A 60414-nucleotide genomic window follows, 5' to 3' on the forward strand; every position below is an offset into this window, starting at 1 on the left:
TGCACACTTTATGTCATATTCGTGCATTTTCTCGGAACTAACCTATTAACAAGATGCCGAAGTGCCGCTTGCTCGTTTTCCGCTGTTTTTGGTTTCGAAATCCTAGTAACGAAATATTCTCGGAATTGGACGAAATCGAAGACCCAGGGGCCTATTTTTCCACGAAGCTTCCGAAGACCGAAGAACGAGACGAAGAGGGGCCACGAGGTGGCCAAACCACTAGGCGGCGCGGCCCCAGGCCCGGCCGCGCCGCCCTATGGTGTGGGCCCCCGTGCCGCCTCCTGACTCTGCCCTTCCGCCTACTTAAAGCCTCCGTGACGAAACCCCCGCATGCGAGAACCACGATACGGAAAACCCTACCGAGACGCCGCCGCCGCCGATCCCATCTCGGGGATCTCAGAGATCTCCTCCGCACCCCGCCGGAGAGGGGATTCATCTCCCGGAGGACTCTACACCGCCATGGTCGCTCTCCGGAGTGATGAGTGAGTAGTTCACCCCCGGACTATGGGTCCATAGCAGTAGCTAGATGGTTGTCTTCTCCTCATTGTGCTTCATTGTTGGATCTTGTGAGCTGCCTAACATGATCAAGATCATCTATCTCGTAATTCTATATGTTGTGTTTGTCGGGATCCGATGGATAGAGAATACCATGTCATGTTAATTATCAAGTTATTACACATGTGTTGTTTATGATCTTGCATGCTCTCCGTTACTAGTAGAGGCTCGGCCAAGTTTTTACTTTTAACTCCAAGAGGGAGTACTTATGCTCGATAGTGGGTTCATGCCTCGCATTGACACCTGGGACAAGTGACAGTAAAGTTCTAAGGTTGTGTTGTGCCGTTGCCACTAGGGATAAAACATTGGCGCTATGTCCGAGGATGTAGTTGTTGATTACATTACGCACCATACTTAATGCAATTGTCCGTTGCTTAGCAACTTAATACCGGAGGGGGTTCGGATGATAACCTCGAAGGTGGACTTTTAGGCATAGATGCAGCTTGGATGGCGGTCTATGTACTTTGTCGTAATGCCCAATTAAATCTCACTATACTTATCATGTCATGTATGTGCATTGTTATGCCCTCTCTATTTGTCAATTGCCCGACCGTAATTTGTTCACCCAACATGCTTTTATCTTATGGGAGAGACACCTCTAGTGAACCGTGGACCCCGGTCCATTCTTTAATACCGAAATACAAATCTGCCGCAATACTTGTTTTTACTCATTTTCTCTCGCAAACAATCATCTTCCACACAATACGGTTAATCCTTTGTTACAGCAAGCCGGTGAGATTGACAACCTCACTGTTTCGTTGGGGCAAAGTACTTTGGTTGTGTTGTGCAGGTTCCACGTTGGCGCCGGAATCTCCGGTGTTGCGCCGCACTACATCCCGCCGCCATCAACCTTCAACGTGCTTCTTGACTCCTCCCGGTTCGATTAAACCTTGGTTTCTTACTCGAGGGAAAACTTGCTGCCGTGCGCATCATACCTTCCTCTTGGGGTTGCCCAACGAACGTGTGAACTACACGCCATCAAGCAAATTTCCTGGCGCCGCTGCTCGGGAGATCAAGACACGCCGCAAGGGGAGTCTCCACTTCTCAATCTCTTTACTTTGTTTTTGTCTTGCTTTATTTTATTTACTACTTTGTTTGCTGCACTTATATCAAAACACAAAAAAATTAGTTGCTAGCTTTACTTTATTTACTGTCTTGTTTGCTATATCAAAAACACAAAAAAATTAGTTTACTTGCATTTACTTTATCTAGTTTGCTTTATTTACTATTGCTAAAATGGCCAACCCCGAAAATACTAAGTTGTGTGACTTCACTAGCACAAATAATAATGATTTCTTATGCACACCTATTGCTCCACCTGCTACTACAAGCAGAATTCTTTGAAATTAAACCCGCTTTACTTAATCTTGTTATGCGAGAGCAATTTTCTCGGTGTTAGTTCCGATGATGTCGCTGCCCATCTCAATAATTTTGTTGAACTATGTGAAATGCAAAAGTATAAAGATGTAGATGGTGACATTATAAAATTAAAATTGTTCCCTTTCTCATTAAGAGGAAGAGCTAAAGATTGGTTGCTATCTCTCGCCTAAGAATAGTATTGATTCATGGACTAAATGCAAGGATGCTTTTATTGGTAGATATTATCCCCCTGCTAAAATTATATCTTTGAGGAGTAGCATAATGAATTTTAAACAATTAGATAATGAACATGTTGCTCAAGCTTGGGAAAGAATGAAATCTCTCGGTTAAAAATTGCCCAACCCATGGACTCGACTACTTGGATGATCATCCAAACCTTCTATGCAGGACTAAATTTTTCTTCGCGGAATTTATTGGATTCAGCTGCTGGAGGTACCTTTATGTCCATCACTCTTGGTGAAGCAACAAAGCTTCTTGATAATATGATGGTTAATTACTCTGAATGGCACACGGAAAGAGCTCCACAAGGTAAGAAGGTAAATTCCGTTGAAGAATCCTCTTCCTTGAATGATAAGGTTGATGCTATTATGTCTATGCTTGCGAATGATAGGACTAATGTTGATCCTAATAATGTTCCATTAGCTTCATTGGTTGCCCAAGAAGAACATGTTGATGTAAACTTCATTAAAAATAATAATTTCAACAACAATGCTTATCTAACAATTCTAGTAATAACTATAGGCCATATCCTTATAATAATGGTAACGGTTATGCTAATTCTTATGGGAATTCTTACAACAATAATAGGAATACACCCCCTGGACTTGAAGCCATGCTTAAAGAATTTATTAGTACACAAACTGCCTTTAACAAATCTGTTGAGGAAAAGCTCAATAAAATTGATATTCTTGTTTCTAGAGTTGATAGTCTTGCCTCCGATGTTGATCTTTTGAAATCGAAAGTTATGCCTAATAGGGATATTGAAAATAAAATTGTTACTACAGCAAATGCCATCCAAGTTAGAATTAATGAGAATATAAGATTAATGGCTGAACTGCGTGCTAGGTGGGATAGAGAAGAAAATGAAAAACTAGCTAAAAAGGAAAATGTAGCTAAAGTTTGGACTATTACCACCACTAGCAATGCTAATGATTCATATGTTGCTGCACCTCCTACTATCAATGATAAAATAATTGGTGTTGGCAATGCTTCTACTCCTAGTGCAAAGCGCGCAAAATTACCTGAAACCGCTAAAACCGCCGAAACCGCTTGTGATAAAACTCGCTGAAATTTTTTCCAACCTTGGGGATGATAATCCCATTGCTTTAGATTGTAATGATTTAGATTTTGATGATTGCCACATCTCTGAAGTTATAAAGTTCTTGCAAAAACTTGCTAAGAGTCCCAATGCTAGCGCTATAAATTTGGCTTTCACAAAACATATTACAAATGCTCTCATAAAAGCTAGAGAAGAGAAACTAAAACTTGAAACTTCTATTCCTAGAAAGCTAGAGGATGGTTGGGAGCCCATCATTAAAATGAGAGTCAAAGATTTTGATTGTAATGCTTTATGTGATCTTGGTGCAAGTATTTCTGTTATGCCTAAGAAAGTCTATGATATGCTTGACTTGCCACCATTGAAAAATTGTTATTTGGATGTTAATCTCGCTGATAATGCTAAAAAGAAAGCTAAGAGTCCCAATGCTAGCGCTATAAATTTGGCTTTCACAAAACATATTACAAATGCTCTCATAAAAGCTAGAGAAGAGAAACTAAAACTTGAAACTTCTATTCCTAGAAAGCTAGAGGATGGTTGGGAGCCCATCATTAAAATGAGAGTCAAAGATTTTGATTGTAATGCTTTATGTGATCTTGGTGCAAGTATTTCTGTTATGCCTAAGAAAGTCTATGATATGCTTGACTTGCCACCATTGAAGAGCTGTTATCTGGATGTTAATCTCGCTGATAATGCTAAAAAGAAACCTTTGGGGAGAGTTGATAATGTTCATATTATGGTTAACAATAACCTTGTCCCCGTTGATTTTGTTGTCTTGGATATTGAATGCAATGCATCTTGCCCCATTATATTGGGAAGACCTTTTCTTCGAACCGTTGGTGCTACTATTGATATGAAGGAAGGTAATATTAAATATCAATTTCCTCTCAAGAAAGGTATGGAACACTTCCCTAGAAAGAGAATGAAGTTACCTTATGATTCTATCATTAGAACAAATTATGATGTTGATGCTTCATCTCTCGATGTTACTTGAGTTACACTTTCTCGCGCCTAGCTGAAAGGCGTTAAAGAAAAGCGCTTATGGGAGACAACCCATGTTTTTACTACAGTATTTTTGTTTTATATTTGTGTCTTGGAAGTTGTTTACTACTGTAGCAACCTCTCCTTATCTTAGTTTTGAGTTTTGTTGTGCCAAGTAAAGTCTTTGATAGTAAAGTAAGTACTAGATTTGGATTATCGCGCAGCTCCAGCATTTCTTTGCTGTCACGAATCTGGGTCTACCTCCCTGTAGGTAGCTCAGAAAATTAAGCCAATTTACGTGCATGATCCTCAGATATGTACGCAACTTTCATTCAATTTGAGAATTTTCATTTGAGCAAGTCTGGTGGCCTAATAAAATCCATCTTTACGGACTGTTCTGTTTTGACAGATTCTGCCTTTTATTTCGCATTGCCTCTTTTGCTATGTTGGATGAATTTCTTTGATCCATTAATGTCCAAGTAGCTTTATGCAATGTCCAGAAGTGTTAAGAATGATTGTGTCACCTCTGAACATGTGAATTTTTATTGTGCACTAACCCTCTAATGAGTTGTTTCGAGTTTGGTGTGGAGGAAGTTTTCAAGGATCAAGAGAGGAGTATGATGCAATATGATCAAGGAGAGTGAAAGCTCTAAGCTTGGGGATGCCCCGGTGGTTCACCCCTGCATATTCTAAGAAGACTCAAGCGTCTAAGCTTGGGGATGCCCAAGGCATCCCCTTCTTCATCGACAACATTATCAGGTTCCTCCCCAGAAACTATATTTTTATTCCGTCACATCTTATGCACTTTGCTTGGAGCGTCGGTTTGTTTTTGTTTTTTGTTTTGTTTGAATAAAATGGATCCTAGCATTCACTTTATGGGAGAGAGACACGCTCCGCTGTAGCATATGGACAAGTATGTCCTTAGGCTCTACTCATAGTATTCATGGCGAAGTTTCTTCTTCGTTAAATTGTTATATGGTTGGAATTGGAAAATGCTACATGTAGTAACTCTAAAAATGTCTTGGATAATTTGATACTTGGCAATTGTTGTGCTCATGTTTAAGCTCTTGCATCATATACTTTGCACCCATTAATGAAGAAATACTTAGAGCTTGCTAATTTGGTTTGCATATTTGGTTTCTCTAGAGTCTAGATAACATCTAGTATTGAGTTTTGAACAACAAGGAAGACGGTATAGAGTCTTATAATGTTTACAATATGTCTTTTATGTGAGTTTTGCTGCACCGTTCATCCTTGTGTTTGTTTCAAATAACCTTGCTATCCTAAACCTTGTATCGAGAGGGAATACTTCTCATGCATCCAAAATCCTTGAGCCAACCACTATGCCATTTGTGTCCACCATACCTACCTACTACATGGTATTTCTCCGCCATTCCAAAGTAAATTGCTTGAGTGCTACCTTTAAAATTCCATCATTCACCTTTGCAATATATAGCTCATGGGACAAATAGCTTAAAAACTATTGTGGTATTGAATATGTACTTATGCACTTTATCTCTTATTAAGTTGCTTGTTGTGCGATAACCATGTTTCGGGGACGCCATCAACTATTCTTTGTTGAATATCATGTGAGTTGCTATGCATGTCCGTCTTGTCTGAAGTAAGAGAGATCTACCACCTTCATGGTTGGAGCATGCATATTGTTAGAGAAGAACATTGGGCCGCTAACTAAAGCCATGATTCATGGTGGAAGTTTCAGTCTTGGACACATATCCTCAATCTCATATGAGAATAATAATTGTTGCCACATGCTTATGCATTAAAGAGGAGTCCATTATCTCGTTGTCCATGTTGTCCCGGTATGGATGTCTAAGTTGAGAATAATCAAAAGTGAGAAATCCAAAATGCGAGCTTTCTCCTTAGACCTTTGTACAAGCGGCATGGAGGTACCCCATTGTGGCACTTGGTCAAAACATGTGCATTGCAAAGATCCAGTAGTCCAAGTTAATTAGGACAAGGTGCGGGCACTATTAGTATACTATGCATGAGGCTTGCAACTTGTAAGATATAATTTACATAACTCATATGCTTTATTACTACCGTTGACAAAATTGTTTCATGTTTTCAAAATAAAAGCTCTAGCACAAATATAGCAATCGATGCTTTCCTCTTTGAAGGACCATTCTTTTTACTTTTATGTTGAGTCAGCTTCACCTATCTCTCTCCACCTCAAGAAGCAAACACTTGTGTGAACTCGTGCATTGATTCCTACATACTTGCATATTGTACTTGTTATATTACTCTATGTTGACAATTATCGATGAGATATACATGTTACAAGTTGAAAGCAACCGCTGAAACTTAATCTTCCTTTGTGTTGCTTCAACACCTTTACTTTGATTTATTGCTTTATGAGTTAACTCTTATGCAAGACTTATTGATGCTTGTCTTGAAGTACTATTCATGAAAAGTCTTTGCTTTATGATTCACTTGTTTACTCATGTCATTACCATTGTTTTGATCGCTGCATCCACTACATATGTTTACAAATAGTATGATCAAGGTTATGATGGCATGTCACTTCGTAAATTATCTTTGTTATCGTTTTACCCGCTCGGGACGAGCAGTAACTAAGCTTGGGGATGCTTGATACGTCTCCGACGTATCGATAATTTCTTATGTTCCATGCCATATTATTGATGATACCTACATGTTTTATGCACACTTTATGTCATATTCGTGCATTTTCTGGAACTAACCTATTAACAAGATGCCGAAGTGCCAGCTGTTGTTTTCTGCTGTTTTTGGTTTCGAAATCCTAGTAACGAAATATTCTCTGAATTGGACGAAATCAAGACCCGGGGCCTATTTCGCCACGAACCTTCCGTAAGACCGAAGAGCATACGAAGTGGGGCCACGAGGTGGCCAAACCATAAGGCGGCGCAGCCAAGGGGGGGCCCGCGCCGCCCGTGGTGTGGGCCCTCGTCAGCCCTCCGACTCTGCCCTTCCGCCTACTTAAAGCCTCCGTCGCGAAACCCCTGAGGCGAAAAACCACGATACGGAAAACCTTCCAGAGACGCCGCCGCCGCCGATCCCATCTCGGGGGATTCTGGAGATCTCCTCCGGCACCCTGCCGGAGAGGGGATTCATCTCCCGGAGGACTCTACACCGCCATGGTCGCCTCCGGAGTGATGAGTGAGTAGTTCACCCCCGGACTATGGGTCCATAGCAGTAGCTAGATGGTTGTCTTCTCCTCATTGTGCTTCATTGTTGGATCTTGTGAGCTGCCTAACATGATCAAGATCATCTATCCGTAATACTCTATGTTGTGTTTGTCGGGATCCGATGGATAGAGAATACCATGTTATGTTAATTATCAAGTTATTGCATATGTGTTGTTTATGATCTTGCATGCTCTCCGTTATTAGTAGAGGCTCTGGCCAAGTTGATGCTGGTAACTCCAAGAGGGAGTATTTATGCTCGATAGTGGGTTCATGCCTGCATTGACACCGGGACAAAGTGATAGTAAAGTTCTAAGGTTGTGTTGTGTTGTTGCCACTAGGGATAAAACATTGATGCTATGTCCGAGGACGTAGTTATTGATTACATTACGCACCATGCTTAGTGCAATTGTCTGTTGCTTTGCAACTTAATACTGGAAGGGGTTCGGACGATAACCTGAAGGTGGACTTTTTAGGCATAGATGCAGTTGGATGGCGGTCTATGTACTTTGTCGTAATTCCCAATTAAATCTCACTATACTTATCATGCCATGTATGTGCATTGTTATGCTCTCTCTATTTGTCAATTGCCCGACTGTAATTTGTTCACCCAACATGCTTTTATCTTATGGGAGAGACACCTCTAGTGAACCGTGGACCCCGGTCCATTCTTTTAATACCGAAATACAAATCTGCTCGCAATACTTGTTTTACTGTTTTCTCTCGCAAACAATCATCTTCCACACAATTCGGTTAATCCTTTGTTACAGCAAGCCGGTGAGATTGACAACCTCACTGTTTCGTTGGGGCAAAGTACTTTGGTTGTGTTGTGCAGGTTCCACGTTGGCGCCAGGATCTCTGGTGTTGCGCCGCACTACATCCCGCCGCCATCAACCTTCAACGTGCTTCTTGGCTCCTCCTGGTTCGATAAACCTTGGTTTCTTTCTGAGGGAAAACTTGCTGCTGTGCGCATCATACCTTCCTCTTGGGGTTGCCCAACGAACGTGTGAAATACACGCCATCATCTATCTCTCAGTCCCTCCATGATTCTTGCCCCCATTTGAGGGAAAAGAGAGAGGAGATCTAGATCTACATTTCTACCAATCAAATCCATCTCTTTGTGAGTGGAATCCTCTAGATCTTGATCTTGGTGTTCTTTGTGAATTCCTTTGTTCTTCCTCTCTTATTCCCCCAATAGCTTTTGTAGTTTTGGTGGAATTTGAGAGTGAGGGACTTCCCATTGCATTTGGTGCATCGGTTTGAGTTCTCCATGATGATTCGTGGTGGTGAAAGCAAGAAGGTTGTTACTCTTGGGTTCTTGGAACCCTAGACGGATTCTAGACCTTTGTGGTGATTTGTTGGGAGCCTCCAATTTAGTTGTGGATGTGTGCCCCAACCTTTGTGTAAGGCCCGGTTTTCGCCTCGAAGGAAATCCCTTAGTGGAACCGTGACCTAAGCCTTTGTGGAGAGGGTCACCGGAGATTTAGGTGAGGCGCCTTCATGGCGCTCGGTGTGTGGTGTGACTACCGCATCTTAGGGTGAGGCCTTTGTGGCGTTGATGTGCATCGAGCAACCCATCTCAAGGTGAAGCCAGTTGTGGCGTTCGGGAGCACTAAGCCACCGCACCTCTCCACCGGAGATTAGCACTCGCAAGAGTGTGAACTTCGGGATAAATCATCGTCTCCCGCGTGCCTCGGTTATCTCTATATCCGAGCTCTTTACCTATGCAATTTACCTTGTAATAGCCATCGTGCTTGAAGTTATATATATTGCTATCACATAGTTGCTTGTATTGCTTAGCATAAGTTGTTGGTGCACATAGGTGAACCATTGCTTAGCATAAGTTGTTGGTGCACATAGGTGAACCATAGTATATAGGCTTTGGGCTTGACAAAGTAAACGCTAGTTTTATTCCGCATTTGTTAAGCCCATCTCGTAAAAAATTTAAACCGCCTATTCACCCCCCCCTCTAGGCGACATCCGTGTCTTTTCAATTGGTATCAGAGCAAGGTCTCTCATTCTTAGGCTTCACCGCCTTGAGAGTAAAGATGACGGCTAGAGGATTAGTGCACGATAACACTCTTATATTAGATGGCACAAATTATGATGTTTGGAAAATTTGCATGCTTAGTCATTTTCGGGACATTGACCCTCTTATGGAGAAAATTGTAGATATAGGTTTTTCTCCTCCTATGGATTCACAAAATCTATCGTTAGAGGATGAGAAAAATTTATATCTCAATTCTCAAGCTTCTAATGTTCTTATGAATGCTTTATGAGATGTAGGTCTTTCTCCATACTTTCCTTTTTGGAGCGCTCATGAGTTATGGACAAAGATTCAAGATAAATATGATGTGTCCAATATTATTAAGGAAGATTGCTTTGCTTCCACTTCCGGCCGTGATGATTTCTCATCTTCATCCACTTCACCAATGTGTGGCAAGACACAAGGTAATGATATGGTGAGTGGTGATGAAAATTGCAATGTTGATATTGAGCTTACTATTGATGATTCTTCATCTCTATCTCATTGCAATGCTTCATCTATGGACATAAACACATATAGCACTATAAATCATCTACATGCTTGTGTTGATAGTCCTTGCATATCATGTGTAAGTTGGTTGAATAAATCTCATGATGATATGCTTGCTTTGTCTTGTGCCCATGATAAAAAATGCTTCTATTTCCTCTAGTTGTTGTGTGACTAGCTAACAATGTAGAGGAAACCAAAGATTCTATTGGTCAAGACAAGATCTTGAAAGGAGCCTCAAGTAACTCCTCATCTTTATGCACATAGGTTGTTGGTGCACATAGGTGAACCATTGCTTAGCATAAGTTGTTGGTGCACATAGGTGAACCATAGTATATAGGTTTTGGGCTTGACAAACTAAACGCTAGTTTTATTCCGCATTTGTTAAGCTCATCTCGTAAAAGTTTTAAACCGCCTATTCACCCCCCTCTAGGCGACATCCGTGTCCTTTCAATCTCCCTCGTTGTCGGAGATCGGTCCAAGGCTCCGCATCCTCTTCTCGTCGCGCTTGGTCATGGTAGATGCGGTCCAGTCATATGGAGCGTCTCTGGCGGCGGCAGTGGTGGCTCCCGGTGTGGTTTTCTTCGGCGCGGTCATGACGACCTTCGAGCCAGTAGCGCTTGTTGCACCGCTAGCAGCCGCGGCGCCCTTCTTCTTGCCCATCTCAACGGAGTTTTCTTGGGAGTTTTGGTGTTTGGGCGCAACAACAATGGGGCGCAGCAGCAATGGAGCGCATGAGCAAAGGAAGAAGAAGAACAAGATGGCAGGGAAGGGATGAGTAAATCCCTAGATCCAACTTTTAAAGGAAAAGTTACTTTGGAATTGGGCCGACGGATCCATGCCGTAGAAAAATGGATGGAGATCTGGTTAAACAAGTGTCGCAATAAGAGGAAAACTGGAGGCCCATTACCTCCACTACGCACAAGAAAGAGTAGACACCTTGGTTAGCATGCAATGCCCGGTCATTTCCAAAACTAACTGCGCAGACAAGAGGTGGGCCCGCTAGGTCGTGTCCCATCAGTCTCGCTGCCACGGTTACCACGTAATTGCTGATGTCATCAAAGTCATCGGTTCCCCTATGATGGAGCACCCGAATGGAAATAACACTCGAACGAATTTACAACTTTCGGCTACTCGACTTGAGTCTACGCACGGTTGTGAACATTCGTCCCTATACTTGGGGGCTACTTCCATCGGGAGCACTGGACGCTCACCCGATAAAAACAACAAAGGCATCAACAACCGAAGGAATTCAAAGAAGAATGGACCTGAAGGTTCCAGCAAATCCAGGTTCAAGCCCGGGGACTTGAATCTATGTAGGGTAACGTTGTTTTGCTGTTGGCAGTTAACCAGTATCGATTTATCGTGTAAAACTGGGCTCGTTACTTTTATCCCTTACGTACGATCAGTTGTAAGGCTTCACCCAAAGTCTTAGAGGATCTGATATACTCAAAGTATCAGATGATGAAGTAAGTTCAAAAACATCGACAACAAAATCTTGGAGTAGTACAACTTGAGTCTACGCACGGTTGCAAACATACATCCCTAGACTCGGGGGGCTACTCCCATCGGGAGCGCTAGATGTGCACCCGATACCAAGCAACTTCAACTTTACGACAAGCATGAAGACTTAATTTTATTCGACTTATCAAAATGTTCGGATGAAGGCAACTTTAGTCCCTGCCCGAACTTCGCTTCGGCCAGTCACTCGGGAGCTACTGATGTGGGCATTACCCTTTGGGTACCCGACATTAGTCTACCTCCTTTGGACCAACAAGGGGCCCATGAAGATTTTCCTAATCCAAGATGGGCCCATACGTCCGTTACTACAGAGAAGACTTACAAGGAGATGGATTGTTGACGAACAAGGCAAGAAGATGTCGATAAATGAAAGAATATATTAGATCTCAATTTAACCTAGTCGAGTTCGGACAGGACTCTCGAGACCTGGCCTACTATATAAAGGCCAGGAGAGGGCTTGCCGAACAACAACACACGAAACCCTCGCAACTTAGCATACACAAACCCTAGAAACCTTGCCTCTCGGCGAGTTCACCATAGTAGTCTATCGGCTGCCCCATTGTAACCAATTTTACTCGATAAATCAAGATCAGACAAGCATGAAGTAAGGGTTTTACCTCACCGAGGGCCCCGGACCTGTGTAAATCTCGCTCTCTATTCGTTTGGTATCTGATGTCTCGTGTTAACCTGCAGGATTTCGTCAACCCTAAACCCCTCATGGTGGGCATTGCTTCTCCCGATGAAAAAGTGACGCTCCAAAAATCTCAGGTCAATTTGACTCCGTATAGGTCTCTGATGTCTACGCACGCTTCTATTCTTGTAGACATTGTTGGGCCTCCAAGTGCAGAGGTTTGTAGAACAACAACAAGTTTCCCTTAAGTGCATCACCCAAGGTTTATCGAACTCGGGGAGGTAGAGGTCAAAGATATCCCTCTCAAGCAACCCTGCAATTACGATACAAGAAGTCTCTTGTGTCCCCAACACACCCAATACACTTGTCAGATGTATAGGTGCACTAGTTCGCCGAAGAGATAGTAAAATGCAAGTGATATGGATGAATATGAGTGGTAATAACAATCTGAAATAAATATGGCAGCAAGTAAACATGAAGTAAAACAGTAAATAAGCGGTGATTCGATGTCTGGAAACAAGGCCTAGGGGTCATACTTTCATTCTCAACAATGATATCATAAAAGAATATAAATATAAGCACTTCACTATGCTACTCTGAACTAGTCTCCGGTTGGATAACGAACACTAATTCAACGTGTAGGGTTGTAAAAGCAAACCTTAAAGATGTATTCCCAAGTACTAATGAACACCCCGCGCTGCACTTTGAGCATTGATAGGAGGTGCTAACACACCACAATTTCATAGATACATCCAACTCAAATCATAATTCAGCGAACAAGTATTTTGTGAAATATAGCCTAAGAGACCCACACGGTGCACACACTTCACCTTTACACACGTGGGACAAGGAGTCTCCGGAGATCACATAAGTAAAATCCACTTGAATAGCATAACGGCATTTAGATTACAAAGCTCATGGTCACACAAAGATCACACCATGGGAGAGGAAGATAAACCACATAGCTACCGGTAGAGCCCTTAGCCCCGGGGGAGAACTACTCCCTCCTCATCATGGGAGTCAGCAATGGAGATGGAGATGGTGGTAGAGTCGATGGAAATGGCTCCGGGGGCAATTCCCTGTCTCGGTAGGGTGCCGGAACAGAGACTTCTTTCCCCCGGATCTTGTCTGCAACGGCCCCGGAGCTATGGAACTTTTCGTGGATGGAGGCTTGTATATGTAGGGTTTTTGTGTCGGGAGCTTTATATAGGCGGAAGGGCGAGGTCGGTGGAGGCCTGGTGGCCCCAGACCACCCCTATGCGCGGGCCAGGGCCAGGCCGCGCCTAGGGTAGGTCTGGCCACCCCGTGGCCCTCCTCCGTCTCTTCTCTGGACCCCGTCTTCGCTTCGGGAAAAATAGGAACTTTGGCTTTTGTTTCGTCCAATTCCGAGAATATTTCCTATACAACTTTTCTGAAATACAAAACAGCAAAAAACAGGGAACTGGCACTGTGACATCTTGTCAATATGTTAGTTCCGAAAAATGCATAAAAGTCCCACGAAGTGTAAACAAAATATATAGCAATGGTGTAAAACAAGCATGGAGCATAAAAAATTATAGATACGTTTGCAACGTATCAGTCTTTGAAAGTGAAAAAATATAAAAAAACAGGGTTTTCCTGTTCTGCAGCGTTATTTTGGTTCATCAGGTGGAAGATTTGCTTAGGTGGCAGCCTAGGTTGCTCAATGATGCTTGATGAGGTGGACACCTTACATGTTGAGATATATACCTTTAGTGGGTTGCTCCTATTTAGTTATTATAGATAAGTACCTTAACATGCTCTACATATAACGTGGTCACATCACATGGTTGTATTCTACTATTTTATTTAGATCTTCTCTCATAGACCAATAATTTGAAAATATAAAGGTGTACGAACTTTATCCCAACGTGAAAATAATAGGCGTGCAGAAACGTCCAACTGATGACCGACGATTCGTTCTCAACGCCTACCTTTCTCTATCCAGACTACCCAACCTCCTCACGTTTTAAACGAACCATTCCATGGCGTCTTAATTTTTTGGAAGCAAAAATGTATATTTCACATGTCTTAGGTCAGTCCCAATACTTTGAAAATGCAGTATAGGTCCCAGCTCTAGATATGACCGATTGAGATGCATGGCGCGTTGACTAACGTAACCTCAGCATTATTCCTATTTGATTGCAGGAGTAAGCAAATTATCGTCGACATCAATACGAAATGATCATTAAGTGACACAGGCCGCTTAAACTACTCATCACACAAGCCGCCGTCTGAAACAAAGAGTCGCCCCTTCCACCTCCTACTTCACCGTATATAGATCACCCCCTCTCCTCTGTCCCGTTTGTCACTGCCAGGAGAGGTGGGGAACCTGAATCTATGAGTGGAGGTTTTAATAAAATAGTGTTTTTTTATAAAATTATGTTAGAATTTAAGTTTTGTGTTTTTTTGGTTTCCAAATCAATGAAGATAACATTGTCTACAATAATTGATCTTTCACGCACTTTTCGACGAGAAAATTTTCCTCCCGACGTCAGTGATGGTATTGAAAGATTAAAATTCTCTATATGGTTCTTCGAATCTTGCTTCGAACCCATCTAGGATTCTTTCTCATGGTCGCCACGAGGATGTTTGTTCTTGCAATATTTGTTCCAGCTGCTACGTTCTCAACAATGGTGATTCATACTCTCGGGTTCCCGGCGATGTCGACCAGGTAATTCGGTTGCTTTTCCCTGATACACCGGTGTCCTGGAGATGGTGATTGACTATTTAAATGGATGCATGCGTGCACGTAATCTTGACATTGTGGCTCAAATTAAAATTATGGGAGAATCTTCACTACCTCTAGGAAAGTACAAGATTGTGTCATAAAGAAGAAGAAGAAAGAGTTTAAAGATCTTAAAGATTCATTGGTTTCTTTGGAACTTTATTTTATAGTAGTTGAAGTCAGCTCGTGTCTCATGCATGTACTATGTTTTGCTATGTCTCACTTAACTGAGATTTTCTTAAGTCTAAATCAATTACAAAAAAGTGCTTGAGTTGCACTTTTCTATTAAAAATGTGCAATTGCACTTTTCTGTTAGAAATGTGCAACTGAGCTGAGTTGCACTTTTTTTTAAACTGCGGTTGCACTTTTCTGAGTTGACTGAGACTTAAGAAAATCTCAGTCAACTTAGATACAGACACACCCGTGGTATTGATTGGTAAAAAAAACGAAATGATCAGTGATATCTCTCGCCATATGATGCAGTGGCTTCCTCCGTTTCTTCCAGCCTCATGCTTTACGAGCGCTCTCATGTACAGAAACCATGCACTCAGGCCATGCTTTTCGAGCTCGCGCGCATCCGTGTCAGCAACCTCCATCTTGACCATGGCAAATTCAACCGGGCAGGGAATGTAAGCTCTTGCTTGCGCAATGAACCAACATAGTTACTCCTGCAACTTTGACCGTAACTTTGTCGATAGCAACCCAAGAATGAACAAGTCAAGAGTCGACACAAGGTATCGCTTTGACAGTAGCACTAGTGAACACAATTTTATTCAATATCAACATGAACTAAACTAATCTTCACAAAAAAAAAATGAACTAAACTAAGCACGAGAACAGCCCAAGCGATAGGAACGGCCTACTGGTTTTTGGATTTTTGACTTAGGTCCTTCGGGGCACTAGGCGCGGCCGCAGCGGCTTCTTCATGACGACGGTGAACTCCGGCTTCTCGGCGAAGTCCACCTCGTTGCCCGGAACCTCCTGCCACTCGAACTCCCTCACCATGTTGGCCACGAAGTACTCGAGATGTAGCATCGCGATGCCGACCCCTGCGCAGATCCTCCTTCCGACGCCGAACGGCATCATCTTGATCCCCCGGTTTCCGGTGACGTCAATCCCTTCGCCGGCCCCGCCTGGCAGAAACCGCTCCGGCATGAACTCCGTCGGCTTCTCCCACTCCCGCTCGTCCCTGCTCATCTCGGCCACCATGAAGTTTATCGTCGCGCCCTTGGGGATCAGGTACCCGCCAACCTCCGTGTCCTCTGCCGCGGTGTGCGGCAGCACGAAGTGCGCCGGCGGGTGCTTCCGGAGGCCTTCGAGGACCACCGCCTTGAGATACGGCATCTTGTTGACATCCTCCTCCGAGACCTCTTCCTGATCGTGTCCGGTAGTAGCGTTGATCTCTTTGTAGAGCGTGTCCTGGATCGATGGGTTCTTGACCAGCTCGGCCATGATCCACTGCAGTCCGGTGGAGGTGGTGTCGGTCCCGGCGTCCATGAACTCGGAGCAGAGGTTGACTATCTCGTCGTCGGTGAGCGGGCGGTCCCCCTCCTCGGGGAGCTTGATGTCGAGCAGGGTGTCCACGTACGAGTGCTCGAACCTGGTCTCCCTCCTGGGCTCGCCGCCGCGGCTCTTGTACTCCCGCCGAGCGTCGATCAGCGGCACGAACAGCTCCATCTTTCGCCGCTTCATGGCTTTTACGTTCTGCAGGCGGTCGCGGAAGAGGTGCTTGGTGACCGACGGCAGGAAGGAGAAGACGGCCATCTTCCTCGACCTGTAGATAAGCGGGTCCCGCTGCGCGGTGGCGATGGCGCGCACGGCGGGCTCGTCGAGCCGCTCCCCGAAGCACATGAGCACGAGGAGGCAGAACATGGCGTAGTGGAAGGTCTCGACGACGGCCGCGCCGGCGGCGGAGTCCTCCCGCAGCTTGTCGGCGAGGACGCGGCGCACCCAGGCGCGGGCCGGCGCGAAGAGGCGGACGCGGGACGGGTGCAGCGTCTCTGCGACGAGGTTGCGGCGGAGGAGGCGCCACACGGGCCCGTAGCTGGCGCGCGTGATGAGGTTGTCGCTCTCGCCCAGGAGCCTGGCGGAGGCGAGGGCGGGGCGGTTCGCCAGCGCGGCGCCGCGCTCGACGAGCGCCGTGTGCGCGAGGTGGCGGTCGGCGACGAAGATGGCGAGGCGTGAGCCGATGCGCAGCGACACGATGGGCCCGTACTGCGCGAAGAGGCGCCGGAGGATGGGCTCTATGTCGGCGGGCGAGTTGGTCAGCCACACCACGCTGCCCAGCACCGGCACGGACGGCGGCCCGGGCGGGATCCGGCGCCGGCCGCGGAAGAGGCGGAGGAGTAGGATCAGCGGGATCGCGATGAGGGTCGTGCCGAGGACGATGCGCCACGCGTCCATGGCGAGCGTGTGGTGGTGTTCCGCTCTTGCGTCGAATCAATGCGAAGGTGACACTGAAACCGTGTGGTGGCAGTTTACTTGGCGAATTCAAGGTGTGGAGTCATCTTATAATGGGGGTCTTCGAGGTGGTGCTTGGGAAGGAAGGAACGCAGCGGAACCAATATAATGGGAGGTTCGGCCGTACGCTTACGTCAGGGCTGATGAACTTGGAATCATGGAAGAGCCTTGTCAACTTAGATCGGCGCACCTCTGGATAGACTTGGCACTTATGAATTGCTGCTCAAGGAAAGGGAATGCACATCTAGATAAGTTGGGCAGAGAAGAAATGAGACATAAGTTGGGCTGAAAAGAAATGGCAGATAATATCCACATTCGAAATATTAATATGCATCAAAACCATATGGGCCACCAATCTGTGTGATGCAGTTGAGTTTATCGCTTTAGAGAGGATCGTAATCCTCTTTATGGGTTGTCTTTTACTGTGATCTACAGTGTAGATCAACTTAAAATAATTTTGTTTTATTTTCATGGAAACCATCATTTTAGCAACATGGAGCATTTGCACTGTTAGAATTAATTAAGTTTTTAAATGAAAAAGGCCTCGTGTCACCTCCTGAGAGGCAGGTCGGGTGGAACCCTAGTTTCCCTCGATGCACCCCCCCCCTCCTCCATTTTCCACAGCTAACCGGATGAGGCCACCAGGGAAATCCTGAGCGGCGGATGGCAGCGACGGGGCCATGGTCTCCTACAACGGTTTTTCTGAGGGTAAATCGATGACCCATCTCGAGGCTTGGCCTTCCCTCCTCCCTCATTGTGGCAAGGGTCGTGTGGCTCCATGGAGGTGCTTAGGGGCAGTGATGCATGCAGTGGTGTTGTGTTGTGATATGAGCGACGGCCTGGCGATGACGAGGTGCTAGATGTGCATGGCGGGCCTACGGGCTAGATCTGGGCCCTTCCGATCTGAGAGGGAAGCGGTGAAGAAAGTGCCAACGTGAGGAGGCCGGTCTATGGTGCGGCGCAGGGGCTAGGCAAGCACTCTGGTCGGTGCTGACGACGGCGACGCATTTAGCGTGGTACGCATTGATTGTGTTGTTGTAGAGTTTCAGTTCTAACCGACACCGACTGGTTCCAAGATCTTTGGGCGAAACCTTAAGCTCCATCGGGAGCACGTAGCGGTGACAGACACGTCACTACCTTGTTGGAGGCCAAAGGTACCCTTTTTCTTCATTTTTTCCTCTCTTGTTACTCCAACAGGAGTATGCTTTTTGTTTTGTAATTTTTTCCTTCTTGTTGTTTAAAAGCATATGTATTTTTTTATTGTGTAATACACGAACATTTTTGAACCATGGGAACATTTATATTGAACTGCATCAACACTTTTGGTATTTATAGGAACCTTATTTCTACACTGAATGTTTTTCAACCTCATGAGATTTTTTTAAAGCCTTGTGAATATTTTCCAGACTATGAATAACTTTTTAAAACCTTGTAAACCTTTTCTGAATCGTAGGAACAATTGTGTAAACGATAAGCTTTGTGATTTTTAAAAATCTAACATCTTATCTCAACTTTCCAAATGTCCATACGAATATTAACAAACAAAAAGACATGAACAAAAGATAAAAATATAAAAAGAATTAAAATATGTAGGAAAAATTAGAAAAAACAAAAACGAAAATGAAAATGCCATATTTGGACCGGCCCAGTCACGCGCAGCTTGTGAGCGTCAAATCGGAGCTCCCGGCAAATAGAGCCCCCAAGGAGAGCCTTGTCCCTTATTCGCAAAACAAAACAAAAAACAAAAAAGGAGAGCCTTGTCCTTGAACACTGGACGCATCTGGGCCTTGGGCTGGACACGTCTTGATGAAACTGTTTTCTTGTCGATCTGCAGAAAGGCATCGCTTCGTAGCCGTTAAAATTTCTGATCGTACCCACGAAACGAAACTTTACACGAATCGACCTGAGCACCTAGGGCACCTGGATCCCGAGTCGGGGTGGAGGCCGTGCGACCCGAGCCTATAAGTACTCGCTATCGCTGCAACCCCCTCTCCCCTCCTCCATTCTCCGCAACTAACCGAATGAGGCCACCAGGGAAATCCTGAGTGACGGACGGCAGCGGCGGGGCCATGGTCTCCTACAACGGCTTTTCTTAGGGAAAATCGATGACCCATCTTGAGGCTTGGCCCTCCCTCCTCCTTCACCGTGGCAAGGGTCGCGTGGCTCCGTGGAGGTGCTTAGGGGCTGTGAGGCATGCAGTGGTATTGTGTTGCGATACGAGCGACGACCTGGTGATGACGAGGTGTTAGATGTGCATGGCGGGCCTAAGGGCTAGATCTGGGCCCTTCCGATCTGCGAGGGCAGCGGTGAAGACAGTGCCAACGTGAGGAGGCCGGTCTATGGTGCGGCGCAGGGGCTAGGCAAGCACTCCGGTCGGTGCTAACGACGGTGATGCCTTTGGCGCGGTACTCCTTGATTGTGTTGTTATAGAGTTTCAATTCCAACCGACGCGACTTGTTCCAAGATCTCTGGGTGAAACCGTAAGCTCCATCGGGAGCACGTAGCGGTGACAGACACGTCACTACCTTGTTGGAGACCAAAGGTACCCTTTTTCATTTTTTCCTCTCTTGTTACTCCATCGGGAGTATGCTTTTTGTTTTGTAATTTTTTTCTTCTTGTTATTTAAAAGCATATGTATTTTTTTACTGTGTAATACATGACAATTTTTGAACCACGGGAACATTTATATTGAACCGCATCAACATTTTTGGTATTTATAGGAATCTTATTTCTACACTGAATGATTTTCAACCTCATGAGATTTTTTTTTAAGCCTTGTGAATATTTTCAAGACTATGAATAACTTTTGAAAACCTCGTAAACATTTTCTGAATCATAGGAACAATTGTGTAAATGATAAGCTTTGCGATTTTTAAAAATCTAACATCTTATGTCAACTGTCCAAAATGTCAATACGAATATTTACAAACAGAAAACATGAACAAAACATAAAAAGAAGAAAAAGAAGTAGGAAAAAAAAACGAAAACGAAAATGCCCTATTCGGACCGGCCCAGCCACGCGCAGCTAGTGAGCGTCAAATCGGAGCTCCCGGCAAATAGAGCCCCCAAGGAGAGCCTTGTCCTTAGACACTGGACGCATCTGGGCCTTGGGCTGTACACGTCTTGATCAAACTGTTTTCTTGTCGATCTGCAAAAAGGAATCGCTTCGTAGCCGTTAAAATTTCCGATCGTACCCACGAAACGAAACTTTAGACGAATCGATCTGAGCACCTAGGGCACCTGCATCCCGAGTCGGGCTGGAGGCCGTGCGACTCGAGCCTATAAGTACTCGCTCCGCCCCTCTCCCTCCGTAAGGAACTTTGGAGACAGAAAGTCCACCCAAAGATCAGCCCTAGCTAACACACTACAGCGATCAGTCGCCACAATGGCTCCGCAGGAAGAGCAGGTGGTGCTTCAGTGCGTCGACTTCACCAAGTTCGCCGTGCCGGCGTCGCTAGCTGCGCGGTCAAGGCGAGTTGCGGCGGCGTTGGGCGCCGGGGAGCGCGTAGTGGATCTGCCGCGCGGGGTGTCCGGCAGGGGAGTCGCCACGGCGGTCGCCTACTACGAGTCCCGTGCCAACGCGGCGGCGCGTGGCGAGGATCTCGGGGAATTCGACGGCGCGTTCGTCCGTGGGCTGACGCACGACAAGGCGATGGACCTCATCCCCGCGGCGCACCACCTCGGCGACGAGGATCTCTTCGGCCTCTTGGCAGCTAACCGAGCAAATTAGCGCCGGTGGTATTACAAGATTATTAGACGGTTAATTCCTGTAAAACAAATATTGTTTTCTCCGTCCCGAAAAAGAGATCGAAAATTTGTGTAAATCTAGATCTATCTAGACACTATTAGATACATTCGAATTTAGACAATTATGTGACATGTTTTTTAGGATGGAGAGACTACTTTTTATTTATGTCAATCGACTAAGTATTTCTTTTTGTATAATGTTATCTTGATTCAGTTATGTAAGGTTTAACATTTAGTTCACAAACACATTGTCAAAATGTCAGTCTTTCCCACCTGAACCCAGCGACGGCCACAGTACCCTCCCCTCATATATCCCCTCCTCCCCAACACCACCGACGAGCTCTGCCAGGCGAATGCTCGCCCTCTTCTACCCGCGCACATCGAGAGCTCTCCGATACCATCTAGAGGGTCAACTCACTTGCCTTGCTAAGGCGGAGTGTTATTGCTGGTGCAGCCACTATATATTGTGAACCACATACCTCAAGATGTGTAAAGCTAGGAGCTCTTAGCCTGGGGAATCTTTGCCGTGTCAGCTTTGCCGAGTGTGCTATACATGGCGTAGCCTTTTTTTTTTTGGAAACTTTCTACTGTGGGGGAGCCCCCCCCAGTCTCACTTTATTAAACCCAACAAAGAAACAAAAAAAGGTTACAATATTTACAAAACAGGGTAAAAAAGAAATAGACTATATACAAAGGTATCTAAGGAAGAGACTTTAGCCATATTGACAAAGGATCTACATCAGCAGCTCTCACCCTATGCATAAGCATGGTGATGTCATGAAAAAACCCTGCCTTCCAACTCCTGAAAGTCGGCCTGATATGCTTGAAAATGTATGAATTTTTTTGCTTCCAAATGTTCCAACATGCAATGACCACAACTTCAACAAAACATGGTCCCTGGAAGGTTTTTTTAGCAGTAAAGAGTGATGCAAGTGTATCTCCCGGCTGCAAGGGATTTGCAAATAATTCCAAATTCGTGTACATGCAGTTAAAGAAGAGGTGTCTCCAATCTTCATATGAATCATCATGGCATAGCACACAACTGTGATTATCAGTAACATTCCAATGCCTCCTCAATAGCATGTCTTTAGTATTTATTCTATCATGAAGAATGAGTCAGGCAAAGAATTTGTGTTTCGAGGTACACTTGCTTTTCCACAACCAAATAGAGGGAGTGTGGCTTAGCATTGAGCTAAAATGCAATCTGTATATCAGACTTGGCTTATACATGGCGTAGCCTTTGCCGAGTGTTTTTGGTTGTTCACTGTGTATTTTCAGTACACGATACAGACATGGACGCGGTTTCCTGTAGTGACAATAGATGGGCTATTTAGCCCTAGGTAAATCAATGCTTGGTTTATTTACAAAACAATCACCCACGGAATATGTGCTCTTTTTCATGTACATGCGTGATATTTGATCCAAAATTCAAAATGGAGCCAGTGAGCACATGCTCCAGACTAAATAAAGGCATTCGAAATGTCAAAAGAACTTAATTTTTCAACACATTTACATGCCCATGGCCTATATTCACACATAAATTTTTAGAAAAAAAAAGCTTTTTATGGACCTATGTATAAAAAAGGTGCTCCAACAGTTGCTTTTTACAGGACGATTTTTGCTTTTTTATGTAAGACACAACATATGTTTTATTCATGAAACTTTACAAACATGTAAAATACACAATATAAAAAGAAATTATGCTCTGTTTTAGTTTTAAAATTAAATTTCATGAATTTAACTCTTCATCCGGGTGCACATGCTATCGGAAAGCCAAAATGACACCTTCATATGTGATGGAGTATATAGTTGCCATGCAAGATATGCACACATAGGAGAATATTCCGTGCTTAAGGTGCTTGTTTTATTAATGGGCAACATTGTATTGCATACGTTGGTAAATAGATGACCTCTTAGAAAGTGTGTAGTTTAGATTTTCTAAATTTAAATTGAACTTTTAATATATCTTTTTGTCGAAAAATAAGTTCTATAAGTTTTTTGATGTTTAACTTACGGAAGTGGTTTATGGGATATGAGATGATCATATGCTTCCTCTATTTTAAAATGCATGTTATACATATTTTGAAATATAAAAAAAAACGAAATGAAAAATTTGCACGTACACCTTCACGTGCTAAGTGCTCACAATTTTTTTTCATGAAAATCGATTTGTTGTGTGACGTGTGTTAAAGAGAAAAAGTTCAATGCTAAAAATAAGGCATTTCAGAAGATAAATTTTCTCTTTTTTACATAGACCACACAAAAATTGGTTCCTCTCGAAACTTGACGAACTCACATATATTGCGAAGATGTAGATGTAGAATTTTTTTGTCAAAATTCTTTGACATTTCAAAATATAATTTGTTGGTAGAGGGAGCATATGCACCTCGAATCCGAATTGAATTTCCGTCAACTTACCTAAGTTTTACCGAGTTTATAGAAAATATAACATCATCTACTATATTAAATAAATACATTATGCACCCTCCACAACTATTACCGGTGGCGCATTGACATACTTCGTGCCACCGGACTTACATGATTCCAGTGGCGTGCCAGAACAAGTACCACACAACCGGTATGTGGGGCCCACCTGGTGTCAAAAAAGTTGGCTCGGAAATTTATTTCGATGATACAAGTATTTTTATTACCTGTGGCTTGGGAGTTTATGACTATTTTTAATTAGTAAAAGTATGGAGCTTAGTTTATCTGTTTTAAAACACATCTAAACTAATAAAAAAAGATAAATAGGGAAATCGTGTGAGGTGGCCAGGCCCATGGTGGCATGGCAGTTGGGCCACACCACTAGCAGCCCTCGGACAACTCAGCGCACCATCGTTCTCTCGGAGCCACAACCGCCCATAGAGCAACCGCTGTCCTCGGAGCCGCAACCGCCCTTGTCTGTCCTCGGAGCCGCAACCGCCCTTGTCGAAGTCACCGTCGCACCAATCATTTTTCGATAAAGGGAATATGTGATGGGATTCGTAGCATAGAAAACAAAAAATTCCTACCGCAAGAACGAATAACAAGCCAAGATCTAATCTAGTAGATGATAGCAACGAGATGAAGATCATGAGACTAACCCTCGAAGATTCCAAATCCTACGAGATTAGATCTCGTTGTAAATGTAGTCCTCACTTGCCGCTTTCAAAAGCGCGTAAAAGATCTTGACGGTGCCACAGTCGGGCAGCACCTCTGTACTCGGTCACACGTTCGGTGTTGATGACAACGTCCTTCTCCCCGTTCCAGCGGGCAGCGGATGTTGTAGATCCTCCTCGGAATCCCGCCAGCACGACGGTGTGGTGACGGTGGTGGTAGAGATCTTCGGCAGGGCTTCGCCGTAAGCACCGCGGGAGAAGAAGGAGGAGGGAGTAGCTAGGGTTTGGGAGAGAGGAGGGGCTTCGGGTGCCGGCTTGGGAGCCCCTTGGTGGTGCGGCCAACTTGTGTGTCCAGCCCCTCCCTCTCCCCCTCATTATATAGGTAGACCCCCCTAGGGTTTGCCCAAAATTCGAATAAGAGTCCAACTCAAAACCTTCCATATGGGTGAAACCTAGGTCAAGTGGGATTGTTCCCTTTCCTTGTTTCATGGCCGGCCAACTAGGTGGAGTCCACCATGGACTCCACCTTCCCACTTGGTGGGTTGGCTAGGGTTAGTGGAGTCCCTCCGGGACTCCTCCTTCCATAGTGATTTATTCCAGATGATTCTAGAAACTTCTACAACCTTCCATAAATTCATCGGACCATTTCCAAACTTGGAATGTCACTTCCTATATATGAATCTTATTCTCTGGACCATTCCGGGAGTCCTCGTGATGTCCTGGATCCCATCCGAGACTCCGAACAACATTCGAACTCCATTCCATATTCCATATCTACTTAAAACGACATCAAACCTTAAGTGTGTCACCCTACGGTTCGAGAACTATGTGGACATGATCGAGACTCCTCTCTAATCAATAACTAATAGCGGGACCTGGAGATCCATAATAGCTCCCACATATTCAACGATAACTCAGTGATCGATTGAACCATTTACATACGATACCGATTCCCTTTGTCACGCAATACTTTACTTGTCCGAGGTTCGATTATCGGTATCTCCATACCTAGTTCAACCTCGTTACCGACAAGTACTCTTTACTCATTACCGTGGTATGTCATCTCTTGTGACCTAGTCACATGCTTGCAAGCTAATTAGACGACATTCCACCGAGAGGGCCCAGAGTATATCTATCCGTCATTGGGATGGACAAATCCCACTTTTGATCCATATGCCTCAACTCATACTTTCCGAATACTTAATCCCATCTTTATAACCACCCATTTACGCAGTGGCGTTTGATGTAATCAAAATACCCTTCCGGTATAAGTGATTTACACGATCTCATGGTCGAAGGACTAGGTAACTATGTAACGAAAGCTTATAGCAAGTTGAACTTAATGACTTGATCTCATGCTATGCTTACTATGGGTGTGTCCATCACATCATTCACCTAATGATATGATCTTGTTATTAATAACATCCGATGTTCATGATCAGGAAACCATGATCATCTATTAATCAACAAGCTAGTTAAATGAGAGGCTTACAAGGGACTCTGGTTGTTTACACAACACACATGTATTAATGTTTCCGGTTAATACAAATATAGCATGGAGTGTAAACATATATCATGAACACTAAGATATAACAATAACCAATTTATTATTGCCTCTCGGGCATATCTCCAACAGTCTCCCACTTGCACTAGAGTCAATAATCTAGTTTATATTTGTAAAGATATAACACCTTGGCCTTCTGGTGCTTATCATGTTTTGCTCACGGGAGAGATTTCAGTCAACGAATCTGACACACTCAGAAACGTATGTATTTTGCAATTTATTTGCGTCTCCACGCATCACTCATTTTCTAAATGAGTCGGCATTAATCATATATGTTCAGTCTTCTGGTGGAACCTTAATTCCGCGGTCTGAATTATGTCACTAATTGTCAACACCCGGATTTTTAAGTCCAGATGCCTATTATGCCTTACATCGCAATCCCAGGAATATTGTTTTTGCGAGACATAATAGATTGATATCACAGAACATCATTCATTATAAACCATAATTGTCTTACAATACCGGATCACATGACCCAGTCTTAATACAACAGTTGATCTGATGATCAATTACATAACACATAGCGGAAGTAGCGTAGTAGCGGTCCATCTATTCCACAGGAAACTGTTGATGTCAGGAGTAATCCTAGTTATCGTAGACGTCTTGCTGTCCATCTTCTTGGTTCTGGTACTCCTCTTCATAGTCTGGCCATTTGAATAGCCAGGGACAAAGCCATGAGTACTTTAAAGTACTCATAAACTAATACTAGTGTAAGCACTATCAGCTATATCAATGGGGTTCTAAGCTCTAGGTTCATTTGCATAAAGCCAGTTTTATTTCATAAGCACTTAGTAATAAAAGACTCTTTAGTTGTCCAACTAACTCAAGTGGGAACATTAGTGTCATTCCCACAACTCTGTTGTGATCAAGTCAAATTCACCTTTCAAATTCAAGTCACAAGTTTCCAGTCATATGTCACATTTTGAAAAGTTCTGATGACGGAATAGTATGGCTTTTCCAACTGTCCATGACCGCGGACGCGGCTATTCGAATAGTTTTACACTGCAGAGGTCGTACACTTGTGCCACAATAATTGCAATAGCCCGTCAGGGGTAACTGGCCCTGATTTATCACACTCAGTGTGCGGACTACCAATCATAACCTTTCAATTACATACCCTAGTACAGGCACCTCTCCCCATGAGCTTGGCCTCCCAGTGTGGGCAAACCGCCAACCTGGGAACTGCACAGGGCTTGGGTCGGACATTCACCTCATTTCACGTCATTTCACTTTCAATGGAGGCAGCCTCGGCATAACCCCTATGACGCTGGTTCAGAGGGAACCCATACTAAAATACACAAGTTTCCAGTTAAGCCCTACCCAGATTCAGGTATTGTGGGGGTACTTGAAAATTGGAATGGTATCGCATCCGAACCCAACCATCAGTTTTTGTAAAATTCACCATGTCATTCACCAGTCATATTCACCTTCAAAATCTTTCAATAGAATGAACCATCATTCCAAGGTTTTCAAAGTCATTTGATTCACATGTTTCCCATCTAGAGTAGTCAATTTTTAGTTTAGCACTAGCAACTAGCCATGAGGGGTGCTAACTAGCTTGTATCTCTCTCTAGACTAATTTTGATGCTCTTGTAACACTCTATACTTAGACCAAAGTGAACTATGCACAAAATAAACTTTGATAAACCAAAGTAAAGCTTGTAAGAATAAAACTTGGGATTGAATCCTTAACACAAAGTAATATTGTAATGATGCCTTGCTCTAGTAGAGCTTTGCATTAGGGCAGCTTGGTAATAGCTTGCAATAATATAGTTTGCATTAGTCTAGCTTGCCTTGATTGGTATAGTGATCAAAGTTTGCTTCCTCTTCCTCGTAGACTTCTTCTTCCTCGTAGCACTTGGGACTAGCGTCTATAAATGAATACGAGATACACAATCACCAAACAAATACTTAAGTAAACTAGTAACCATAATGGTTCACACAAGATGACCTATTATCATCACAAGCATCCATACTAGGGTTTTACTTTTATTTACTTTGAAAAGTAATTTCCTCTCTTTGAAATATTTACTAGGGTTTCTATTTACTTCCTTTTTGAGAAACAGTTTCCTCTCATTGAATCTTGTTAAGATTTAATCTCCTCAAATAATAAAGTATGAGTAAAAGTTGACCAAGGTCAACATTGCATATTTATCATTTGGGGAAAATGATTTAAATGAGGTACTCCTCTCATACAATTTAAATACTACTTTGATTTAATATCCTCAAGTAATAACATATGAGGTCATGAAGACTAATGTCATCACCTCACTTGAATTACTTGTGAAAGTGATTTAAATGAGATGTTATACCTCATAGATTTGAAATAATTTAAATGAGCTAGAAATGACTACATAGCCATTATTTGATTCTAGCCCATGATCATTTGAAACAACTGATACGTCTCAAACGTATCTATAATTTCTTATGTTCCATGCTAGTTTTATGACAATATCTACATGTTTTATATGCACTTTATATCATATTATGGCATTTATTAGACTAACCTATTAACAAGATGCCACAGTGCCAGTTTCTGTTTATTATGTCTGTTTATTGCAGAAAAGGCCCAAAAACCAAAGTGCCCGGAAAAATCCAGAAAAATCAGAAATTCTATTCCGCCAGAAGACTCACGGAGCCAGAAGGGCCAGGCCAGAGGAGGCCCAGGGCCTCCTCCCCATCAGCCGGCGCGGCCAGGAGGGGGGCCGCCCCACCCTATGGTGTGGGCCCCTCGGGACTCCACCGACGCTGCCCTTTCGCCTATATCATCCCTCGCGACGCGAAAACCCTCAATCAATCAATCATACTCCAGAAAGACTCCAGGGGCGCCGCCGCCATCGCGAAACTCCGTTTCGGGGGACAGAAGTCTCTGTTCCGGCACGCCACCGGGACGGGGAATTGCCTCCGGAGTCATCTCCATCGACACCACCGCCATCTTCATCGCCGTTGCTGTCTCCCATGATGAGGAGGGAGTAGTTCTCCCCGAGGCTGAGGGCTCTACCGGTAGCTATGTGGTTCATCTCTCTCTCCCATGGTGTGATCTTTATGTGATCATGAGCTTTGTAATCTAGTTGAATATGTAGATGTTACTCTTGTCTATTATGCACTCTAGAGGTTACTTTAATATGAACTCCGGAGTTACTCTCCACGGTGTGATGGTGACAAGTGTGCGCATCGTGTGTGATTCCTTTATGAAGTTGTGGAGCTTGTTTACTCCGGCTTGAGGGTGCTCTTGTAGCCCTACACAATGAATGGTGTTTATTATCCAACAAGAGAGTGTTTGGGATTAGCATTTATTTATTCAGTTATGTGATCATTGTTGAGAGTGTCCACTAGTGAAAGTATGATCCCTAGGCCTTGTTTCTAAGCATTGAAACACCGTTTCCAACAAGTTCTGCTACATGTTTGCTTGCTGCCATTTTTATTTCAGATTGCAATCACTACTTATAATCATCCATATTACTTGTATTTCACTATATCTTCGCCGAACTAGTACACCTATACATCTGACAAGTGTATTAGGTGTGTTGGGGACACAAGAGACTTCTTGTATCTTAATTGCAGGGTTGCTTGAGAGGGATATCTTTGACCTCTACCTCCCTGAGTTCGATAAACCTTGGGTGATTCACTTAAGGGAAACTTGCTGCTGTTCTACAAACCTCTGCTCTTGGAGGCCCAATACTGTCTACAGGAATAGAAGGGTGCGTAGACATCAAGCTATTTTCTGGCGCCGTTGCCGGGGAGATCAAGACACGCTGCAAGGGGAATCTCTCACATCCAATCTCTTTACTTTGTTTATTGTCTTGCTTTACTTTATTTTATTTTCTGTTTTGTTTGCTTTCTCTATATCAAAAACACAAAAAATTAGTTACTAGTTTTACTTTATTTAATTCTGTTCTGCTTAGTTTATTTTTATTACTGTTAAAATGAATACTCCTGAGAACACTAAGTTGTGTGACTTCACTAGCACAAATAATAATGATTTCATATGCACACCTATTGCTTCACCTGCTACTACAGCAGAATTTCATGAAATTAAACCTGCTTTACTAAATCTTGTTATGAGAGAGCAATTTTCTGGTGTTAGTTCTGATGATGCCGCTGCCCATCTTAATAATTTTGTTGAACTTTGTGAAATGCAAAAGTATAAGGATGTAGATGGAGACATTATAAAACTGAAATTGTTTCCTTTCTCCTTAAGAGGAAGAGATAAAGATTGGTTGCTATCTTTGCCTAAGAATAGTATTGATTCATGGACTAAATGTAAAGATGCTTTCATTGGTAGATATTATCCTCCCGCTAAAATTATATCTTTGAGAAGTAGCATTATGAATTTTAAGCAATTGGATAATGAACATGTTGCCCAAGCATGGGAAAGAATGAAATCTTTGGTAAAGAATTGCCCTACCCATGGACTGACTACTTGGATGATCATCCAAACCTTCTATGCAGGATTGAATTTTTCTTCGAGGAACCTATTGGATTCAGCTGCTGGAGGTACTTTTATGTCCATCACTTTGGGTGCCGCAACAAAGCTTCTTGATGATATGATGATCAACTACTCTGAATGGCACATTGAAAGGACTCCGCAAGGTAAGAAAGTAAATTCTGTTGAAGAAACCTCCTCCTTGAGTGATAAGATTGATGTGATTATGTCTATGATTGTTAATGGTAGATCTAATGTTGATCCTGATAATGTTCCTTTAGCTTCATTGGTTGCTCAAGAAGAGCATGTTGATGTGAACTTCATTAAAAATAATTTCAACAACAATGCTTATAGGAATAATTCTGGTAACAACTATAGGCCATATCCTTCTAATAATGGTAATGGTTATGGTAATTCTTATGGTAACTCTTACAACAATAGTAGAAGTGTACCCTCTGGTCTTGAAGTCATGCTTAAAGAATTCATTAGTACACAAACTGCTTTTAACAAATCTGTTGAAGAAAAGCTTGGTAAAATTGATATTCTTGCTTCTAAGGTTGATAGTATTGCTGCTGATGTTGATCTTTTAAAATTGAAAGTTATGCCTAATGACGATAAAGATATTAAGTCATTTGCTACAGCAAACGCTATTCAAGTTCGAATTAATGAAAATATTAGATTGATGGTTGAATTGCATGCTAGGTGGGAAAGAGAAGAAGAACTAGCTAAAGAGAATAATGTAGCTAAAGTTTGGACTATTACCACCACTAGTAATGATGATGCTTTACATGTTGCTAAACCTCCTACTATCAATGGTAAAATAATTGGTGTTGGCAATGTTTCTACTCCTAGTGCAAAGCGTGCAAAATTGCCTGAAACTGCTGAAACTGCTTGTGATAAAAGTGCTGAAATTTTTAAGAATATTGGGGACATCGATCACATTGCTTTAGATCATAATGATTTAGATTTTGATGATTGTCATATCTCTGAAGTTATTAAGTTCTTGCAAAAACTTGCTAGAAGTTCTAATGCTAGTGCTATAAATTTGGCCTTTACAAAACATATTACAAATGCTCTCATTAAAGCTAGAGAAGAGAAATTAAAACTTGAAACTTCTATTCCTAGGAAGTTGGAAGATGGTTGGGAGCCCATCATTAAAATGAAGGTCAATGATTTTGATTGTAATGCTTTATGTGATCTTGGTGCAAGTATTTCTGTTATGCCTAAGAAACTCTATGATATGCTTGACTTGACACCATTGAAAAATTGTTATTTGGATGTTAATCTCGCTGATAATTCTATAAAGAAACCTTTGGGGAGGATTGATAATGTTCACATTACGGTTAACAATAACCTTGTCCCCGTTGATTTTGTTGTCTTGGATATTGAATGCAATGCATCTTGTTCTATTATTTTGGGAAGACCCTTTCTTCGAACTGTTGGTGCTATTATTGATATGAAAGAAGGAAATATTAAGTATCAATTCCCGTTTAAGAAAGGTATGGAACACTTCCCTGGAAAGAGAATGAAGTTACCTTTTGATTCTATTATTAGAACAAAATATGATGTTGATGCTTCATCTCTTGATAATACTTGAATTACACTTTCTGCGCCTAGCTGAAAGGCGTTAAAGAAAAGCGCTTATGGGAGACAACCCATTATTTTATTTCTGCAATTTTTGTTTTATATTTGTGTCTTGGAAGTTGTTACTACTGTATCAACCTCTCCTTATCCTTACTTTATTGCATTGTTGTGCCAAGTAAAGTCTTTGATAGTAAGGTTGATACTAGATTTGGATTTCTGTGCAGAGACAGATTTCTAGCTGTCACGAATTTGAGTAGAACTCTCTGTAGGAAACTCAGAAAAATCTGCGATAATTCATGAGTGATCCTCAGATATGTACGCAACTTTCATTCAATTTGAGCTTCTTCATCTGAGCACGTTAAGTGCCTCTAAAAAATTCGTCTTTACGGACTGTTCTGTTTTGACAGATTCTGCCTTTTATTTCACATTGCCTCTTTACTGTGTTGGATGGATTTCTTTGTTCCATTAACTTTCAGTAGCTTTGGGTAATGTCCAGAAGTGTTAGGAATGATTGTGTCCTGTCTGAACATGTGAATTTTTGATTATGCACTAACCCTCTAATGAGTTTGTTTTGAGTTTGGTGTGGAGGAAGTTTTGAAGGGTCAAGATAGGAGGATGATACAATATGATCAAGAAGAGTGAAAAGTCTAAGCTTGGGGATGCCCCCGTGGTTCATCCCTGCATATTTCAAGAAGACTCAAGCATCTAAGCTTGGGGATGCCCAAGGCATCCCCTTCTTCATCGACAACTTATCAGGTCACCTCTAGTGAAACTATATTTTTATTCCGTCACATCTTATGTGCTTTACTTGGAGCGTCTGTATGCTTTTATTTTTGTTTTTGTTTGAATAAATTTGGATCCTAGCATTCTTTGTGTGGGAGGAAGACACGCTCCGCTGTTTCATATGAACACTGGTGTTCTTAGCTTTACTTTTAATGTTCATGGCGAAGATTGAAAACCGCTTCGTTCATTGCTATTTGGTTGGAAACAGAAAATGCTCCATGTGGTAATTGGTATATTGTCTTGAATAATTTGATACTTGGCAATTGTTTTGAGCTCTCAAATAGATCATGTTTAAGCTCTTGCATCATGTAGATTGAACCTATTAGTGAAGAATTACTGTAGAGCTTGTTGAAATTTGGTTTGCATGATTGGTCTCTCTAAAAGTCTAGATATTTTCTCGGTAAAGGTGTTTGAACAACAAGGAGACAAGTGTAGAGTCTTATAATGCTTGCAATATGTTCTTATGTAAGTTTTGTTGTACCGATTCATACTTGTGTTTGCTTCAAACAACCTTGCTAGCCAAAGCCTTGTACTGAGAGGGAATGCTTCTCGTGCATCCAAAACCTTGAGCCAAAACCTATGCCATTTGTGTCCACCATAACTACCTACTATGTGGTATTTCTCTGCCATTCCAAGTAAATTGATTGCGTGCTACCTTTAAAATTTCATTCCTTGTCTTTGCAATACATAGCTCATGGGAAAATAGCTTAAAAAACTATTGTGGTATTGAATATGTTGCTTATGTATCTTATTTCTTATAAGTTGCTTGTTGAGCGGTAACCATGTTTCTGGGGACGCCATCAACTGTTACACCTTTGTTGAATATCATTTGAGTTGCTATGCATGTTCGTCTTGTCTGAAGTAAGGGTAATTTATCATGATTAAATGGTTTGAGTATGCATATTGTTAGAGAGAACATTGGGCCGCCAACTAAAGCCATGAATCATCGTGGAAGTTTCAGTTTGGACATTAATCCTCAATCTCTTATGAGAATATTATCTGTTGTTGAATGCTTAAGCATTAAAGAGGAGTCCATTATCTGTTTTCTATGTTGTCCCGGTATGGATGTCCTTAAGTTGAGATCTATCGAAAACGAGAAATCAAATGCGATCTATCTCCTTGGACCTCTGTACGGGTGACATAGAGGTACCCCTTTGTGACACTTGGTTGAAACATATGTAATGCAATGATAATCCATGGAAATCCGAGCTAATTAGGACAAGGTGCAAGCACTATTGGTATTCTATGCATGAGGCTTGCAACTTATAGGATGTTTTATGCATAACACATATGAATTATTACTACCGTTGACAAAATTGTTTCTATGTTTCCAAAATAAAAAAGCTCTAGCACAAGAGTAATCCCTGCTTCCCTCTGCGAAGGGCCTTTTTTTACTTTATGTTGAGTCAGTTTACCTACTTCTTTCTATCTTAGAAGCAAACACTTGCGTCAACTGAGCGCATTGATTCTTACATACTTGCTTATTTGCACTCATCATATTACTTTGTGTTGACAATTATCCATGAGATATACATGTTGAAGTTGAAAGCAACTGCTGAAACTTATATCTTCCTTTGTGTTGCTTCAAAACCTTCTACTAAGGATCTATTGCTTTATGAGTTAACTCCTATGCAAGACTTATTGATGCTTGTCTTGAAAGTACTATTCATGAAAAGTCTTTGCTATATGATCAGTTGTTTAGTCATTATCTTTACCATTGCTTTGAATCACTTCATTCATCTCATATGCTTTACAATAGTATTGATCAAGATTATGATAGTATCATGTCACTTCAGAATATATCCTTGTTATTGTTTACCTACTCGAGGGCGAGTAGGAACTAAGCTTGGGGATGCTTGATACGTCTCAAACGTATCTATAATTTCTTATGTTCCATGCTAGTTTTATGACAATATCTACATGTTTTATATGCACTTTATATCATATTATCTCATTTATTGGACTAACCTATTAACAAGATGCCACAGTGCCAGTTTCTGTTTATTATGCCTGTTTATTGCAGAAAGGCCCAAAAACCAAAGTGCTCGGAAAAATCAAGAAAAATCACAGAAATTCTATTCCGCCAGAAGACTCACGGAGCCAGAAGGGCCAGGCCAGAGGAGCCCAGGGCCTCCTCCCCATCAGCCGGCGCGGCCAGGAGGGGGGCCGCCCCACCCTATGGTGTGGGCCCCTCGGGACTCCACCGACGCTTCCCTTTCGCCTATATAATCCCTCGCGACGCGAAAACCCTCAATCAATCAATCATACTCCAGAAAGACTCCAGGGGCGCCGCCGCCATCGCGAAACTCCGTTTCGGGGACGAAGTCTCCGTTCCGGCACGCCGCCGGGACGGGGAATTGCCTCCGGAGTCATCTCCATCAACACCACCGCCATTTTCATCGCCGTTGCTCGTCTCCCATGATGAGGAGGGAGTAGTTCTCCCCGAGGCTGAGGGCTCTACCGGTAGCTATGTGGTTCATCTCTCTCTCCCATGGTGTGATCTTTATGTGATCATGAGCTTTGTAATCTAGTTGAATATGTAGATGTTACTCTTGTCTATTATGCACTCTAGAGGTTACTTTAATATGAACTCCGGAGTTACTCTCCACGGTGTGATGGTGACAAGTGTGCGCATCGTGTGTGATTCCTTTATGAAGTTGTGGAGCTTGTTTACTCCGGCTTGAGGGTGCTCTTGTAGCCCTACACAATGAATGGTGTTTATTATCCAACAAGAGAGTGTTTGAGATTAGCATTTATTTATTCAGTTATGTGATCATTGTTGAGAGTGTCCACTAGTGAAAGTATGATCCCTAGGCCTTGTTTCTAAGCATTGAAACACCGTTTCCAACAAGTTCTGCTACATGTTTGCTTGCTGCCATTTTTATTTCAGATTGCAATCACTACTTATAATCATCCATATTACTTGTATTTCACTATCTCTTTGCCGAACTAGTGCACCTATACATCTGACAAGTGTATTAGGTGTGTTGGGGACACAAGAGACTTCTTGTATCTTAATTGCAGGGTTGCTTGAGAAGGATATCTTTGACCTCTACCTCCCTGAGTTCGATAAACCTTGGGTGATTCACTTAAGGGAAACTTGCTGCTATTCTACAAACCTCTGCTCTTGGAGGCCCAACACTGTCTACAGGAATAGAAGCGTGCGTAGACATCAACAACCATGTCATATTTTTACCTATTCAGATAGACAATAAGAAATGTGATTTTTGAGAGTTGTAATCAACTCAAAATAATTCATGGTTGATTTTATAAAAATGTTTGAATTCTGAAAAGGGACTGTCTTGTTATTTTTATTGCAGGTGATCTATAATGAACTAGAGTTTGAGACCAGTGGGGTTTGATAGATCATTTCACAAGCTTTACAACAATGTAAAATTCATCAAATTTGGCTTAGTAGATTTGAAGTTATTCAATTTCTAGCAAAGCATCGGTATTCAAATTTGGGTTAAATTGATTTTAACGAATCCAAACGAAATGGACGCGCGGGAAACTAATTGGGCCCGCCCAACTGTGCTCCAGTGCGCAGCGGGCCGTCTGACACTGGGTCCCGCCCGTCAGTTACACTTAACTAGCGAAACGGTACGAGGGAACGTGGGGCGTTGGATTAGAGATGGATCGGACGGGCGAGAGGCGTCGTCGTCTCCGGCGAGAGGGGGCTACTGGTGCGGCGAGGGTAGGGGGTCGGCGAGCTCACCAGTTGCCGGCGGTCGTCAGCGAGGAAGCGGGGTGAGGTTGTCGTGGACGGCGGAGCGTCTGGTACAGGTGGCGTCACCGGAGGTGGCTTCAATCGACGGTTGCGTCTGCGGCGGCTCCGCGGACTCCGGCGAGCGATTGGCGAGCTTCCGGCGGTAATTTGGAGTGGAGAGGAGTCGAGGAGAGTCAGAGAGGAGAGGGGAAGGCGATGGTGTGCTGAGATAGCTCAGGGGAAGCCGCCTTTTATAGATGCGAGAGGTGGCCGAGGCGCATGGAGGCGGTCGATCATGGCGACGGCGTTTGGAGCGGCGAATGGGCAAGGGAGTGGGCGCGTCATGTTGGCGATGTCATGGCGGTCCTGACATGCATCATGGCGCAGCAGATGGAGGACTAGAGCGTGCGGGCGACTTCGTTGTCTCCGCAGTACCGAGGTGGAGGACGGTGATGATGGCGACGGCGACAGGGCGAGCGCCGGCCAAAGGGGCTGTCCAAGAGGGAGCTGGTGGTGTGGTGATTGCGCATGCGAGAGGAGGGAGCGAGGGGAGGACGAATGCGACGGGGCGAGCATGCGCACTGGCGCGTCCAAGGCGTGTCCTGGCGCGCTCTGGCATGTCCTGGCGCGTCTGGGCGCGTCGAGTGCTGGCCAATGCCGTGCTTGTCTTCGGCCAGGGAGGGTACAGGCGTGCTTGGTGGAGTGAGGGGAGCTGGTTTGGCAAGGTGACAGGGACCAGAGAGAGATGGAGGTGATGAGTGGCATGAGAGTGGCATGAGTGCTCGTCATGGTTGAGTTGTGATCATTCCTTGCTTTGATCCTTGTCTCCAAGGCCTGGCATTGTGTACTGGGTGTAAGAGGAGGTCAAGGATGACAAAAAGTGTGAGGGTTTAGTCTAAAATCGAGTGGATATTAGAGAGTATAATCAAAGTCAATAAGTGCACACAAGGTGTTTGTGTTGATGGCCGCAAGAGAATTATTTTTGATTTTTGCAAAAATATTTTATGGAGATGGTTCAATAATGTTTGACACACAAAGGTGGTGGTGGTGTGCAAAATGAAGTGGATTTGTGAAAATCCAAATGTGACATGATCTAAAATCAGATTGGGTGTTGCCACTTGGCATCCTTATATTAAGCAATAGAAAAAGATTTTGCTATGTTGGCCTTTACCAAAGTTGTTCATCTTGATGATGTCTTTGATGAGGTGCAAATAGTTGGGAGAGTTTGGTTTAGAAATTTCTTAATACAGGGGCTCAAAGAGGGTAAGATGTTAAAATTGCCATATGTGACCATTATCACATGTAACTTGTTTTTGAATTTTCCTTTGACTTGGTTTGGGTTTCTTTGATTCAAAAGTGGTTCTTAAGTGTTTAGTAACATTACCTAACCATTGGCACAATTCAAAATGGCCTAGGTTAAAGATTTACAAAAATGGCCATAGCCTCCTATGGGTTGATATTCCAATTTTCTTTTCTTTCTATTTGTTTTCTTTGATTCACCTAAGCATGGTTTAGTGTTCATTTAGTGTTATATTGGGTTTATTAATGGTTTCAAAACATTTGGCTAAAGTGTAAATGGCATAAGCCAAGATTTGCAAATGTGACTATATGTCCCCATATGCCTCTATGTATATTTTTATTTTCTTTTCTGCTTCACCTTTGATTTACTTGGTAAGTACTAGGTTGGGTTTGTTGAGGTTTTTCAAACCATCTAAACCAGGTAGCACATGGCATAGGTTATTATTTGAAGAATAGCCATAAGCTCACATGGGCTTTTTCTTTTATTTTAATTTAATTGCTTTTCTTTGTTTTATCTTGGATGGTGAAAAAGAGCAAGGTTTAGGGTTTAGAAATATTTCAAAGTACTTCACATAAGCATCATGGCAATATCACAACATATAAGCATGAGTACTATGCACAACCTCTAACTTAATTAAAGTTTTTGTTGGTTCCAAATTTTGGAAATAGGGAAATTCATTTTCTCTTTGTTTTAAATTTTGGGATGTTACAAACCCTTCCCCCTTAAACAAATCTCGTCCCGAGATTTTAAGAAAAGTTAGGTTCCTAAGAGAGATTGGGAAATTGGATTAACAGGAAAACATACTCTGCATGGTCTGGGGTGCTTCATGTGCTTCTGTGGCACTCATGTGGTAGAGACGACCGTTGCAGTTGTTCGTATTCCTTCTAGCTGCGAAATGACGCTGTTGCTGGGCAGGTGCAGTGGTATTGGGGGCAGTCTTGGCAAGCTTCTTGGGGCACTCATTGGAGTAGTGACCCACAGTTCCACATTCATAACAAGTCACAGTTGACTTGTCCTTTGGGGTGACGGGGACAGCGTTGCTTCCAGTCCTTGGGGCAGTATTGGTGTTGTTGGTGTTACCATTCTGGTTGTGGTTGCTGTTGGTGTGGTGGTTCTTGTTGTTGTTGCCTCTGGGCTTCGGGGGTCCTCCATTGTTGTGGGTGTAGCTTGGGCGGTATGTCTGAGCAGGTGGCTTTTTGTGTCTTGGGGCAAATCCTCCAGATGAATTGTTGCGGTACTTCTGTGCATTGTTGGGTCCATTCTGGTTCATCATTCTGCGCTTGCGGTTTTCGTTGGCTTGATGCAGTTTTCCTTCCATCTGGATGGCTGAGTCCACCAGGGCTTCTAGGTCAGCAAACGTGACGTTCACTAACACAGTCTGCATCTCGTCGTGCAGTCCATTCAGAAATATCTCTTTCCTCTTCTCGTTGGTGTCGGTCTCGTCGGGGGCATACCTAGACAGCGTGAGGAATCTGTCACGGTATTCCACTACCGACATCCTTCATTGTTTGAGTTCCCTGAACTCGTCTCTCATCTTCTTGATCAGTCCCTGGGGCACATGATACTTGCTGAACTTGAGCTTGAAGTCTTCCCAGGTCATCATTTGTCCTGCATTCATTGCTCGGGCACTAGTCCACCAGGCTCTGGCAGGTCCTGACAGGTAGTGGGTGGCGAACAGTACTTTCTCAGCGACTTCTACTCCCGCAACTTTTAGGTTGTTCTCCATTGTTTGGAGCCAGTCATCTGCATCTAACGGCTCTTTGGTCTTGCTGAACATAGGAGGGTTAGTGTTTTGGAAATTCTTCAACTTGGATCCAGGGTGATCCTGATCTCCATGTCCTTGATTGTTCTGGGCTCTCTCGGCTTCTCGGTCTGCCATCATCATCTGCAGCATCTGCAGCATTGCATCTTGGTTGGTGCTGCGGGTTGGTGGGGCCATCTGAATAATGAGGTAGATCATAAGATAAGAGGGAAATTTCTATGGTTTGTTTGGGTTAAAGTTCAAAAAGTTTCAAAACTTGAGTGGTGTTAAACTTCAATATTCATTCTATGTACTTAAACTTAAACTTATTATGTGTTTCAATCTATCTTCATAGATCTTGACACTAAATATGTTTCAGTCCATATCCTTTCATTGAAGTTAATTCTCAATGAAACCTTTTAATCACATCAAGTATATAATTACATCATTTATAATCAATGATATGTCATCCACATATAATATTATAACTATGCCTCAGTGCTCCCACTTAATTTCTTGCAAATGCAAGCATCTTCATCGTTTCTGATGAAATCAAAACTCTTTGATTATTTCATCCGGTGAAGATTCCAACTCCGTGATACTTACTTCATCTGAAGTTTGTATACTTATCTAGTATTTTATGGACTAGCAAAACTCTTTGGTTTGTATCTAGTATACATCCTTCATACACACTTCTGGTAAGAAATGTATTTCTGCCATCGTACTATCATATCTCATAAAAGAAATATGTAGCGATTACTAGAATAATCCACATAGACTATAAGCATCGCTACAGAAGATCTAATCTTATCGTAGTCAACTCTTTGAACTTTGTCGTAAACAACTTTTAGACAAGTCGAGCTTCTTCAAGGATATTACATCCACGTCCATTAATTTTATAGATCCATTTACTTTCAAAAAGTATTCACCTATCTTGGATTTCATGGAACATAGCCATTTTAACGGAGTCAAGGCCCATCATAACTTCTTTGTATGTAGTTGGTTTTACACCTGGGCATTCTTCGGGCCGGGCCGGGTTTCGGGCCAGGCCCGAAAAAGCCCGAACCTGAATTTCCAGGCCCGAGCCCGACCTTCGGGCTTAGAAATCAGGCCCGAATCCGGCCCGAACAGAGAAAAACCCGGCCCGGCCCGACAAGCCCAGCCCGAACTAGGCGTAAATCCCATTTTCTCCAAGCCCGAGCTCGGCCCGGCCCGACGTTCGGGCTCCGAAATGAGGCCCGAACCCGGCCCGACATGCAAGCCCGACCCGGGATTTTCGGGCCGGGTCGGGCCAGGCTGTTCGGGCCGGGCTGCCCATGCCCAGCTGTAGTTGGTTTATCATTGTTCAAAATCAATCATTTGTCCACAAATCATTTATTTGATCACAAAGTAAACCATACCTACAAGGTTCAATAGGTACTTCGATCTTCATGGCTAAAACACTTTGTAGTCATGGGAGCCATGATCATCGTGGCCGCTTCCGGAACCATTTCCGATGCTGCGCTACTCTGATCATTATGCTCAGGTTCATAAACCTTATCAAGTTCCATTGTCCTCCCACTCAAATACTTTGCTAGAAAACAATTTCTTGGAAATAAGCAAGTAACATTAACAAACACTTTTGTCTTTGACTTCATAGTGGAAAGAATTCCCAATTTGTTCTCTGGGACAACTACAAAGACATTCATCCAGTTTTGGTTGTAAACTTATTTACTTATGCTACGCATACCAAAATTTAAGAAAATACTAATAGGGTTTAAACCCATGCCATAACTCGTATGGTGTCATTTCAACGGATTATGATGATGCTCTATTCAGTGTAAAAGCGGTAGTCTCTAAAGCATAATCTACAAAAATATAATGGCGTCATTTTATTTTATCTCATCATTAATCCAACAAGGTTTTGGATACGTCTCTCAGATACTACATCATCACTATGATACTCCAAGAAACGTGAGTTGTAGAACAATTTCATAACTCTCTTAGATGTTCGCTAAAACTCGTAATTCAAATATTTCCACCATGATCAAATCATAGATATTTGAATTTTCTATTACGATGATTTCCACTTCATACTAAAATTTATTTGAATCCATTCAAATGTTTCAAACTTCTTCCTTATCGAATAAATATATCCACATATATATACTCAATTCATTGTTTGAAGTTTTCATGAAATAGAAGAATCTCCCGCACACAACTATGCCCAGTGAACCACATACATCATCATGTATGTTTCCACTAAGTTAGTTGCCCGTTCAACTCTTGGCCTATGAACGGTATTTCAGTCATTCTCTTTAGAAGATATTTGCAAGCGCCAAACGATTCAAAAATCAAATGACTCCAAAAATCCATTTGCATGGAGTTTCTTCATGCGTTCCTTTCTAACATGACCTAAATGGCGGTTCCACAAATAAGTGGAATTCAAATCATTTTCCTTATGGCATTTTAGCGTCAGTGTTATGCATGTGTGTTTCACCATTAAGATTTATAATAACTTATCCATCGTACATGGAGTACGGTCATAACTTTGAACAACTCATTGTTTTTATTTGACCAGAACAAAACAACAATTATGAAGTTCTTTATTATAAATCTGAAGGGCTAGATAGAATGCCAACGACGAACATAATAACACTTTATTTTTGTTTCAAACGTGCATTCCTATCATATTCTTTGTCAGTCACTTAGGCCATTGTATTCTTGTATTGTGTTGTTTGTATGGCACTTCATACCAACCAATATGGTACAAATACCCAAGAATTTCATTGTGTGACCAAACAAGGAATACATTCATAACATTTATATCATCTATATACACCTGAGCTAGACTTTCTAGTCTTTTCTTTCTTTCTGCCAAAAATCTTTTGTAGTTTCTCTTTTAGCTTCCCTCATTCTCAGAAAACACTTCACCTTCAATAACTTCTAGGTCCATTGGTTAAATACTAATAACCTTGATGTTCTTACTTTGAAGTTGATCATCACATGACAAGTGTTCCATATTTCACTATTAGTACCCTTTTAATATGATGAACAATTTCACTCATAATTTTTATCCATCAAATCATGATGACTTTCCGAGACTATGTCTGTACATGCTAGGCTCGTAAAGTTTAATCTTAGTATTCGCTTGTGCAAATCTGGCTTGCACCCGTTGTATGCACACGTAGAATCTATAACACCCGATCATCACGTGATGCTTCGAAACGATGAGTCTTAGCAACGGTGCATACTAAGGACGATCACTTCATGGATATGCGAATATCGGTAGTGCCCAACTAGTTGGAGGATCAGGACGCCTAGCGTCTTCAACCTTCGTACATTCCCATAAAACTCATGAGTTTATGTAGTCTCACTAGATTATATTCTATCATCTTGAAATAAGGTCTTAGATATCACATATATCTCATACCTTGCTTATTTCTGAAAACAAAATTTTCCAGCTCCTTACTTTCAAACGGATTTGAACTTCAAGTTTCACGGAGACAAGATGATTTTAGGCACTAATTGAAACCATTGCTCTTTGAATCAGCAATGTGAGGTTTACTAAAAGTTTGCAATAGGACTTAATCATTTCTTGATTTTTTAACAATATGGTACCAGTCCGTAAAGTTTCTTGTCAGACTTAACAGTATTTCTATCTCAATTACAAGACTAGCGCATGGTAGATAACGGATGCCAATTCTACAAATTTAATTCAAAATACTATTCAGACTATCTTCATGATAATTAGTTCATGTTTTAATCTAACTACTAATGAACTCCCACTTAATACAACATCCCTCATAGTTGTTTAGTGGCACATGATCCATATCCACTACACCAAAACCGATCATCACGTGAGATGATGTAGCTTCAATGGTGAACATCAACATGTTGATCATATCATTCATATGACTCGTGTTCAACCTTTCGGTTTCCTGTGTTCCGAGGCCATGTCTGTACATGCTAGGCTCGTCAATCAAACCTAAGTATTTCCGCGCGTGCAACATGGCATACACCCGTTGTATGTAAACGTAGAATCTATCACATCCAATCATCACGAGATGCTTCAAAAACGACAAACTGTAGCAACAGTGCATACAAGGGGAGAACACTTTATTATCTTGATATTAATGTGAGGGATCATCTTATATTGCTACCGTCGCGATCTAAGCAAGATAAGATGCATAAAGGATTAACATCACATGCAATTCATAATATGTGATATGATATGGCCTTTCTTCTTGTGCTTTTGATCTCCATCTCCAAAGCACACGAGCATGATCTCCATCATCACCAACATTGCACCAAGGTCCATGGCGCCGCTTCATGGTTGTCCATCACTTATAACTACAATAACAACTACTTGAAATAAAGCTATTATATTACGAATAGACAGGAAGGTCTTAACAAATTTAAAGACAACCATTAGGCTCCTGCCGGTTGCCATAATACAATAATGAACATCTCATACATCAAATATAATCATCATCACATCATGGCCATATCACATCACCAAACCCTGCAAAAAAAGTTAGATGCCTCTAATTTGGTTTGCATATTTTACGTGGTTTAGGGTTTTCGAGTAAGATCCAATCTACCTACGAACATGAACCACAATAGTGATACTAGTGTTGTCAATAGAAAGAGTAGATTGAATCTTCACTATGGTGGGAGAGACAGACACCCGCAAAGCCACTTAAGTTGCATGTCAAGCGTGGAGCAAGTCTCATGAAACGCGGTCATGTAAAGTTAGCCCGGGCCACTTCATCCCACCATCCCGCAAGATGCAAAGTACACTAACTAAAAACAACAAAAGCATAAACGCCCACAAAAACCATTGTGTTCTACTCGTGCAACCAATCTATGCATAGACACGACTCTGATACCACTGATGGGATTCGTAGCATAGAAAACAAAAAAATTCCTACCACAAGAACGAATAACAAGCCAAGATCTAATCTACTAGAAGGTAGCAACGAGTTGAAGATCATGAGACTAACCCTCGAAGATTCCAAAACCTACGAGATTAGATCTCGTTGTTGATGTAGTCGATCACTTGCCGCTTTCAAAAGCGCGTAGAAGATCTTGACGGTGCCACAGTCGGGCAGCACCTCCGTACTCGGTCACACGTTCGGTGTTGATGACGACGTCCTTCTCCCCGTTCCAGCGGGCAGCAGATGTAGTAGATCCTCCTCGGAATCCCGCCAGCACGACGGCGTGGTGACGGTGGTGGTAGAGATCTTTGGCAGGGCTTCGCCGTAAGCACTGCGGGAGAAGAAGGATGAGGGAGTAGCTAGGGTTTGGGAGAGAGGAGGGGCTTGGGGCGCCGGCTTGGGAGCCCCTTGGTGGTGTGGCCAACTTGTGTGTCCAGCCCCTCCCTCTCCCCCTCATTATATAGGTAGAACCCCCTAGGGTTTCCCAAAATTCGAATAAGAGTTCAACTCAAAACCTTCCATATGGGTGAAACCTAGGTCAAGTGGGATTGTTCCCTTTCCTTGATTCATGGCCGGCCAACTAGGTGGAGTCCACCATGGACTCCACCTTTCCACTTGGTGGGTTGGCTAGGGTTAGTGGAGTCACTCCGGGACTCCTCCTTCCATAGTGATTTATTCCGGATGATTCTAGAAACTTCTACAATCTTCCATAAATTCACCGGACCATTTCCAAACTTGGAATGTGACTTCCTATATATGAATCTTATTCTCCGGACCATTCCGGAAGTCCTCGTGATGTCCTGGATCCCATTTGAGACTCCGAACAACATTCGAACTCCATTCCATATTCCATATCTACTTAAAACGACATCAAACCTTAAGTGTGTCACCCTACGGTTCGAGAACTATGTGGACATGATTGAGACTCCTCTCTGATCAATAACTAATAGCGGGACCTGGAGATCCATAATAGCTCCCACATATTCAACGATAACTCAGTGATCGATTGAACCATTTACATACGATACCGATTCCCTTTGTCACGCAATACTTTACTTGTCCGAGGTTCGATTATCGGTATCTCCATACCTAGTTCAACCTCGTTACCGACAAGTACTCTTTACTCATTACCGTGGTATGTCATCTCTTGTGACCTAGTCACATGCTTGCAAGCTAATTAGACATTCCACCGAGAGAGCCCAGAGTATATCTATCCGTCATTGGGATGGACAAATCCCACTTTTGATCCATATGCCTCAACTCATACTTTCCGAATACTTAATCCCATCTTTATAACCACCCATTTACGCAGTGGCGTTTGATGTAATCAAAGTACCCTTCCGGTATAAGTGATTTACACGATCTCATGGTCGAAGGACTAGATAACTATGTATCGAAAGCTTATAGCAAGTTGAACGTAATGACTTGATCTCATGCTATGCTTACTATGAGTGTGTCCATCACATCATTCACCTAATGATATGATCTTGTTATTTTTAATAACATCTGATGTTCATGATCAGGAAACCATGATCATCTATTAATCAACAAACTAGTTAAATGAGAGGCTTACAAGGGACTCTGGTTGTTTACACAACACACATGTATTAATGTTTCCGGTTAATACAATTATAGCATGGTGTGTAAGGGATGCACACAACCAAAAAAGAGAAAAGAAAACTAAGAAACAAAAGTCCCGCTACAGTATCCCAGACCTAACAACAGCAATACATCCACCACCAAGACAACACCTGAAATACCGTCGCGCCAATCATGTCTCAGTCGGTGAGGCGCACATCTCATCTTCCTCATTTCTTAGTTGTTCTTTTAGATGTACATTATTGATTAGGGTTTAGTATATAATATTTCTAGCTTGTTAATTTAGAGATGATATAAATAGATTATTATTGATGATTTGGATAATTTAGAGATAATATAGTTGTAGAAATTAGTAGATAATTTTGTTAGTTTGTTGATTTATACGATTTAGATTACTGTTGATGATTTAGAGATAATATAAGTGTAGAATTAGCTCTCAGTGTAAGGTAATTTCATTTTTATAGTTACTTATAATTAGTTTTACTTATTATTAGGGCACCGTAAAATGACATACGAGAGACGTCTTCATGGTGTGTACAAGAAGACGTCTTCATGGTGTGTACAAGAAGACGACTAAAGTGTCCACGTGGGTGCCTAGATCACCGTTTGTGATCACAAGTGGTATCTTGGCGCGGGGATAGACTGGGAGCAAGCGGCTCGCGTCTAAGACTGGATGGTGATCCAGAACTATGGGGAAAAGGTGTTTGCTTATCTTCCTCCGGTCGACAATTCATTAATTTCTTGGGTAAAAGACAAACTTTTAAATCAAAAACATAACCTATTGTTATCACCAGGATTTAACCGAGTCAGAGGTGGGCCGCGATCAGGATGGGCTTAAGGAAATACACATGGAGGATTACGTGGATCGGCCTGTTATACCAAGTTGGGCTTAATTGCCCGAGTATCTGTAACATATTAGATCTATTTTAGTTTAGAGATAGAATCTTACTCGTGCACGGTTTAGTGCATACCCACATTAGAAAGTCCCCTGGACTATAAATATGTATCTAGGGTTTATGGAATAAACAACAACTCACGTTCAACCCCAAAACAAACCAATCTCGGCGCATCGCCAACTCCTTCGTCTCGAGGGTTTCTATCGGGTAAGCGACATGCTGCCTAGATCGCATCTTGCGATCTAGGCAGCACAAGCCCCACGTTGTTCATGCGTTGCTCGTCATCGAAGCGCTTTTGATGGCGAGCAACGTAGTTATCATTAGATGTGTTAGGGTTAGCATTGTTCTTCGTTTAAGCATGCTTACGTAGTGCAACCCTTGCATATCTAGCCGCCCTCACGCCTATCTCGGGTGTGGGGCGGCACCCGCTTGATCATTATTTAGTAGATCTGATCCGTTACGATTGCTCCTTGTTCTACAAGGATTAGTTTAATATCCGCAATAGTTAGGCCTTACAAAGGGGGAGGATCCGGTGGCACGTAGGGTGGCGTTCGCAAGTCCTAAACGGGATGTTCCGAGGATCAACTTCATGTTGGTTTTTAGGCCTTGTTTAGGATCGGCTTACGAGCACCGTGCGTGGCCGCGAGGCCCAACCTGGAGTAGGATGATCCGATTATGCGGTGAAAACCCTAAATCGTCGTAGATCTCATTAGCTTCATCTTGATCAAGCGGGACCACCAAGTATTCGTGCACCCCGTACGAATCATGGGTGGATCGGCTCTTTGAGCCGATTCACGAGGATAACCTGAGAGCCGATCGAGGCTCGTATTTAATGTTTACATGTATGCCCTGCGAGAAACTAAGCGAGGCATCCCCATCACCTTCCCGACCGGGTATAGGTCAGGTGGCACGCCCTTGCACTTCGCATCGCCGCGTGTGACCGGAAGAGCATTGCGGGCCGTCGCTCGGAGGGGTCTCAGCCAGCCGCAGCTCTAGGCTCTTCCCGGCTCTACGGTGTTGACAAGGCCGCTGCCCGCCGGTGGGTTTTGGCGATCAACACATTCCGGCACGCCCGGTGGGACAATCGTCTACATCAACCACATCGCCATCTACACATGAGATGGCGGACGGCACGCCGGTCACCTACGAGGATCCGCTCGACGACCTCAAGAAGCAATACAACGAGATCAAGGCCACCCTCGAAGCCGACCTCATCGGCTCTTTTCGGAGAACCCGTTCCCATGGCATCGGATGGAAGGGATTCTCACCGCAAGGTGCGCTCGATGGGATAGACCTCTCTACCCCGTCGGAGGAACGCACCGGGGTGCTGCGGCGAGGAGATCAACTACCCGGTGGCTCACTCGCTACACCGCCACTCTGAGAACTTGGTCAACGTGTTGGAGCGTGTCGCTCTGCGCGTGATCCGGGAGATCATGAGCCACCAGTACTCGCCGTCAGGACCAGCTCTCGGGACTCATCAAGGAGAGTTGCCACTCCAGTCCCGTCCACCGCTGCCATATGCGTTGGCAGCACCTCGCCGAAGTGCCGACTACACCGGCATTCCTCGTCTACGGGATTGGTGGCGACCCTAGTGACTACCGAGTTCTTAATGGAGGCGCCTAAGGAGATCCCTCAAGGATACGCGTGCATGTATGTGCCGGATTATGGTGACCGGGCACTCACAAACCGAGGCCACAACATCGGGGACTCCGGCGAAGACGGGAGGAACGTCGGCGGCGAGCTTGAGAAGCGGACGTGGCTAACTAAATGCGCCACACCGACGAAACTCCCGAGCCCAGCTCCCTGCGGATGGCTCGGAGCTGGAAAAGCACACATGGCTGGCCAAGTACGCCACCCCGGCGAATCTTCGAGTGCAACTCCTACGGCCAAGCACAGCGGATCGGATCGGTACCATGCGAGAGACCGGTTCGGCATGATGCCGAAAAGAAGGGCGATCGGCTATTCCAAGCCGTACCCCGACGATTACGAGATGATCCCGCTGCCACCTAAATATCGGCTCCCCGACTTCTCCAAATTCGGTGGATCGGATGGCTCCAGCTCCATCGAGCACGTCAGCCGATATTTGGCTCAACTAGGACCGGCTTCGGTGTCGGATCAGCTACACGTGAGGCTCTTTTCACGGTCCCTCACGGGATCGGCTTTTGGGTGGTACACCTCTTTGCCGAGCAAACTCCATCCGGTCTTGGAAGCAATTGGAAGAACAGTTCCATATGCAATACCATTCGAAGCTTCCGAGTCCGGCATTGCCGATCTAGCACAACTACGTCGAAGCGCGGGGAAACGGTGACGAGATACATCCGGCGCTTCAGGAATCTTAGGAACCGATGTTATTCGGTTCGTATAACCGAAAAGGAAGCAGATCGAGTTGGCGATAGCTGGGCCTTGCAACACGGCTCAAGGACATGGCCTCCCAAGCGGATTATCCCTCGCCGGCGCACATGGTTCGAAACTATCGGCATATGAACAGCGCCACCCCGACCTGTACCAAGACAAGTTCAAGCGTGCGGTAGTTATGGTCGATACGAGAGGAAGATGAAGTGCTTGCGGGAGACCAAGAAATAGCGAGTGGCTGAGTGGACTCGGGGAGGAACCCCGTGGCCTGCAAATGGGTAAAGCCACCGGGGCCGCCCGGGGATTTGATTTTGACGTAACCAAGGCCGAACAAATCTTCGACCTCCTGCTCAAGGAGAAACAGGTTGACGATTCCTGAAGGTCTCAAGTTCCCCACGGCGAAAGAGCTAAACGGAAAGCCGTACTGCAAATTCCACAACTCGCTTTCCCATGCCACCAACGACCGCTCGGGTGTGGCGTCGGCACATCCAAGCGGCGATAGAGAAGGGGCGGCTAATTTTCAACCAGTACGCCATGAAGGTCGACACCCAACCCTTCCCCGCCGTTAACATGGTAGAAATTACCTACCACGAAGGTTGCCAGCCCGGGTCCCTCGTTTAGCATCAACATGGTAGGACCCGGAAACCACTCGGCAAAGATGGAGATGAGGGCAGCTGCTCTCATAGCAAGGATACAGAGGAGGCCGCTCCACGCGATCGGCTCCGTCATGATGGCAAGCGCTATGTCACGGAGGGAGAGGTGAAGAATATAAGATATCAGCGACCCCTCTCTGATCACCTCCTCAACAAATATGTGAGTCAGTATGACCAACGCCGACGGTCCAATTATGATGATGAGGGAGATCGTCTGGCTAGAGAAGCCAGAAGACATCGTCGGCAGGATCGCGATGAGGAGGAGCACGAGCGCTGTGCCAAAGAAGAATCAAGGGAGCAAGACGACAACGCCAGGCACTGGGACTGTCCCTTCTTCAGACACTGCTGGGATTCAGGAATGAGCCGATTGCCCACAATCGGCAATTGCCCAGAATGCAACCAGAAGAAGAAGGAGGCAGCCAACGTGTCTGTGTTCGAGCGCCTAGGGCCTCTCCCGCCACAAAGCAAACGCGCTGAGTCACCTCGTTGGGCAGATCTTGAGGATTCGAAGACGAGGGAGAAGTAGAAGAAGACAGGTACCACCGGCCAAGGTGGTGCCCCGACGGACTCAGCCGTTCCCAAAAGCGCGAGGGTTCAGCGATTGCGCGGCCTGGAGGAAGCCGAAAGGTTATACCCGCATACGCTAAGGAAGGCACGACCTGATCCGGCCGCAAAGGTTCAGCGAACCCTGGATGAAGAGGGTCGTCCACGGAAAATGGAGTGGCGCCCCAAACAGAGGAAAGCCGATGATGAAACATCGGCTGGCACAAACATGGTGCTCGTCTTGCCGACAGAGCTTAGTGCTCCGCGAGTCTACGATGCACTCAAGGTGGATGATAGCAGGCGCATCAAGTCAGAGGTTGGGTTGGTGTTATCCAGCCTGACCGAGTAGCAAGATCAAACCAGTGAGCAAATCGAGCGAGGCTGATCATTGTGATCGGCCCCAAAAATTATGGAGGGACAGTACAAATCCTTCATCGAACAAGCAATGTGGAGGCCGATTCCGGCAATCGGCCAAAATTACCTTCACCACATGTTCTGCTTGCGTTCAGCACTAACCTACTGAGCAGTGGCCACGTCGGCAGACGAGAGTCAGCATGGATTTCTGCGAAGCCGACGTGCAAATGCAGTGCCCTGGCTAACCATACAAGCCGATATCTGCAGTCATCCAGCAGGTATCGGCTCGGGGGGCATATAGTCAGATGAACATGTGCAGACAAACATGCGTGCAGAGAGACATTGGGGGCCGATTAAGAAAAATCGGCCAAATAAAAAAAAAAACAAGAACATCTTTGGAACAGCCGATGCAAGGGCGTCGACTTCAGAATCAAGAAACAGCCGATGCGTAGCCATCGACTCTAGTTGTGCGATGTTTATCAAGTCTCCACCAAATCCAGGATTTCCAATCTGTGGGGCTAGTTCAGCTGAAACGGAAGATTATCGGCTGTCAGAGGAAGAAAAGGATCGGCTGTGGCGCATTTTCTCTGACATTCTCGCCTCGAGTAAGGCTCGGGGGGCAGCAGACCTAGTGGATACTCTGTTTAAAGAGCCGATGGGGATACCATCGGCTGATCCTTCACTGCGACCTTCCTCACAATGATGAGTACTGAAAAGGATTTTTGGGTTTGTTTGGAAAAGTTCAAAGGTTTTCCTGAAGATTCTGCATTTTCCGCCAGATTTAGAAAATCATCAGTTGAGGAAGGGAAGGGTGAATTTCAAAGGACCGGTGCGGTACGATCGGCTCATTACGCATTGGCAAAGGGGACGAATCGGCAAGGTCAGTAGAAGAGGGAATCGGCTTAATTAAACTCAGAAGAAATCGGCAAAATCAAATTGGGGAAAAGTTCTTCATTGATTGGATGAGGTTTCTTACATAGAGAGCTAATTCCTCTCAAAAGGGAAATACTAGGGGATCCATTGCCCCATCTACTACTACTGGCCCTATTCTAGAGGTCATATCTATGGGCCATCACTGCCCTCGTCGTCGCCGTCATCGCCACTATCGGCGCTGCTCCCGGCGGGCTCTTCGTCGCTCCAATGGCCGCCGACCGGGCCCTCGTTATCTTCATCTCCTTCGTCAACGTCGTCCTCGTCGGCCGTCGAAGTCGCTAAGGTTGCCCGGCCAAGGGCAGAACCGCTTGGCCGGCGGCTCGTCGGAGGAGCTCTCGTCGTCGTCCTCCTCCTCCTCCTTTTCCTGCTCCTCCTCTTCCCCGGAAGAGGTGAAGTCGCAGGAGAAGCTGTCGTCGTCACTCTCCTCCTCCGCTCCCCCAACGGCGAGGAAGCGGAGGTCGCTCTCCCCGTCCGTCAAGGACTGGTCGTCCTCGGACCAGATGGAGAAGTCATGGTCTGACTCCTCTCCGGCTGCAATGGCGCGGCGGGTGTTGGCCGCGTGGACCGCCGCCGCGTCGTACTCCGGCGTCGGCTCACGGGACGTGGAGGATTGGCTGGCAAGATCCGATGGGGCAGAGGAGGAGGAAGACATGGTGGCTGGGAGGGTTTTTTGGAGTGCTAATGCGGAGGAGATACAAAGGAGAACTGTTCAGAGCGGTTAAATCGAAGGAGGATATAGTGGAAATTCAATGCCACAGCAGTTTCCGAGGAAGTGGTGCCTAAAAAAGAAAAAGACTGCCAAGTCACGCGGAGAAGTTGAGAAGGCAAGTCATCATCATGAGGGATACTGCAACGGTTCTGCCACGACATGACCCGACGAAGGAAAGCAGAGTGATTTTGGAATTACCAATTCCAAAACCAGGGGGGCATGTGTTATCACCAGGATTTAACCGAGTCAGAGGTGGGCCGCGATCAGGATGGGCTTAAGGAAATACACATGGAGGATTACGTGGATCGGCCTGTTATACCAAGTTGGGCTTAATTGCCCGAGTATCTGTAACATATTAGATCTATTTTAGTTTAGAGATAGAATCTTACTCGTGCACGGTTTAGTGCATGCCCACATTAGAAAGTCCCCTGGACTATAAATATGTATCTAGGGTTTATGGAATAAACAACAACTCACGTTCAACCCCAAAACAAACCAATCTCGGCGCATCGCCAACTCCTTCGTCTCAAGGGTTTCTATCAGGTAAGCGACATGTCGCCTAGATCGCATCTTGCGATCTAGGCAGCACAAGCCCCACGTTGTTCATGCGTTGCTCGTACCGAAGCGCTTTTGATGGCGAGCAACGTAGTTATCATTAGATGTGTTAGGGTTAGCATTGTTCTTCGTTTAAGCATGCTTACGTAGTGCAACCCTTGCATATCTAGCCGCCCTCACGCCTATCTCAGGTGTGGGGGCGGCACCCCGCTTGATCATTATTTAGTAGATCTGATCCGTTACGATTGCTCCTTGTTCTACAAGGATTAGTTTAATATCCGCAATAGTTAGGCCTTACAAAGGGGGGGAGGATCCAGTGGCACGTAGGGTGGCGTTCGCAAGTCCTAAACGGGATGTTCCGAGGATCAACTTCATGTTGATTTTTAGGCCTTGTTTAGGATCGGCTTACGAGCACCGTGCGTGGCCGCGAGGCCCAACTCCGGAGTAGGATGATCCGATTATGCGGTGAAAACCCTAAATCGTCGTAGATCTCATTAGCTTCATCTTGATCAAGCGAGACCACCAAGTATTCGTGCACCCCGTACGAATCATGGGTGGATCGGCTCTTTGAGCCGATTCACGAGATAACCCGAGAGCCGATCGAGGCTCGTATTTAATGTTTACATGTATGCCCCGGCAGAAACTAAGCGAGGCATCCCCATCACCTTCCCGACCGGTATAGGTCAGGTGGCACGCCCTTGCACTTCGCATCGCCGCGTGTGACCAGAAGAGCATTGCGGGCCGTCGCTCGGAGGGGTCTCAGCCAGCCGCAGCTCTAGGCTCTTCCCGGCTCTACGGTGTTGACAAGGCCGCTGCCCGCCGGTGGGTTTTGGCAGTCAACACCTATCTTGCGGAAAAACTAGAAATGTCAAAGATATTTTGGGAACTGTATCAATATCTATAGTATCATCTATCTATTTATGAAAGGAGCCAGTACATAGACAAAAGAAAAACTTGGTGATGCATCTTGAAAAAAAAATAAAGGATCTAAAAAAACTTGGTGGTCAACTTGAAGAACAATGAAACCTACTAGTATTTAGTTGGCTATTTTCAAGTGTATAGCCATCTTGTCAAAGTAGAAACTCCAACCACTCTTGTTTTGAGACTCAAACTTTAACTTGCTCGTTCTCTGTCAACAACCAGATATTGGTTTTCTGTGCCATTTTGTAAAAAACTGAACTTTTTCTTCCTCGTACGACCGGACTGGGAAGACAGAAACGAGCAAGGAAACGCTCATCGGCACAAGCACGCCTAGCCTCTGCTCCAGGCTCCAGCACGGCAACGCCCACCCTCCGCCGCCGCCGCTCATCCTCTTCCTCCACTAGCCAATCTCCGGACTACGCCTGCGCCATTCCTCCTCCACCCAGCCAATGTCCAGAATCCGCCTCCGCCACTTCTCCAGCACGCCCATGTCGCGCCTCCTCCCCCTCCGTCGCAGCTCCTCCTCCACCTCCCGGCGCTCAAGATCCTGGTCTGCGGCCGCCTCCTTTGCCGCAGCCACCGAGCGCGTCCGCGCCGGGACGCTCAGCCCGGAGGAGGCACACCAGCTGTTCGACGAATTGCTGCGGCAGGCCACCCCGGTCCCCGAGCGCTCCTTCAACGCCTTCCTCGCTGCACTCGCCCGTGCTCCGTCGTACGACGACCGAAGAATTGGCCCCACTCTCGCCGTCGCGCTCTTCAACCGCGTGTGCCGAGAAGATGCCGGCATGCTGGTGGCGCAGCCCACAGGCTGCACCTATGGCATCCTCATGGACTGCTGCTGCCGCGCACGTCGACCGGACCTAGGGCTTGCCTTCTTCGGCCGCCTCCTCAGACTTGGCCTGAAGATAGACCAGGTCACCGCCAACACCTTCCTCAAGTGCCTGTGCGAGGCAAAACGGACAGATGAGGCTGTCAACATGCTGCTGCTTCATAGGATGCCCGAGCTTGGCTGCGTGCCTAATGTTATCTCATACAACACGGTTCTGAAGAGGTTATGCGAAGATAGCAGGACCCAGCAAGCACTTGATCTGCTCCAGATGGTGGCGAGAGAAGGAGGTGGCTGCTCCCCCAACGTGGTGACATATAACACAGTCATCCACGGCTTGTTTAAGGAGGGCGAAATAGGCAAGGCATGCAATCTATTCCATGAAATGATGCGGCAAGGTGTTGCACCCAATGTGGTTACATATAACTTGGTTATTGATGCGTTGTGCAAGTCCGGAGCAACAGACAAGGCAAAGCTTGTCCTTCGCCAGATGGTTGGGAATGGTGTTCAACCGGATGGAGTGACTTATACTTGCATGATCCATGGACATTCCACATCAGGGCGGTGGGGTGAGGCGGCTAAAATGTTCAGAGAAATGACAAGCCGAGGCCTGATACCAGGTATTGTTACTTGCACCTCATTCATGGCATCCCTTTGCAAGCATGGAAGAAGCAAAGAAGCTGCAGAAATATTTTATTCCATGATTTCCAAGGGACACAAACCTGATATCGTCTCATACTTAATTTTGCTTCATGGGTATGCCAATGAAGGATGCTTAGTTGATATGATTAATCTTTTTAATTCAATGAAAGACAACGGTATTGTACCCAACTGCAAGGTTCTCAACATATTAATTGGTGCATATGCTAAACGTGGAATGATGGATGAAGCTATGCTCATATTTACTGAAATGCACGGACAAGGACTGAGTCCGGATGTAGTCACCTATACAATTGTAATAGACGCACTTTGTAGAATGGGTAGGCTGGCCGATGCTGTGGAGAAATTTGATGGGATGATAGATGTGGGAATACAACCAAACAATGCTGTTTATCAATGCCTAATCCAGGGTTGTTGTATACATGGTGATTTGGTTAAAGCAAAGGAGTTGGTTTCTGAAATGATGAACAAAGGTATTCCGCGTCCCAGCATGTCGTTCTTCACTTCAGTGATAAGCAATCTATGCAAAGAAGGAAGGGTTGGGCATGCTAAAGATATCTTTGACCTGGTTATACACATTGGTGAGAGGCCTAATGTCATTACGTTTACTTCACTGATTGACGGATATTGCTTAGTCGGCAAGATGGATAAAGCACTCAGAGTTCTTGATGGAATGGAATCAGCTGGTGTTGAGCCTGATGTTGTTACATACAATACTCTTCTGAATGGCTATTTTAAAAATGGAAGGGTCAAAGATGGTCTGGCTCTATTCGCAGAAATGACACGTAAGAGAATAAAACCTGACATTGTTACATATAGCATCATACTGCATGGGTTATTTCGTTCTGGGAGCACTAATGCTGCAAAGAAAATGTTCCGTGAGATGACCGAAAGTGGAATAACGGTTGACATTTTCACCTACAGAATAATTCTTGGAGGACTTTGCAGAAATAATTGTGTTGGTGAAGCAATCGAGCTGTTCCGGGAATTAGGTGCAATGAAAGTAAAGTTTGATATTACAACACTCAATATCATGATCAATGCAATGTACAAGGTTCGAAGAAGAGAAGAAGCTAAAAATTTGTTTGCTGCAATCTCAACCAGTGGGTTGGTACCTAATGTTTCTACTTATGGCATAGTGATAAAAAATCTTCTAAAAGAAGGGTCAGTGGAAGAAGCGGGCATTATCTTTTCATCAATGGAGAAGATTGGTTGTGCTCCCTGCTCCCGCCTTGTAAATGATATCATCAGAATGTTGTTAGAAAAAGGTGAGATTGCCAAGGCCGGAGATTATTTGTCTAAAGTTGATGGAAAGAGCATCTCACTTGAAGCTTCCACTACTTCGTTGATGTTGTCTCTCTTTTCAAGGAATGGGAAATATCGGGAGGATGTGAAATTGCTCCCGGCAAAGTATCAATTTTTCCATGGGCTTGGTTGAGTAGTTGATACATTGTATATTGGACCAACTCCCAAGAAAGCACAACGGATTTTTGGCTCGCGTAAAGCCCTCCTGGCAGCATAAGAAATCCAAACTGCCTGCGGTGTGTCAGAATCACAAGAAAGTGAAATGTGTATCCCTATTATATCCTTAGGGATAATGGCTTCTGATTGCCACTGGGGAATGTACGCAGAATGAATACTAATACAATCTTTTCTACCAGCCACCTTGACATTTTGTAATCTCTCTAAAACTTTCACTTTTCTTCATAGTTCATATGAATGTATATTTAGCAATGTTATTCTCAGTGATCTTCTACATATGCAAGGTTGGGCTTACTTTTAGTTCATAAGTATCGTGTTTATATGTCAGAGCAATCTGGAAGAATGGATGTTTGAGGTTGTTGATGCTATGTCCAATTATCAGATGTATGAGCTGTATCAACTAGTGGAGCTTGTTCCAGTATGATTTCTCTTTTGCTTTACTTCATTGACATTCAACTAGTTTCCTTGTGATTTATGTAAAGGTATGGCCAAGAATTGACTGGTGCAATCTTTTGCTTCAGTCTGCAGGCCACACCACCTTGGGTGATGTAGGAGAAGAGTCAAAGCTTTTGCTGATGAGAATGTCTTGCTCTCGAACACCTGCAGTGTGCATCCCTCTCCATTTCTATCTGATACCCCAATCATCGTCGGTACTGCTATGCCGGGGCAAGAATCCAAGTTTTGTCCTTTACGTACACCATTTGATCTTTGGTCCTCTGCTGCTCAACGTTCCACTTCTGATAAAATGGCACTCTCACGTGTAGGATACGCCGCCGACAGCCTCACGTCGATGCGCCGGGCATGTCTCTTTGATTCAGGTGCATATACACAAATTAGTCTTCGTACTCAAGGTTGTATCAGTTTGAATTTTGCCATTTTGTGGTATAATTTGATTTCTATTACGAACCATCGTTCAATTTATCAATCATTTAATTATATCCATGATTATTTTGTAAGCTGCATAGTGCATTGAAACAATTGTAGTTCCACAATGTTTTCACAGGAATAATTTCGCTAGAAGCTAGATAGAAGGTTTGTATTGTTCCTAACTGATAATGCTTTATTTTTTAGAGGTGTAGTAGTAACCAACATATGCCTATCAAGTGTAGACTTGCATGTACATTTTATTTACAAATTTGTTCTGAGTTCTGAGATCATTTGCGGTCCTGGCCTAGTTTATTAAAGCCCTTTACATGGAAATACTAAATATCCATCCATTGAGACAGCTACGAATAGCATTATGTGAATACTGAGGAAAGTTATCAGGCAGGCTTGTACTATCGTTATTGTCTTGTTACTTTCGTGATGAAACTTGTAGAGTTGTTTAACTTGACAATGCTTCTTCTTAATAGGTTCCCCGTTTGTCATTTCCAGCTTTAGGCCTAAAGTTCTGTTCCAGTGACTTGGAACTTGGAAATATCTAGACTCTGGAGTACCCCGAAGATACTCAATTTTAGCGGCGAGTGCGAGTTTAATTATTTCCCACAAACCCCTGAACTTATTTTGCAGAACAAACGACCGGTGATTGTACTTTGATCATTTTTCTTGTGCTGATGGGGCATAACTAATTTCTGAACTGTCCCTGCACATACGGTTGGAGAAGAGCTTACTGCAAGTGGAGCTCACAGTTGAAAAGGAAATCTGCACATAAAGTTCCCTTTGGGCAGAGATGTTTATAAGATTCGAACCTGGCAATGGACTGTCAGTACTTGGCTTCCCAGAAGTCTTTTGCTGGTTTAAAACAGATATTTGCTTTTGGGGAACAAAATCATTTGTCGCTTACGTTGATTTCAACTGAATTGTCTCCATTGAATTTGCATCGTTGAACAGCATTTTTTTTTTCATTTAGAAAGGTTTCCTTGCATAGATAGATCAAAGTATGGAGCTCTCACAGCGAAGATACAGAATCATTCAGTCAGAGTACTGCGGTGGAGTGGGTGCTAGTATCTCTACAAAGTCTAGACTTGTGCTAGATCATACCCAGCCCGTTGCCATTGGCATTGCCAGCCAACACTTACAGACCAGTGAAAACAACAATTGGTTAATTCGTGTGCCATCAGGATCTGACCATCCATCCATCCAAGAGTCACGCTTTCTTTCCATGTCTTGTAAGAAGTTGATGCTGCAAAACCTAAGGGAAGTTGGGAACCCAAGCTAACAATGTTGGGCGTACTAAAGAGGTTTGGGAGCCAATCCTCTGGCCGATGTGGACTCCCACAGACATAGCGCCACTTCTTCTTCGGGGCATGCCCTCCAGGATAGGTGAGAGGTTGATAATGGAAGCATCGCAGTGCCATGTCTAGTTGACAGTAAAGTTTTCACCTGGGCAGTTACGGCATATGAGGGCCTCAAACAAAGTGGCATTCCATGGTTCGAGCATCGTGTCCATGATGCGAGGGCCTGTTCGCCGCCATCCACTTGCCTTCTGGTCTGGCAGGGCTGGAGGGTATAGATAAGGCGACAAGGGAGTTCTTGCACGCGTGGAGGCAGAGTGTGGTGATCACATACGGTGTCATACATGGTTGTGCTTTTCCCGCCTTTGGTGAAGGAGATCTTGCTTCAGCAGAGAGGAAAGCAGTGCAGTCTGGGTTCGTCGCCTTAGGTCATTGGGCGTGTTGTTGGGTGGACCTTGAAGATTGGTGGTGGCGCCCCAATCATACTCGCCGGTAGCTGATCTGAGGCAGCCTCTGCCGCCTGTTTTTCCACTTCGTTTTGGCGATCCAGGAAGATAGATTATCTGACTGGCCGGTAGAAGAAATTGTCGCTGTTGATCGAGGCGGTGCATCAAATAGATGCTGGCTCTATGGTGGTTCGCGGTCAGCATGTTCATGTACCACCAGAGTTGCATACCTTCACGTACCGTCAGAGTCTCATACCTGCTTCAAAACCCATCCTTTTTTATAGTTTTGCTGAAACCATCTGTTCATCAGATTTTTTAGCCGTATGGATGCATCCGCGCGGGGTGATTTTGCTAGTGGCCATGTGGTTTGGGAGCTCTACTTGGTTCGGTGTCTCGTCGTTGATCTCGTAATGTGTGTTATGCCACTCACCAGTTGACTCACGGCGGCATTCTTTACTTGAATGTAACATGGCAAGAAGCACCTGGACACTTCTTGACGAGAAACTGACACTAGTAGGAAAAGCCTCATCAGTGGCGCACGAAAATTTGATTCTGTGGCGCATGGGTGGTGCGCCACAGAAACGTCGCCACAAAAATAAGCTTTCTGTGGCGCACCTGGTCGTGCGCCACAGAAATAAGGTTTCTGTGGCGCACCGGACCAGGTGCGCCACAGAAATAAGTAGTTCTGTGGCGCATGTGATGTAGCTGCGCCACAGAAATAGGTGCGCCACAGAATTATTTTTTGGTGCGCCACAGAACTATCTACAGGTATACTCGATTTTGTGCTCCCTGGTGTATTATACAGGTTTTATACTGGTTTTATACACCGTATATAGGTTATATACTGATATAATATAGACAGATATAATATGGACATATATAATCATCACATCATCATCACATTACTTAGAGCCCGATCGAGTTATACATATAGCTCCATACAACTCATAATCCATGCAAATTAAGAAAGTTCTCATCATCTCTAGATACAAACGAAGTGACACCGGCCGCCGCCTACACTAGGATGAAATAGAGTACCGCCGCGACGATGGTGAGCAAGAGCGAGAGCACAAGGAAGATCTTCATCTTGCTCTTGTTCGCTTGGTGCGCCCTCCACTTGGCAACCGCCTCGTGTCTAGTCGGGTACCCTTTGTAGCAGTTGCCGCCGAACTTGTGCA

The 60414-nt window shown here is 44.2% G+C and overlaps 2 protein-coding genes across 3 annotated transcripts; one reads left to right on the forward strand and one right to left on the reverse strand.

Annotated features, from left to right (window-relative positions):
* Positions 1-15480: 15480 nt before the first annotated feature.
* On the reverse strand, positions 15481-17263 carry LOC124708525 (cytochrome P450 89A2-like). The gene has a single exon (XM_047240209.1). It carries the CDS (start codon positions 17206-17208, stop codon positions 15688-15690), a length of 1521 nt encoding a protein of 506 aa, XP_047096165.1. The 5' UTR covers positions 17209-17263; the 3' UTR covers positions 15481-15687.
* A 36834-nt stretch (positions 17264-54097) lies between these two features.
* Positions 54098-57105, forward strand: LOC124708710 (protein Rf1, mitochondrial-like). Of its 2 annotated transcripts, XR_007005290.1 has the most exons (2): positions 54434-56810; positions 56945-57105. XR_007005290.1 is itself a non-coding variant. In XM_047240381.1 (1 exon), the coding sequence occupies exon 1, from the start codon at positions 54098-54100 to the stop codon at positions 56570-56572; it is 2475 nt and encodes an 824-aa protein (XP_047096337.1). In that variant the 3' UTR covers positions 56573-57105. The 2 variants fall into 2 exon arrangements, 1 of the variants encoding a protein (XP_047096337.1); XM_047240381.1 differs by having other exon boundaries at positions 54098-57105.
* The last annotated feature ends 3309 nt before the right edge of the window (positions 57106-60414 follow it).

Source organism: Lolium rigidum, chromosome 4, assembly GCF_022539505.1.
Source record: "Lolium rigidum isolate FL_2022 chromosome 4, APGP_CSIRO_Lrig_0.1, whole genome shotgun sequence".
Taxonomy (NCBI): Eukaryota; Viridiplantae; Streptophyta; class Magnoliopsida; order Poales; family Poaceae; genus Lolium; species Lolium rigidum.

Excerpts from the sequence above, each read along its gene's own strand:
- LOC124708525 (XM_047240209.1), bottom strand. The coding sequence starts at position 17,208 with ATGGACGCGTGGCGCATCGTCCTCGGCACGACCCTCATCGCGATCCCG.
- LOC124708710 (XM_047240381.1), top strand. The coding sequence starts at position 54,098 with ATGTCCAGAATCCGCCTCCGCCACTTCTCCAGCACGCCCATGTCGCGC.